The following is a 68,986-nucleotide window of genomic DNA, read 5'->3' as shown; positions in this document are numbered from 1 at the left end:
AGATACAGATCAATGTATGTATAGGCGAAATGGTGGAAGCTGAGGTCGAAGAGAGGAAAGGGAGGGAGAAGAATAAGAAGAAGAAAGGAAGAAGATGGGGATGGATGCCGATTGGCGCGGTGATGATAGCATTAGCAGTAGGGTTTTTTCCTGCACATAATTTCAAATCTTGTCCCTGTGCTCAGGTTCTTCCTTAATCCCTTAATTCCTTTCATTTCTTTTGGCAGTATCTAGAGATTACTGATACAAAGCACTTTAGGTGTTGTGTGTTTAAATATTTGAGCAAATAAAATGTTATCAGACAATGTTTAAACAATTCCAGACTTAATTTGGCTAGAAACCTGGATAGTTTTCTAATTGCCTGTGAATTGCCAATTTATGCAATATCATCTATAAAAAAAAAAGATGCTTAATGGATTTTGAAATCTATCATGCACGGGAACATTGTGCTTTTAGTAGCATTTACATACAAGAAGATTCTATTAAAATGTGATTACTTCACTTTGTGAATTGGGATTGACTGATGCTTGGTGTTTTGTGACCATAAATGCATGGCAGGATTCTCGAAAATATACTGGAATTGTTGAGGACTGCTGCTGTGATTATGAAACAGTTGACACTCTTAATGCAGCTGTACTGCATCCTTTACTCCAAGAACTTGTTACAACTCCATTCTTCCGATACTTTAAGGTGTGATGCAAGCCTAAGGACCTCATCTCTAATCACTATAGAAGTGTTTAATCTACGTTTAATCACCTATTTTAACTTTTACACAGATCACCTTGAGTTCTCTAGCACAAGATAGTGTTAGGAGTGGTTAAGGGATTTGGAAAATTTTATGATAATTTTCATGTGAGCTGAGTTCATGTTTGTGGAAATTATCCTCTTTTAACAATTTTCAACTGGAACCTTCTTACCTTCCTAGGGGATGTCTGTCAAGTGTGAATTATTGTGTGCATTAGATAAATTTTCTTAGTCTGATGAGAATCTGACGCACATTTCATGTCATTCAGGTGAAGTTATGGTGTGACTGCCCTTTTTGGCCAGACGATGGTATGTGTAAGTTGCGTGACTGTAGCGTGTGTGAATGTCCGGAAAATGAATTCCCAGAACCTTTTAAGAGGCCACTGCAACATGGTCTTGGATCTGACGATCCTATTTGCCAAGAGGGAAAGCCACAGGCTGCAGTTGACCGCACATTAGACTCTAAGGCTTTTAGGGGCTGGATGGAAGTAGATAATCCTTGGACGCATGATGATGAAACTGATAATGGTAATTTTTTCATGGTACATGTTGGACAATGCTGTTAGTCTATTAATCTCTGGATCTTATATTTGCTGATTGTTTGAAAAACAAAGTAAAAGGCTTAAATTGCGGTGATAAAACTTTCATTTACTTTTGTTTCATACATTTTAATTGTAAATCATGGTGTGATGTCTTGGGAAATTTATTTTGTTATATGGCATGTTTAACAACTGTACTGTAATTTGTGTACTTCCAAATGGTTTATTTTGATACCGAAATAGCTTTCTAGATACTGATGAACTTCTTTATGCAGATGAAATGACCTATGTAAATCTCCTACTGAACCCTGAGCGCTACACTGGCTATAGTGGACCATCAGCCAGAAGGATATGGGATGAAATTTATTCAGAAAACTGCCCAAAATGTGAGTCATAGTTTATGTAACTGGTTCGACTTCCAAAAAAGTATATTTTGATGTTTGCTGTTTCCAGCGATTAATCCTAGTAGAGAAAGGCTGTTCTATAAGTTCTTGTCTGTGAATGCTCAACTTAATTTGCACTTCATTTAAAATGTAAAAGTTCCTTACAAGGCTATGCTAGCAGAATGGATAAACTCTCTTAGGGAAGTGACAAAATTAAACTATGTAGAAGGTTTTTTGTTGTAAACAATAAAGTAGAGGGGATAGAAATTAGTGTTGAATCTTACTGATCTAGTTATTCCTGTTTAATCATATTTTTGGTTCAAGATTATATTTGCCAAATTAATGGTCATGTCTTTCCCGTAATTGTCTGTTTAATGTGAGATTTCCATGTTCTGACAGATGCCTTTGGAGAAATGTGCCAGGAGAAGAAAGTGTTGTACAAATTAATATCTGGTCTTCACTCCTCTATTTCAATACACATAGCCGCTGATTACCTTCTCGATGAAACTAAAAACCTGGTTGGTGTCATTGTTTTATAGATGCACATATTTTCTTGGATACTTTTTTTAATGTGTCAACTAAGATGATATCTAGTCTTCTATCTGAGAAAGTAGATAGCTTTGCTCTGGAAATTTAAGAGTTAAACCTGCCCAGGCCTGAACTATTTTACTTAATCATCGTGATATAGTCTTTCAGTGAGATCCTGACATGTTTGCCGTGCAACTTTCAGTGGGGTACAAATCTGGAATTGATGCATGATCGTGTTTTGCAATATCCTGACCGTGTCAGAAACTTGTATTTCACTTTCCTCTTTGTTCTTAGAGCTGTCACAAAAGTAAGTGCTCACTTTTTTGCTTTAATTGACAAACCCTTGAGTACAAGTATAGCATACATATTCAATTATCCATTTACGTGCTTCCCTCTTGATATGCCCTGCAGGCAAAAAATTACTTGGAACAGGCTGAATATGACACTGGAAATGTGGAGGCAGATCTGAAAGCGCAGTCCCTTATGCGCCAATTACTTTACAACCCGAAACTTCAAGCTGCATGTCCACTTCCATTTGATGAAGCTAAACTGTGGAAAGGCCAAAGTGGACCTGAGCTGAAGCAGCAGATTCAGAAACAATTCAGGAATATCAGGTTATTGTCTGAGCATTTTGTTAAAATGACAAATATACTCCAGTAAAATTAGATGATCTGTTGATTCTTCTATTTTACCTTTAAATGGAGTCAAAGAACTCATCTCCATTATTCCTTATAAAATATACTACTACAATTGATCATATAACTGAAAGATTTACACATTCTATCTGCAAATTGCAGTTCTTTAATGGATTGTGTAGGATGTGAAAAATGCCGTCTTTGGGGAAAGCTTCAAGTTCTCGGTCTTGGAACTGCCTTAAAGATTCTTTTCTCTGTCGATGGTCAGACGAACTCAGAGCCACCTGTGAGTTTCTACAGTTTAATTTCATGAAACAATTTTCTTCTCAAATGCATGTTTGTAATTCCCTCTTCCATGCTTTAGCAGCTGCAGTTGCAAAGAAATGAAGTCATCGCTCTAATGAACCTGCTGAATCGCCTATCAGAATCAATCAATTTTGTGCACACGACGAGCCCATTGGTTGAGAAGACAAAGTGGTGGAGGCTTGTTTCAGATCACCCAACCACGATTATTAGTTCATGGAGAAGAATATGGGAGAGAATAGTAGAAAAGGTGTATTAACAGAACCGGTCCTATGAAACATTGCCATTAAGAAGTGTCTATATAAAGAGAGCTCCCAGAGTCATATAGAAACACCAAAGATCAAATTATCAGGAGAAGGCTCCATCTTTGTTGATGAGATGATGACTGGAAACTTCAATTCTTGTCAGAATGTAAATTTTGCCACATTAATCCTCCTCCTCAAAATGTCTGTAACATTAGTTTTAAGGTTTATCTATGTCTCTGATTACAACTGGCACGAAATGAGAAAATTTTGCTTCCAATATTGTTTGCCTATTTATATTCCAAGGAATTAATACATTTCATACAAAATCTATATACATACTCAGTGCCTAGATAGACAGAGATTGATGGATGGAATGCAGTTTCCATCATTAGATCAAAGAATTCAATCATATCATTGTTAAACCTCAGTTACATAATGCTTCAAAAAGGCAAAATAGTTGGTTTTCCATGCTCAGTTGAAGGCACACAGTGGAAAGCTAAGATTCAAATGACCTTTAGCAATTCCAGATTTTCTTTGCTTCTTTTTCAATAGGGTAGATTGTCTGGCCAAAAAGCTTAGGAAACAAAATAAAATTTACTTGTGTGACCATCCAATCTGCACAAAAATTAACTTATCTATGTGTGTACCTAATGGGACAAATCCAATTTCTACCCAACAACTCTCGGTACAATAATGTGCAAGTACAAGTATGTGTCATTCCCTTCTTGCTCAACCCTAGTAATAACCACTAACTAGTCAGTGTCAATAAAAATTCATAGGACAACAATAATGAACTAATCCGTAATAAATAGCCTACAGTTCGACAACTGATTGTTACACCAACCTTATAATGAAATCCACAAATCAACTGATTGTTACACCAACCTTATAATGAAATCCACAAATTCATTCACCTCGACAATCCCGTAATACTACACCCTATAAAGACTACTATTTACATCAATTAGCTAGCAGATCATAATGTGATGTTGTACGTGGGAAAAATGGTACGGTGATCATAAACTTTAATTTGAAGGACCAGCAGGACCATATAAACGAATTGATGTGGTCAAAATTTTCCTTTTCTTCAAGACCTCATGGTTATCCAGAGGAATCTTGGAAGTTTCTGCAAAAAAGTGTACTTTTGTCTCCATTGTAAAGGATTACCTCCCTCCAAGGTCATACACTCTCACGTCGATGTTGAAAACTACTCGTAAATCCTAGGGAAATGTAATACCACACATCTGTTATACATGCCTTATCTGTTAAGGTGGTGATTGTTCGTACGTTATATGATTATATTGCTAAAAATGTTCTTCTCTGAAGCTGATTTAGGAAGATGGCATAATACCAGAATATGCCAATGGTTACATATTATTTACATTGCTCCTTAAATTAGGTGAAGATATTTGTCATCTGATCCGATGGTGGAGCTTCATTTGATTGTTGTCTCTCTTTATGAAATGCAGAGTTTAACATAGGGTTTAATCTGGTCCACTGTTTCTTGTGAACAACATGCTTACACATGATGCCTGCAGTATCTAGTGTCATCCGACGACACACATGACTAGATTGAGGTGGCCACAGTTCAAGTCCAACCTTGCCCACTAAAGACGAGGATGACACCCCGGCCCGATAGAATTGTACTATAACTTAGTGACTTTTTACGTAGTTGATGGAAAATATTCTCCGAGTATACCTATTTACATGTATTGTACATTTGCTTGGTATTCGGTCCAGTCACTAGAGAAATTACTCCTGACCTTGAGATTATCAACTCGACCTAAGTGTAGAGACCGAGCAAGTGCTTTGTTAACGTTAGGCTTTGTTTTGACTTTGGGTCGACTTCGACCATTTTAGGTTGGGAAGTTTGCCCCAAGCTACACTTCACGCCGGTCACATCACTTAGTGGTTGATCAAGAATATTGCAACAGGTGTGCATCTTGGCACTATTCCGGAGCTAGCCGATTGCATGTGCGACATGTGTCAAGCATATCGAGAACCCGACATGTGTCTCCTTCCTCCCATATAAATACCACATTTAATGCAAGTTTAAAGGACTTTTGGGATCTTCAAGCTACTGCACCTTAGCTCATAACTCTATGACTTCACGTTATTTACCGAGCTTAAGACTTAAACCAACAAGCAGACTATAAAAGGACCGAATACGATCAGACCCATCGATTTGTACGTATTAGGGATATCGCTGCGTATTTACACTATCAATAGAGGGCGTATTTGGTTAAAACGTTTACAGAGTCACTAATCCCTTCGTTGAATTGTAGGCACATCTAAAGGTGGGATAGCTGGCATGGAGATCCATACCCAAAGTCAATGATCAATTCCTTTGACGTTTGCATCGTTAAAGATAGATGAATCTCTTTCACTCAACCACACCCCAGGTTATTAGTGTTAAGATTATAATCCAGTGTTAGTGAGCTTGAGCCAATAAAATCAAGGTACAAGTCAAGAAAGATGTATTACAAGATATGGTTACAAGGTGAAAATCTGTGTAAAACTAGAATTCACTCAAATACACAAATGCCTCCAAATTCAAAACTCCTTATTCTATATACTCTAGTAAAAGATAGAGCTTATCACAGATTCACAGCCTACAAAATTCAGGATGTAAATCACCCCATCCAAAGACAAAATACTCCATAACAATTTAAGAAAAAAACAAAAAATTGCAGATTTACAGGGGCATGGTGCAAGTCTTCATAGTCTTTCAGATCCAGCATCTATCAGAAGCTGGCGCTATAGCTTCAGACATGATCCTCTTCCTCGGTTATGGTGGCCAGCACTATAGTTAGCGGACGCTTCACCACCGAGATAAACTTAAGTGGAGCAATTTCTGTTACATACCTTACTGTCAAAATCTTAGCCATTGGGATAGTATTTCTAGTCAGGGATATTAGAAACACGAGAAAAAAGTTGCCAGAAGCTAGCGAGGAAATGAAATATTTAGGAAGTGCTGTGTTGTGCTGAGAAGAGCAATGACCGGTGAATTTATAGGCATAGATCACAGATGTCCTAGTAGCGTGTTGAGCAGGTCGTTTGCCTACCCATTAAACATATGCCGCGTCCTGCTTTTTGAATTAATGGCATGAAATAGACAGGACATACGAGCCATGATAGCCCGTACCTCATGCAGCACGGCTTTCATGGAAGGGGACCAGAAATCTTGACAAGATTTGATCTTTACCTGGTAGGCTGGTAGTATATGTTGCCCTCCATAGATTAACTGCCATTATGCCAGAACTTCTTGTAGAGCTGTTCATAGATCTTTTTGGTGCACCTAACATTTTCTTTCTGCATGTGGCTCTTGCTTCGTCTTTTGCAATTGACTTCGATAAAACACCTGCCATGTTTGATAGTTAAGTAACTAAACAAAGGAGATCAGATTGAAAAGCGAGCGATAATTAGTCCTAATTCAATGTGTTAGGTCCATAGTTAGTGAGAACTTACAGTTTCTGTGTGGGGGCCATCAAGATGAGGTTGATATCCTCCTTTCTTCATGACCTCAAACTTATCCACAGGAGGGGGACCAAACCAGTTATTATCACTTTCTGGAAATTTTTGTTTTTTATAGATCTGCAGAAGTGACAATGCTGGCCTTGATTGCACCAGATCTGTAGAGAAGGAAAACTTGGTTCACAAAATGTGATTTTACTGTTCATTTTGCAGCACAAAAAATGAAGGCTGTGTCCTTTCAGAGTCATTTCTGCAGTCTTTGCAGTAGAGGATTGCCTCTGTCATAGGTCAATTCCTTTTTCCAATCAATTAAAGAATTGGCAATGTGGCATTCCCCTCCGATCCAGTAAAAAGGAACGATACCCGAGCTGATAGTTGAATTGCACATTTATGTTTATATATTATATATGCTCAACATGCCCTCTCACGTGCCTCTTGCATGAGGTTGGCTCTGATACCAAATTGAATGTTCATTCTCAACTAAAAGTCTAAGCTGATAGTTGGACTGCACATTTATATTTATATATTATATGCTCAACACCAGCATTTGTGGAAGATATAACATGCCTCATGTGATCATTTCTTATGAAGTTGTGGGAAGAAGTCTGCTAACCGGAGAGATGCCAATGGTTAAGGGCCAACATAGAATCATAAAATGGCTCTCTGCTACTTCAAATGGCCATCAAAAGAGATTGGTATACTTCTCTAGAGATGTTTGATGCATCTGCAGAATACTACAGACAATGCCACTCTGTAGAAAGCTGCAAGTATTTATGACTTCGGTCCCCTCACTGGCTATACACTTTGTGTCATAATAGGTGGTCGGTTTCAGCCACATCTAATTGATTCAGCAGCTCCCTTTCAACTCTTGTTTCTTAATTCAATCCAAGTTTCAATAACCTTTCTCACATATCTTGTTTTGGTTCTATTAAAGGAATGGCCTCGTTCTGGGGCAGTCACAGAATCAACCGTGCTTCGTGAGGTAAAGCCTATCAGTTGCATTTCGAAAAGGAAATTAAGCAAAAGAAAGAAAGTGGTCTTCAATCTCCTAAGATGAATCATTTTACATCAGAAGAAATTTTTAACTAGTTTTTTGGTCCCTCCTAAGAAAACCAAGAATGGGGTAACTAGTTTCGTGGTTCTCATTGTCCTGTCCTTTTCAGAACTGAGGTCATAACCCATAACTTCATGCAACCGATGCCATGTATAAGGTGAAGTTGGCAGTACAAATGAAAAAGTTAAACGCAGGCAATGAATGACCTGTGGAATACGTTATCTATGCTATAAATTCTCAAGTCCTCAGGCTCTTCTCTGTATCCTACCATTTTCCTCATTCTTATCTCCTCTCACTCGTTTCTTGCCTCTTTCTGATAGCTATTATCAGAATGGCCAAAATCCAGAGAATGAGATTTTCAACAGAAGTTGCTCCGGCAAAATTTCTCTCCCTGGCAAAGCGTCCACAGCTCAAAATGCTGGACACCATCAACGAGGAAGAGGCCTATGTCTCGACCATTTCATCTTCTCTGGACAGATCTTTCGATCAGGAGAAATATCGTGAAGGCTGTCCTGTTGCTTAATAAACAATGGGTTTTCCATTTTTCTCACCATTTCTACAATTCAAGGAAATAAAGTACAGAGCATGTTCTTCCAGCTGCAATGTGCTACCAGCCTAGATTACTCTAGTCTAGGTTAATAATAAATGTAGGAACCTTTAGTCCTACTATGTTAAGCTTTTTCTTTTACCCCTACTGTTTTCAGGGTCAGTTTTGTTCAGTAGTCACAGCCCACATTTTTATTGGCCATGAAAGAGTACTTGTGATTTCTCGTTTTCAAGAAATGTATTATTATCATAAAAAATAATCATTCGCTTCTCAGCAATCAAAGAGAGACTACCAAGATATGGCGAGTAAAGAGAAGATGCGCGCATTAAAAATTTAAAATTCCCCTTAGCTTTAGGACAACTATGGGAATCCACTCGAAACTAAAATGAGCAAAGCCAATTTTATTTCCGACACTTTCTAAGATGATTCAACTGGTAAAAAAGTGTACCTGTTTAACCAGACGTGATAGCAGGCAATAGCCCGAGCTGCAATCCTCCGGCCAGTAAATGATGACAATAAAAGAGTTACTATCAATGAGGAAAAAGACAATATAATCAGAAAATTGTGTGCATGAAGATGATCTTTGATAGGAAGGTTTCCCGGGAAATTCCCAGATCAACACCAAAGATACTTTGGTATGAAATCCCAATAGCAGATCAATATTGAGTCATTCTTAATGTCAGGCTCAAAAATCACTAAGAGAAAGAAAAAGAATCTCAAATATATTAGAGCCTTTTCCTCTCTTTGAATACAATTACCACTTGAAGAGGCAAACACTAGTAACATTACAAGACGAGGCATCTGACCTAGAACATATCCTATTCCTTGTGTTTTGGAACTTCTTTTCTCCGTGTCAAGTATAACTGTTACATCTGTTATCATTGGTTTGATCTTGGGCAACATAAATGAATGGTCGAAGTGCTGCTCTTTACAAAAAGGAGCTCGAATATACGTATCACTATTTACATTGCAACAGCATACAACTGTGGGCCAACCCTTTGTTCCTCACCTCTTCGGTATCATATCTTCTAGACAAGCAATCAGCAAAACTAGCCCATATTTGCTCTGAGCACTGCAGATAGGACTTCTATGCACGGTGAGTAATCTTGACGAAATTGCACATGTGACCCTGGCTAAAACTCCCGTATTTGTCTTTAAAGGTCTATCCCCGCTGCTTCGAGTGCTGCAGCCATTGAGGATGATGCTTCCTCAAGTGTTCTTCTCTTTTGCACCGCATTGAAGGCTTCAATAGTATCTCCAACCTCCCAATCATCAAAATCCTCAAGCCCAATTCCACATTCTAGCCCGACATTGACCTGTTAAAAACAATTGGTTCTTGGGTAATGAACAAGAATAAAATTCTAGAGCACAACACAACATTAAGCTTAACATGGAAATCTTTATCTTCAAAAAAGTAGCATACCTCTTTCACAATCTCCTTAACCCGTCTTAAAGATTCAAGGACACCAACATGGACTTCTTTGCCTTTCCTAATAACCCTAATTCCACATTCTTTCACTACTTTCCCCTCTGTTATGATGCATCCAGCAACACGACCGCTACCACTACTGAACACAGCACGCACTTCTGCTGTACCAATTGGAACTTGTTCCTGCAAGATAACCAATTTCATGCCTTTTGAGTATTTTGAATTAGACACAATCAAATTACCGACTAGAGAAGCACACAGAAGACATGAAATAGAAGAAATACGGCAATTGATCACTGATGGTAGAAAATTCTTCTTAAAAAATCAGTCTAGGATGCCAGCAATGGAAAAACAATGGAGTTGGTGCTTTTAATACATTCCATTTCCTCCATAAAATTGTTAAGTGCAAGAAAAATAGTTAATAACTTCAAGACCTACAGATACACCAAGCTTTATATACGGTCTAAAATTAGTACAAGGAAAGACCCGTATAGAAACTCCACTTACCTCAACTGATTCCAAAAGTCCTTCCATAGCATTTCGTACATCATCAATTAGTTCATATATGACTTTGTACAGACGGATCTCAACACTTTTGTTGTCCGCATAGCTTTTGACAGACCCTGGCGCTTTGACATTAAATCCAAAAATAATGGCTTTACTTGCTACAGCGAGATCAACATCACTGGTGCTCACATCCCCTGTAGCTTGCAATAGGAACTTCAGAGTGACATTATCCTGAGGGAGAACCTGGAGAGCCTGTCTGACAGCTTCAATGGATCCCTAACCATGCAAGGGGGTTTCGTAAATATCAAGTAACAATAAGCGCCCAATGGGGTCACAAAATCTATTGACTCGTATAAAAACTATACTTGTGAATTGAATCCAAATTGCAATTTATTTGAATACCTGAACATCAACTTTCAGAATAATATTCAGTTGGTGCAAATCTAGCCCAGTAAGCTTCCCAGATGAAACTGCAGAAGCAAAGGAAGATAGTGTAACCTTCCCATCCCCAGCCTTTGCTGATATGCGTTCATTTCTCAATGACTCTGCTCTTTCCTCTGCCTTTTCACGAGCAATATCAAGGGAGCTAACTACTTCAAACTCATCACCGGCATATGGAACATTACTCAAGCCAATTACCTGTTGAAGCATGCAACAGATGTTTCGAATTGATGGAATGAACTCGCAATCTTGAAGTGATAGTAAAACTTAGCCCATGACATTCCAAAACTCATGTCATATATATATTTTTTTTTCAAACAGAGCAAGTTAAATAAGAGAAAAAGTAATAATCACGAACTACTAAATTGGAAGCAGCAACCTGGAGCTCATACCTGGACAGGTAAGGAAGGTCCAGCTTCATTGACACGTTTTCCACTGTCATCAAATAAAGCTCGGACCTGAACACAGGAATTGGAAGCTTTTTCAAAAGCAGGCATTAAGATGAAAATGAGCCAAGTAGAGTTGATTACCTCTCAGACATTCAGATTAAAAACACAGGAGAAATTAGACAGCATATTTTATCTTAAAGAAAATTCCCACTTCCCAGAAAGTCAGGCTACATCTACTAACCTTTCCATAAGCTTCACCACAAACTACTATATCTCCTGTTTTTAACGTCCCATTCAGCACAATGAATGTAGCTACAGGTCCTTTAGATTTATCAAGACCAGCTTCAATCACAGTTCCCTTGGCATTTCTGTGAGGATTAGCCTTCAACTCTTGTAGCTACAGTTTATAAGCAAATCACAGAGTTAAAATACCAAGGATACAAACAAGAAAAATGAAAGTCAACCAAACAAGTTCAGGAAAATATTCAGAAATCACATTATGGACAATTCAGTACTGCAGCAGTCACAATAAAGACAAGAAATAGTCTTAGAGCTTAGAAGAGGGGTGAAAGAGCAGCTTGTATTAATTATAAGGGCATCCACAATGGTTCTCCCCTTTACTCCCCAATTTGTGGGCTAACTCCTCCACATCACCTTATAATCTCCTCTCCTATTTTATCACCAACTCTTCTCCCCTTTTCTCCCTTTTTTTGTGGGCCCTACCCTCCACACTCCTACACATCATCTAGTATTTTATTCACTTTTCTATAATTAATAATTTCTTTATAATTATAATTTCAATTTTAAATAAAAACAAATTGAAAAAAAAATTTGAATTATAAAATATAACTTTATAAACTAATCAAAATATAATTTCATAAATTAATATTCGCCTTCAAAATCACCTACGGAACAAATTAACATTCGGAATCGAATACAAAATTTTAAATTTCATATATACCGACAATTAATAAAATTTAAAAAGAAAATAAATTGAAATATTTAAAAAAAAATTAGAATAACAAGTTTTTTTAAAAATAATAATAAAAAAAAAAAGAATTAGCCGTTTTTCAACGGCTAACAAAAATCAAAACAAAAAAATGATTTTTTTTTTTTTTAAATTGAAGCAGCATGGTGGGGGACACCATGTGCACGCGCCTGCGCCTTTCTTCCCCTTTCCTCAGGAGAGAAAGTTCTCTCCAGAGGATAATCTTCTCTCCCCTCCAACCGTGTTCCTCCCCTTTAATCTCCACCATTGGAGATGCCCTAAGGGTGTCCTAGAACAATAGCATTACACAAAATCTACATTATTCTTCACGTGAATCCATATACATTTACAATAGCGGTGGCTGAGGCACATAAAAAATGTGAGCGGTTGGAAGTAGCATCTAATATCCAAGAACTTCAATCTGAGATATGTACAAAATTATTTGTACTTACTTCTGCAACAAGCATGGTAGTTTCCAGCAATTCATCTATATTCTCTCCTTTAAGAGCACTAATCTGTTCATGAATATAAAGAAATAACTTAGAATCAATATAACTACCCAAAAAAAAAAAACTACGTAAATTTCCTTTTCACCACCTTAACAATTGGGACATCACCACCCCAGTCTTCTGGCATCAAACCAATTGAAGAAAGTTCTTGCATGACTCGGTCTGGATTAGCTCCATCCTTGTCAATCTGAAAAGGCACAGAAAAGAAACCATCAATCCTAACAAGAAGCAAGAAGAGAAAAATGTGACACTAAGTGCACTTAATCCCAGAAGACCTTATTTATGGCAATCACAATTGGAACTCCAGCTGCTTGGGCATGTGCAATGGCCTCGCTTGTCTGAGGTCGAATCCCATCATCGGCAGCTACTACAATGATAGCAATATCTGTGACTCGCGCTCCACGAGCTCTCATTGCTCCAAAGGCCTACAAAATCATTAGATATACTATCCATATTAATAAGCCAATACTTAGTTGGGAAAGTTATTATTCAGTACTAAACACTAAGTATGTCAGTGCAATAGAGATGAGAGTGAGAGAGAGAGAGAGCAACAAGATCAACTTCTGGTTAAAGACATGAATGCTGAAACACAATAAATACTTGGTATACCTCATGCCCAGGAGTATCAAGGAAGACACAAGTTCGAGGCTTGCCATCTGTAAGTACTTTCACCTGATATGCACCAATTCCTTGTGTGATTCCACCAGCTTCAGATGCTGCCACCTAAATATCTACCAGTTAGGATTCAGGTTTGAACTACATTTTTTATCACAACCCTTGAAGCTAGCATCTCTTGGAATAACAACCACATTATAAAAAATCATGATTTCCAAGCAAAAACAAAATAAAGAATTATGTATATGACATAAGCTTCAACATATACCTTGCTCTTGCGAATATAATCCAAAAGGGTTGTCTGTAAAGGGAAAAAACAAAAGTTAGCTAGACCCAGCTAAGCAAATGAATTCAAATGTTCACTAATTACAGAAGGTAAAAATCAAAATGAAAGAAATGATTACATTTTTTTTCTCTTTAAAAAAAAAAAGAAAAAAAAAAAGTATGAACTTTGATTGCTTACCTTTCCATGGTCTACATGGCCCATTATAGTGAGGACTGGCGGTCTATCTTCCAATTTGTCCAAATCATCTTCATCTAAAATCTCCCTCTTTTTTGCCATTTCTTCCACTCTAACCGGATCAGCATCAATAACCTCCACTTCATACTCTTTACATATCATCTTCACCATGTCTTTGCTGAGAGTTTGCACGCCATCAGGTTTGATTCCCTTCGTGTAGAAGTAACCAAGAATTTCACCTTCACTAATAGCTAAGTTGTAGGCCAAGTCCTCAATTAACATCCCATCTTCATCAACCTCCAGAATTTCAACTTTAACAGGAGCAGCCTCTTTAGCTGCCTGCAGTCTTGCTGCCTTACGACTTGCCTTGGTCCATTTTCTACCTTTCCTTGCAGTAGCACCACCAGAAATAGAAACATTCAGTTCTGATGCCTCTTCATCATGAATCTCATCACCTACCATTCGCCTGCGAAGTCCTCCTGATGCACCACTCTTTTTACGGAACTCATCCTTGAACCTAGATGGAGCACTCTTTCCAGGTTTTGCAGGGCCCTTTGCGGGTTTTGCTGGGGCTAAAACTGCTTTAGAAACCAGAGGATCAGCAACTGGTTTCTTAGAAGCAAATTTGTCAACTAATATTGGTTGGCGTTCTTTGGCCTTTGCAGGTGCACCAGTAGCTGGGGGCTTAGGAGCTGCACCAACATCCTTCAAGATAACCGCTTTCTTAACTACAGGTGGAGGAGCTACAGGTGGAGGAGGAGGAGCTACAGATGGTCTTGCTTGCAACTTGGGTTCAACTTTCTGAGGTGGCTGAGGGGGCCTTAGAGGAGCAGCAGGTTGAGAGTCCGTCTTCTCTGTGCTGCTTGTTTTTAGTTCTTGTTTTGGAGGTTGCTTTACAGCATTTTGTACTGTAGGTACCGGATTCCCTTTCCTCCAGACACTCTTCGACGTACTAGAATTTTGCTGGGGAATAGCCACTGAATTAATCGGTTTGCCATTTTTTGCTTCAACGTTTGCACCGGCCACTGGTTTCTTAATAGCGGCATTCATTCTCTTTTTTGTCTCTAGCTTCTCCACCTTCTCCAGTGCCTCTCCTAGCGACTCGATTACTTTGCTTTTGTCTTCTCCATCACTACTGCTCTCATCATCAGAATCTGAGCTAGGTTTTGCTCCATTCCAAGCTGCTGAACTCGTGCCTGAAAGCACAGATTTTGGCCCTGACTTCAATTGAGGTTTGGGAGCCGGCTTGAGTAAAAGATCAGCATTAGCATCATCCTCACTACTTCTAGGCGACGAATCCAACGATATCGAAGTTCCTTGATCAGCAATAAAATCAGCAGTGACCGAGAACCTACAAACAGACACATATGGCCATCTCTTCCCAACCCAAATTCTGCGAAAGCTCCTAAAATTCTTGGCAAAGGAAATGCTCCCCACCAAACCAGACGACCCTTCAAACTGCCCTAAAGAACAGCTGCAAACGCTTCCCAAATTCACCAGGGAAGTCATGCTAGCCATTGCTCTCTCTGCAGATTATCTCAACACTATCATAGACTTAGAAACCTCCAATTCTCCAACCCAACAAATTCAGTCTATCCTCTCTACTCTTAACAATTCAAGAATCACCTGGCATTCAATTTAATGTCTCAAATTCTTGAACTCACACCAAAAATATGAACTTTTTAAAGAATCGAATATAACTTCATTCAAGACACAGTCAGTGAATGGAAAAGTTTTTACCTTTAAGAGTCTCGGACATTTGCTCAAGAATGGTCTATCCTTCAATGGGTGTTTCTGGTTGCTGATGATAGGGAAATGATCGTTAAAGAAGCATGTGGATGTGGTTGAGAGGGAAGTGAAGCCAAGTGGTGGATGGACAGACATATGAGTGATAAGGCTTTTGGGTAAGGTTCTTTTTTTCAAATGATTTTTTATTTTTTCCAACTTCGTGTATTTTTGTGCTATACATTTATCCCCGTAGCACACCATTATGTGTCCTTTGATTAGCCATTAGCCCATAGAAGGGAACAATCTCTGGGCGTGTTTGGTTCAAATGGTAGGTCATAGGTGTCAAAATCATAATTAAATTTGTATACGTAAGTAATTAAAATAAAAAGTAATATTTTTTATTTGATAATAAACAAAAAGTGGGATTAAAATAATATGGGATTGTTTGGAAATTAGTTGGTAATCAATTGTGATAATTATTTTGACTAATTGATAATATTAACTATTAAAAAAGATGTTTTGTGTCAATGATCTTGTGGTCAAGTGGCATGTAATTAAGAACAATTTTGAAAGCAAATGGATAAGTAACATGAATTTATAATAAACAGGTTGAAAAAATACAATTCTTGGATTACAATTGAATAAATAATCTAAAACGGGTTGAAAAATACCATTTTGGATTACAATTGAATAAATAAATAATCTAGACTACTTAGGCCCAAAGCAAATAAATAACCATTAAAAAAGCATGTGGTTGAGAGTTCAAACCCTCCCTCACGCACAAGGGGTGGTGCAAAACAAATTTTAAAAAAATGTTTAATTTGTGTGCACCCGCGACTTACGTACACAAATATTGTCCAAAATTGGCCTCCCATGCAGGTAAAGTTATGTCAACTATGAATAACAAAGAAGTCTTGTTGCTAGGAGGAGCATAAGATTCGCGAACCCATGTTACTCAAACATCACATTTGCAGTGAAATATCGTTATTGGTAGTAGTGATCAAGTCTATCAAAAATTAAATTTGAAAGTGCTCTTAGCCACGCAGTTGTCATTCGTCATACAAACCCCCCACCACCACCCCTACCCCTACGGCCTACCCCAACCCCAACCCCCACCACCCACCTCTGATATCCTCTTCCTTTCAAAAATATAGCAAATTAGAGTTGGCAATAAGTTTGAAGATATTGTAATTTTCTCTCTCTAGCTTTTCTATGGCTAGCTTTCTCTCTTACTCTTAGGACGTAGCAAGCCTTCTAATTCATGACCTTGTACTGCACTACACAAGATATCTAGTTGCATTAAAGGTATAGTGACGCTAATTGAATATCGTATATTAATGACTCTAAGTCCACAAGTGACTACATGCTCATGTTAACTAGTGTAGTCGTTTCTTGGAAATTCTTTAAACAAGTTGTAATGGTTAGACCCATGATATATGAGTTGATAGCCTTGGACATGTGTGTTGAGTGATTATACCATTTTCTTGAGGATATTCCTAGCTTGGAAAAATATATATCTTCAAGTTGTGTGCATTATGATAGTCAAGTTGCAATTTGAATGGTACAAATTATCATATATAATGTTTAAATCTAGGCATACACATCGTAGACACAATGTTATTAAATAGCTTCTCACAACGAGTGTTATCTCTGTTGACTACATAAGGTCAAAGAATAATACATCAGACCTGATAACCAAAGGGTTAAGTGAAGAGATGGAAGAGAAGTTGATACGGGGAATGAGGTTAAAGCCATTGAAATAAAAGTTTTATAGTGAATATTCAACATAGTTGGCATCGAGGTTCAATGAGACAGCTAAGGGTGCGTCTGGAAATCCTTTTTCGGCTTTTCAGTGTTTGGCTAGATGGAAAAATGGAAGTCAACGGAAAATAGGGATGTAGTCAATGGAAAATAAGGATGTAGTCAATGGAAAATAGAGGTGATTTTTTGAAAAAATGACTTCCCTTTTTTTGGGGAAGTCATTTTTCGTTTGCAGCAGTGGAGCAGCCAATCGCTCATGCCGCCGTCGTCGCCACCCCACCACCATCTCCACCACCACCACTCCCACCACTACCCCTACACCACTCACCATTCCCCACCAAACCACCACCACCACCACTCACCACCCCTCACTCACCCACCACCCACTAGGGGTGTTAGCGAACATAGCTTTCGACAAACTACTTGCGTTCGTGTTCGGTAAGCGTTCGTTTGTGTTCATTTATTAATGTAAACAAACAAAATATAGAGCTTGGTTAATAAACGAACAGAGTTTGAACAGTTATAAGCTCGCTTGCTAAGAGATCGTGAACAAACTCGTTTGTGTTCGTTTAATAATGTTCGCAGACAAGCTCGGTCAGTGTTCGTTTACTAATGTTCGCGAACATGTTTACAGTGAAAAATTGTTCGACATTTTAGCAAATGGGCTGCCAAATTTCAAATGGTATTAGTGTTTGCAAGCCGCAAATACACACAAGTCATGCCTTTTCATATTCATTTTGGGATTTGATTTGCACTATCGGCTGTTTGCGTGGGTTGCAACAATGGCGCCCGCCACGCGCGCCTGACATATTTTTTTTTTAATTTAAAAAAAATCAAATTTGTTTTGTTTTTTCATCCCCTCCAATTTTTCTCAATCTTTCCTAATCACACTTACAAAAACTGACCTCACTATTAAAGATAATGTTACAATGTAGTATATGTTCATAGTTACTTTCTCAACCAAATGAAGCACACATAAAGAACCAATATCACATCCACTGAGGCGAGAACCCACCCCCTCCCATGTGGGAGTGCAACCGGGTGCCACTAGACCCAAGGTCTTTGGCAGTACTCACTTTATTTAAATTCACTAAAAGTATTATATTTGAGTGCTTCGTTGCAATATATTTTTATCATGAGAGATTGAGAGTATAATGCTCCTATCACCATCTAGAGGTAGTGGATCAATTTTAAAAAGAGTGTGGTACACACGACTTAAATTTCTTTTATTGACAGTTTGAGATTATTTTTCTACTTCATATCATGTTATACACGCGCGTTTTTAATTTCCAATTAATATCATCCATAGATTTATCTTTTTAATAAATGAGATTAGTTCTCATAAACTCATAGAGACGTTGGTTCTTATAAAACCTCACCCTGTATATGTATATACAAATATTATATTATATTTTAAAATATATATCGACAAATATATTTTAAAACTAAGAGGGATTAAATCAACAATTAGGCTGCTTTTATTGATAATCAAATTTAAAACAATTAGGCTGCTTTTATTGATGGTCAATTTTAAAATTTGTAATTAGTAAGCTAACAGGCTTAACAGCCGGACAACCTTCACTAGTGTTGTTATGTAATTTCGAGCTTTTCATCTATCTATCTCACTGTGCAGTCCAAGCTGTGGTCAACTTATCTGGTTAAAGGCATCTCAATTCTCATCTCATCTCAACTCACCTCACCTGAATCGCGTGTATGATGTACATGACGACACACTATCACTTCACTGCGCTCACGAACAAAGCAATACATACATAGAATACATACAAGTCATTGCGCGACACAACACTGCAAGACTAGGACAACCAGCAAGAGCTCGAAGAGAGATTGAGCAAGGATAATGATGAAGGAAGAAGCTATAAGCTCCTCCGCCGATCCTCGGTTGCGACCCAATTCTTCCTCGCCTCCGCCCACCCCCGCCCGCCCAACCAGGTGATCCGCACCGGCAATTAGCATAAACCCTACCTTTCAATTATGTTCAATGATTTTGCCCTCATTTTACGGATTTGAATATTTCTTGATCAATTTCTTTTAGGTTATTGTTTAGTTGTTTAGTTGTTCAGTTTCAGGATAATGCTCCATCCTTTTCGGTCATATGTGTTATTTCTTTGTTTTAATTCATTGTTAATAGGGGCTTAATAGGGTAGGACTGTAGGAGTGAACAGGGGGAAATTTGTCAACTGGAAACTGAATTTCGAATTTTGGTTGGCTTATTTCTGTTTAAAATTCGTACTGTACTTGCTAAGATGTTACAGTTATTAACTTTATTCCACTTGTTTTAATTACTTGGATGGCATTAGTGTGATGTATAATTTTGTCTTTTCAGTTCTGTTGGGGCATCTTCTTATGCTGTTCCAACAAACATTGGCAGCACAGACGGGGTGGCACAAGAACAGGGTTCAAAAGCAGGTTCTCTTTCTCGTATTGGTTCACATCCCAGTCAGACTTCTTTAAGCACAAGTGCTGGTGGTTCTGCTCTTGGATCGTCACAGCCTTCATGTAGACCATGGGAAAGGGGTGATCTGTTGAGGCGGCTGTCAACATTCAAACCCACAGCCTGGTTTGGAAAGCCTAAGGTCTAAATTTGAGCTTGGATTTACTTTTGTTATTTATCAAAGTTATTTCAATCACTTGCTTTAGGTTATCTCAACAATGCAACCTGTCACATCCACTTTTGTCTGTCAGGCTTTGTTGGTTTGGTAGAATGGTAGGTAACTGTAATTACTCAAATATGATATTGAATTAATACTGCTCAACTTGGAAGGTATAGCTCAATTTTGTTGCCTAATAAATTATGTGAAATATTTGTAATACTTTTACATGAGTGACAAATGGGCCATCACCTGGCCTCTCTTTCAGGAGGAGGTGGTGTAATGGTGGAGGTTGAGTTTTGAAAATTGTGGGCTAGGCTGGTAATGGGCAGTGGACCCATAAGTGACATATTTCCCCATCAAAGAGAGAAACCTTCAAACCTAACATGCAGGGAAAATTTGAGCTGCAAGGATAGTATATGCTACTCCGTGTTCCATTTTACATGTTTTATTTATTACGGAGTATTCATTGGTCAAATTAACTCTTTTTTCTTTGTCTATTTTCTTTAACATTGTTTAATAGTTTTTAAATTCAGCCTTTGTATTTTATAGTACTTTTTGATGTTGTTTCCAAATATATAAATTTCATATACTAACACTAAACTAAGTGTTACAAAAAATTGAATTGTGAATAATTTGAGTCAAGCCTCATTAACTAAACTTGGCACATAAAATGGGATAGAGGTAGTAATTGCTAACAAAGATAAACCTTTAATACAAGGACAGTCCCACATCTTTATGATGTTCATTATTCACAGAAATTTTCAAATATTGCTAGAAAAATTGTTTTATTTATAATAGAGATATTGTTCCTACTTCCTAGTAAGTTATATTCCTCTACAATGTCTGCAGTGGCCTTGATTTTGCCTATCAGAAATAGAAAGAATCAGTTAGAGTTGGTTATTGCTTTTTTCTTACTGTAATGGAGTATTTCCTTGTTTCTTTTCTCCTCATTTTTGGAAATTACTTAGAAACAACTTTGCAGAAGTATTCCATAAATTATGGTTTTTGTCTGTCTTTTTGTTGTTTGGTTGCCAAGTACTTGTCTTTTCAAGGCCTCTGCTTTGTGATACTAATTCACCTTGCTGCACCTGCCTTTAAAAGTTTTAAATGCTAGGCTTCTTTCTTATCATTTTAGTAGGATGTGAAATGTGCTAAAATAGAGAGCTTGTCATGCTTAATTCAAATTTCCTGCAATTTCACTTTGCTGCTTTTTGTACAATCTTTGGCAGGCTGCAAATTCTCTTGCCTGTGCCAGAAGGGGCTGGATAAATGTGGATGCTGATAAGATTGAGTGTGAGTCATGTGGAGCAAATTTGATGTTTATTTGTTCAGCTGTATGGACTCTTTCTGAAGGTGATTGCACTGTTAATTGTTACTAGTGCTATTGTTTATTTTGACTGTTTAATTGCTTTTAGAGAACTGGGCTCAGAACTCTTTTCTTAGAATTGAGATCATTCTATAAACTTAATGGACATATAACTCCTTGAATAGTATAATATTCAGGAAATAATTAGCAACATGGGAAAAGTTTATTTTGCTGGAAAGCGAAAATGTTTTGATTACTCATTCTTATTAAAGTTAACTTGATGACCGCTCAGCACTGAGATCAGATATTTGTTGGATATTATGAAAATTGTCTTATTTGGGGCCATTTGACTATTTGAGGCACATGAAAAATTTCCCACTTTTTGAAATGTAGTGTTTCAACTATGATATCTGGTGCCACCAAGTGCACACTTTGTGTACCTCTTGTATTGTCTATACTTAGATTATAATCATTTACCTTATGTTATGTAGCTTAAAGGTTGCCGGCATGTTTTATTTTGTTTGATTTTTTTAATTTATTTTTAAATACCTTTTGTTCTAATCAACTCATTCTCCTTTATAGCTGATAGTGCCGGTGAAGAGTTTGGAAAAAAACTTGATGAAGGGCATAAGGTCACTTGTCCATGGAGAGGAAACAGCTGTGCAGAAAGCTTGGTCCAGTTCCCCCCTACCCCACCATCAGCCCTAATAGGTGGTTATAGGGACCGTTGTGATGGATTGTTTCAGTTTCCGTCCCTTCCTGTAGTGGCTGCATCTGCAGTTGAGCATATGCAAGTTTCTAGAGGTTCAGAAATTGACCGCTTTCTAGCTCAACCACATGTTTTTGGCGGTGTTGAACATGTCTTTAGGCCAGAGGTCATTTCTGGAGTTGAAAACACCAGTGAAAATGTCTTCTTTATATACTCACGTGTAGGTGTTATGTTTCCATCTTCTACTGGTTTCTATTTTCTTTTCTGTTGGTAACTGTTTTTCACTTGTAATTGCTATTTAGGCTCAAAAGCTGATAAGCCTTTGTGGATGGGAACCAAGGTGGCTTCGAAATGTTCAAGATTGTGAAGAGCATTCAGCTCAGTCAGCGAGGAATGGGTATTCAACTGGTCCCACAAAACATCATGATCTTGTCCGTGGCAAGAAGGTATTGCCTATTTCAAACAAAAAGGATTCTAGTAAAATTGAAGTACTGGGTCCCAAGTCTAAAGGTGAATCTAGGTTGCCTTTGCTGGATTGTAGTTTGTGTGGTGCTACAGTGAGAATTTGGGACTTCCTCATTGCTTCTCGTCCTGCTTGCTTTGCTCCAAATAGCATTGATATTCCAGAAACAAGCAAAAAAATGGCATTGACGAGAGGTGTAAGTGCAGCAAGTGGAATAGGTGGATGGGTTGCTAGTGATGGTATGGAAAAGGACAAGACTGAGGGCCATGATGAAGCTGCAACAGATGAGAGAAGGTCATTATCAAATAATGCAGTAGATCTTAATCTTGCAATGGCAGGAGGAGTGTCCTCTTCAAAGTTGCACAGAGATGTTCCTAACCAATTCCCTAATGTGCATAAAAGAAGAGATTTAGTGGTGGGTCAACCTTCTAGCAGTGAAGTTGGTGACCATGCAACTTCATATGAGTCTCGGGGTCCTAGCTCTCGCAAGCGCAATTTGGAGGAGGGTGGAAGCACCATTGACAGGCCACAGTTGGTGGTACATCAAGCAAATAGTGTTGAGGGAACCGTGACAGATCGTGATGGAGATGAGGTTAATGATGGTAGTCAGTACTCAGCTGGTCCTTCAAAACGTGCCCGTGAATCAGATCCTCATGAAACCTCTCACTTTTCGCATGCCAAAGATTCATTTGGTGCAGGTCCTAGCCTGACACTTGGTTTTGAGGTTGGAATGGATGATCAGAGAGATGATCCTTTAAACCAAGGTCATGAACAGATGGTTTCTGTCCCATCTACAAGGGATTTGACTCATGCTTCATCTGTTATTGCTATGGACACCGTTCATAGTGCAGATGATGATTCAATGGAAAGTGTTGAAAATTATCCAGGAGATCTTGATGATGCCCATTTCCCTTCAACATCAGGTGTAAAAAACTCAGATCCAATTGAGACATCTGACTTGAATTATAGTAATCAAGCACAACAGAGTGCCTGCCTTGCTGTTGCTAGGTGTACTGATGAAATGGGTGTTAGTAGCACGAATGATGAGGAAGTATTAAATGCAGATACAGCAACTGCTTGTGGGAGGGATGGACCTAGTTTTGGAATTAGTGGAGGAAGTATAGGCATGGTGGTTAGTCATGAAGCTGGAATTCATGGAGTGGATGCTGCTGTACATAGAGTAGATAGTGTTGTTGGTGATGTGGAACAAATTGCTGGAATCACTGAAAACCAGGGTCAAACTGGTGATTTTGGTGCCAATCCTGGAATAACTGGTGACTATGTTCCTGAGGAAATGGACCGTGAAGATCCTCATGGCGATAGCCAAGATCTAACATCTCGCTCTGTGGGAAGGGCTGGGGCTGATAGTGGTTCAAAAATTGTTGGCTCAGCCAAGGAAGAATCAGTTGAAAGCGGTGAGAAGAATAGCAACATGCACTTGGCACCTGATAGTAGTGCACATCCCTCTCTTTCTTGCAATGCTGTTTTATGCTCTGCTTATGAAGTATCCAAGGGAGAAGTTACCCAGGCTGCTAATGCGCTGGCTACTGAAGATGCTGAATATGTGGAATCTGGTTATTTGGTTGCAAATGGGACAGGTAATATTGCCATTTTTTATTTCAGTGCACTTTCCTATTTAAATAGTTTCATTTTGATATATTTGTTAAGAATTGTTCTGTAGCGCCTCCCAATGGAGAAAGCTATGAAGGTGTGGAGTTTGATCCAATTAAGCACCATAACTCTTTCTGCCCTTGGGTCAATGGAAATGTTGCTGCAGCTGGCTGCTGTAATAGCAGTGATTCCAGTTCCACTGCTGGTGGTCTTGCTCTCTGTGGCTGGCAGCTAACTTTAGATGCTTTAAACTCTTTCCAATCACTCGCCAATATTCCAATCCAGACAGTGGAATCTGAATCAGCTGCTTCTCTGTATAAGGTATTCGAATCTCCATCCTAGTCTTAATAATCCAATTGTCTTGTAATTATTCACAGCCTTGTTAGATGGTGATCATGGAGCCTTGTACACTCCTGAACAACTGCTATGTTAAATGTGCTACCTGCAGAAGTTTTAAGAAAATGCATTTTATTATTTCCTGGCATCATTCTGCAGATAGCTATTTCTTTATTTTCTATTCAAAGGAAATTTTATAGAACACATTCCAGTTTCTTTTCTGAACTAAGAGTAATTCTTTCATCTTGTTATTTTTCTTGTTCTCCTTGTTAGCATTTTCTTGACGCTTTGATTCCTTTGCACCACATTTGATTTGACTTTCTTGTGCAGGATGATCATCTAGCTGCTGGTCGGAAACTCTGTGCTAGCAGAAGTCATGGGCCTAGCTAATTGTGAATCCCAAGTGACTTCAAAACCTGGTATTTGTGTTTGCTGCTATAATTTCTTTGACCCATCAGCTTGTGTATTTTGAAATTATATTAACATATATATTGGAGGGATATACTTTTGGTTTTCAATAGATGTAGCCATGTAGGGCTGGTATACCCACAAATCCAGGTGATTCCATAGTCTTATCAAAGAGAGATGTCCAAGTTGGTCAGTTTGTTGACTTAGTAACTACAAGGTTACAAGTTCGACTCTCAGTGGGAGCGGCTTATTGGCCTTCTTGGTTTGAGCCTATCAGCTATGGGCAACAACCTAGAGTGGTTTACCACCTTGTGGTCCTTTGCCAGTTAGAGTCACAAGGCAGGGTTTACTTAGTGCACACCTCGGGTAGTGGTTTCGGGTTTCTGTCATTATACAAAAAAAAAAAAAAAGAGAGATGTAAGTGGGAATTCCACCTAGTCAAGGTTTGATGAGAGTTGATCTAAAAGATATTGCCTCTAAGTTTGACAGTTTTTCTCATTGTCTTTCAAGCACCGGTTTCCAACTTGAAATCGGCCCCTAAGGGCATACCCGGGTAGGTTGTAGACTTGTAGGGCCTATCTTGACATTCCCAGGCATCCCAGAGTAATAACTAATAACCAAAATGAAGAACACCAACTGGAATGGGCTCACTCTTCAAGGTTAAACCTTTACCTCAAGCCTGAGCCCTGAGGTCATAGGTTATAGAGGGGTTTATAACTGGCCATTATAAATCTTTTCCTCTGAAACTCCACACAACTAGGCAATAGGAATACTATGAAACCCTGGCTCAAGTAGCTACTTGAACCCCAATGAACATTATTTATGAATGTGATACTCTTGCACTTCAAAGCCAATGAACATAATATGATACTCATGTTCCGGTTAAGCCTATCAGTCAAAAGCCCCAATGCCTATATGCTTATGTGCTTCCTCTTGGTTACCGTTAATCAACCTTTGACATATTGCATGCATGCCTTGATCTGCAAATAGGTCTTTAAACGAGAATTGCCTGGTCAGCTGGATTCAAATTTGCAGTGGATCTGGAAACACGTTGAGCCCTTCCATTGAGCTAGAGAAGGGAATCGTTTGCTTTCTTCGTCGTGGTTGTAGCTTCTTCAATGTTTGCCATACTGTTAGCTGAATGTTTTGAAGAAAAGTGTAGTCTGCAAATGGATTTTGTTTCCCACTATTTTTTTTTTCATGTTTGCCAGATAATAATACCATGTAGCCTGCTATTGATTTTCATATAGATTCTTATGTTGAGATTCTGAAATTGTACGGATTTTTAAAAATAAACCAGGACGAACTAGTTATTCTGTAAACTTGCTTTTACATATTACTCGAGTTAATACTAAGTATTATTTTTGGTTTTTCGAATATAGTATTGATTTTAAATTTCACATTTAGTTCATGATTTCAATTTTGACACATTTAATCTTATCAAATTAAGTCTAGCCATTAAATTTTCAATTTTGATTTTCACTAAATTAATAAAAAAAATCACCAAAATATATACTCTACTCATATTATATGTATTATGTGGTGGAATTAATTAAAATACAAGTAAGCTCATTAAATCTGAATAAAGAAGATAAATATAGTAAACAAGAAGTTGATTATTCTTGCTATTGAATGTTTTATATTTGTAGTAAAGAGAATGTGTTTGAATATGATTTATCACTTGGACAATAATTACAATGTATTTATAAGGTTCTATACTTCTATAACAAGATTCATGCACTAGTAAACCGGATTAGGCACTCTAATTGTCTTCATTGTTCCTTTTTTTTTTTTTCTAGGTCTTACAATGACTACTCCAACTATATTAACTCTGTTTTCATAAGTTGAATCTTGAGAAGTCGATATGGCTTTAGTAGGTTGGGTTTATCCACTCCAAATTATCATAGGACGTTAGAATGATCGGACATTTGACCATTACTATTTCTAAGGACATTTCGCCCTTACTTTTTTTAAGGGACATTTGACCTTTCGATGATATAATTATACATCAATTATACATTTTGAGTTTCTACGGGTAATCCTTGTGCGTATTTATCCATCACGAGTCTCCAACTTCTTGAATTCGCGAAAACCGTCGGGTTTAAGAAGTGAAATATGTTTCCGCGGCTAGAGTTTTATAATCCTAAGATGATTATGCCATGTTTGGGTCTTTCAATCCAAGCCATATACAGAATTTAAAAATTATTTTTAGATTAGAGTTTACAATGCAAGGTAAACCATGATTTAATACTCTATGGTATAATTTGCCCATTTCAGTTTGGTTGAACAAATTATTTACGTCAGTATAATTTAAGTCGTTATGAATTTCAATTAATTTAGTTGGTTAACTGAATTAATTTGAAATTAAATTTTTTTTTGAAAGGTTGAAATTAAATATTTAATTAATTTTACCGACTAATTGACCCGCCTCTTTTCCTCGTGGGTTATAAAATATGGCGGAAGCCCTAAACCCTCCTTCCAGTTTGGCTGTGTCAAAACTATTACTGTAGCGAGCGCTGCGCATTGGAGTCGATGGATGCTCAACCGGAACCCGTCAGCTACATCTGTGGAGGTATTCCCTTCTTATATCTATATAAATATATAAATACGTCTCTTTGTTTTCTAGGTTTTGGTTTTGATGATTGATCGTTGACGTGAGATTATGCGTGTGCAGATTGTGGTCAAGAGAACACACTGAAGCAGGGAGACGTGATTCAGTGCCGTGAATGCGGTTACCGTATTCTCTACAAGAAGCGAACCCGCAGAAGTAAGCCTTTGCTTAGTTTTCAGTTTATCAAATTTCTCAATCTTTGTTTCATCTTAAAAGTCCGTCTTCCTGTCTTAGTCTTGATTGTTTTCCCTTGTAGAGTGTATAATGAGCAATATTCTCGATTTTCACGTGGTTATTAGTTTGGGTGACGTGGGAAACCCAGCCACTTGGGCAAGGGTGCACCCTGGGTAAACCCTGACCGTAGCCGGCAAAAAGCCTGAGAAGGTTGTCCAATAGGCTGTTGAACTTTGAACCTTGTGGTTAACCAACATGGCTGAGTTGTCCCCTAGTTATTAGTTGTTACTATAGTTCTATGCTTGTTTTTTTGTGGTTGATATATTACTAGGTAGCTTAGATTATTTGGTAGTTTCACAGTCTTCTCTGGGGCATACAGCATACTGTAAATATTTTTTTGACTAATCTATCCCAATAAGAGCTTATGGTATATTACTTTAGTCTCGGTAATTTGGGCCTACTTGAGAAAGTGTTTGGTCTTCATTGAGAAGATTCCAGCTTCATCTTTGTTGGAAAACTATACAAAGATATTGATCCTTGGGTTTGAGGTGTGTAGGGATGGTTGGCACCCAATTTGGCATCTTCTCTTTAAACTTTATGGAGCCTATGCATATTGCACACTTCTTCTCTATGTGCTACTCCTAGAATGCTATTCTTTAATTTGTGTGACAATCCATCTATCCTATTCATTAATTACGGGTTGTCCATTGGATATAATTCCCTTACTGTTTCATTCTTTTTGGAAATAGCTGGGATGAGGATTCTCTTTCATGTTGGATTTTCAGAAAAAGTGATCCTCTTTTTGAATTGTAAAGATTTTAAAGTTTTGTTGAATGGAATTTTCTGTGACTTGTGTGTATCCAAGTGATATAAAAGTTTTCCTCAGTTTTGTTGCTTAATCAGAGACTGCTTTGTTATGGTGCAGTTGTGCAATATGAAGCACGCTGATACTCATGGTTTGGAGATACACTGGAGAAGTTGATATGGAAGGTGTCAAGTGTCTCACTTAGTGAATAAGGAGATGTCAATACTTATTAAGCATGTAATGCCGCTATTACGTACAGTACTTATATTTTAAATTGCACCATTATTTGTAGAACTGCTTCTTCCTCTTGAGTCCGGTGTCAGTGTTCTGTCTGCAAATGTGGGCTGTGCCATTGTGAAACTTGAATAGTTGAATGTTAGTCATCTTTGGTGTCTTGTGTCAATTTTCTATCACTTTTCTGCTTGCATTTGCTCAATTTGAATTATGATGCTTGATTGCTCAGACAAGGGGATTGCGGGTTTGGTTAGAGATATTTCTCTAGTACAGTGCCTTGGCTGTGAATATTGTCACTACTGCGTGAGATTTGCCTTGTTTGGTATACAATTTTTAGCTGTTTGATCAATTTTAGCCAAGTCAAACAGTTAAAGTAGCTGTTCGGTTTTGAAATGCAACTATGTATTGAAATTAACAATTGAGATTCTTGTAGATTTGATCTAACATATGATTTTCCCAAGAACAAGACTATGATCTAAGCCAGCCATGGCTTCCCAAGCCTCAAAACCTTGAGAAAAGTCAACTAACATGGGTTCAGATTCATCTGCTGAACTGCACAATCCTAGTCTCCCATTTTTACCACAGCCCCACGCCCAAACTTCATTCTTAGCCGTGAGAACAAGGGAATGTGCACGTCCTGCTGAAACCAATTTTGGTATCTCACCATCCAGCCCCTCGACCTGCTGAGGAATGTGGCCTGGACCTCGCCTGCCAAGTTGACAACTTTGGTTCCATCCCCATGAAAAAACTTTTGGTCCTTCTGATGAGGGAACTTCGCAAACAGCCAAAGAGTGTCCTAAACCTGAAGCTATGTTTAGGGTACGTAAACCTATGTCAACAGGCTGCATCCCCAAATCTTGATTTGTCCTGCCTAACTGCCCATATGCATTGCTTCCACCACTAAACAGAGTGCCATCACCTGAAACTCAAAAATCCAAACTTGTCTGAGCAAAAACTTATATGCATCATGCTTGCATATGCCAACTGGTAAATGAAAACCATGACTTACTGCAAACAACCAAAGAGTGGTCAAGCCCACAAGCCACATCTTCAACTTTCAAACCTTGTAGCTCCTCAACCAAACCAGGATTCCATATAGTAGGCATATCTTTTTCCTTCTCCATGGCTTCCAAGACTGACTGCTCGGCAGCTTCCACTGATTTAAATTCAGATGAATTAGATTCCAGTGGGGAGATCTCCAACTCTTTCCCAATCTTCCCTATTCTACCATCTGCATAGTATCCCCAGCCAAACAATTTCCCACTTCTAGTCATTGCTAGAGCATGCCCCCAACCAAGTGATACCTGCAAATATCAAATCAACTCAAAACAACAGTGCGATATAACACAGACGGATTACTAAAATTTCCATCTTTAAGCATGATTGGAGGGCCACCTTAACTATATATTCTCCAAGTAGTGTTTCAACCCTGGTGGGTACAACAGTTTCGGTTATTCCTTCCCCTAGCCCTAGCTGCCCCCGTTTGGAACTTCCCCAGACCCACAGAGATCCATCTTCTCCAAGGGCAGCAGACACAACACCTGAGGCAAACGCAGCTCGAACTCTCACTTTTTCTAGCCCTTCTACCCTCTTTGGTTCATTCCATGTCTCTCTGCAGCCATTTCAACAAAGAAAATAGAAGGATTCCAGTGTTAGTACTGCAGTCTACTCAAAGGAACAGTGTTTAAGCAAATATCATGCACAATGCTGCCAAAGCTAAATAACAAATAGAAAAAGAGGAAGCATCCACCATTAATGAAAATTTTCTTTACAATTTTGAACCAGTAGAATTTGGATTTCTCTGATGCTTTAGTTCAAGGCCATAAGTTTAGCAAAACCTGTTCAAGATTGCAAAGTGGAAGTTCTCAGATATCTTATTCACCTCAAACTAGATACTTTGGTTTATTTTCTCGAATCACAAAACAAGCTATTGAATATTCAGAGCAATAAACAGTATTTCACCCACAAAAAAAAACCTAAAAATGTCTCATTCTTCAATAATTAGCAAAATGCACATTCATGGATTAGATAGATAGAGAAAGAGAGGTACCTAGGAGAAATACGATCACGACCGAGCTGACCTTCGGTGTTACGGCCCCAGGCATAAACATGGCCCTCACGAGTGACGGCGAGGGAGTGGAAATGGCCGGCGGCGATGCCGGTGACATCACGTGGGAGGCCTGGAACGGGAGTAGGCTCGTAGGCGTCGGAGCCTAAGCCCGGTATGGACATCGGCAGGCCCAAAGCCCCGTGGCTTCCATCGCCGAAGCTCATCACGGTTGTTCCCCCGTCGGTGCATATCCACCGCCTAGTCAGTCCGATCAAAATGCCGGACGGCGGGATTCTCCATCTCTTTAGTGAATGCAGCATCATTTGTACCTGATCGCTGAGGTCCGATGAAATGGATCCTAAGTCCTGACAAAGTGAGAGTGGGGCACTGCGGCGTAACAATTGGGTCGGGTGCGGGTCAATGGTGGCGGGTTCTTTTCAGGTTCGGATCTTCACAAATTCTTGGTTGTATGGGTATTCTTTAATTAAATATTGATTTTAAAATTGTTTAATTTGCTATGAATATTTTATTAATGTGTGGTCATTATTTTAATTTTTGTACTTTTGAATAAATGAATGATCAGTGTCTGTTAAAGTAGTATTGAAGAGTCAATGTTCTTGTATGTAAATAGGTTCATATGTTTCATTTGTAAGATGTACCTCCTAAAGATATGAATAAGACATCTCTTCCTTTTCTCTATACTCTCTGTAAGGTTCTCCGGCGGCGAGCTGAGCTATTGGAAGCAGTGGATGACAAGGATATGTGACAAAGAGAAGGGAGAGATTTCTTATTCATATTTTCAAAGGATACATCTTACAAATGAAACATATGAACTTATTTATATGGAGGATAAGAATTGAAGAGTCAAGTTTGTTGCCTATAATAGGCTCATATATTTCATTTGTAAGATGTACCATTTGAAGATATGAATAAGAAATTTCTCCTTTCTCTCTATACGCTATGTAATTTATCATGTTGTTGCTTGTAAACTTTTCTCCTTTCATAACATAATTCAATTTATAATTTTTGAGGAGTATTAAAAGTAAACTTTTTGTGCCTTAAGAATATTTTGTAAGAATATTTTGTAAACTAATTGATGGATGGTATATTGGGCTGATTGATCGAACAAGTCAACTAAAAGGGCTAGGGCCACATGGACCGGTCCAAGAAAGTAACTGGATTAAGGAAGCCCAAGAAGGATACACAGTACGGAGCAACTTAGGAGTTTAATAATAATTGAGCTTAGTATTCGTAATGTAATAAGGATTAAGTTAGTAGTGTAATAATGATTGAGTTTATTATTCATAATGCAATAAGAATTGAGCTCTTTATACCCAATGTAACAAAGACACTCAATATGAGATAATCTATGATTTCTATTCCTTGTAAGCCTCTTAGCCTAAAAATTATATAAATAATTAAATATATTCCCCATCCATGGAGAGGGGACAAGCAATTTGAGTAGTACAACAAATTTTTATTCTCTATATTCCATCCATATTTTTTCGATATACTCATTATTCTAACGGTTGTGTTGGCCAGCTGTTGACTGTCCGAAAGTCATAAAACCAACACTAGTAATTTTAACATTTTTTAATATGCTGACATTTTCATTAAAACAACTAGAAGATAATTGTTTTGACCTAATTTCTTTTTCATCAATCAAAACTGACAAGAAGAATCATCGTAGATTATAAAACAAAAAGTTTTACAATAATAGTATACATTGTTGTCATTTGTGTGTGTGTGCATTTTTATTTTTTTTTTGGAGTGACGAAGGAAATAGAGTTTTGTGACTTTAACTGAATTCTCGAATTCAATAGGCCACTCTCACTGAGAGCTGAACATGCAACTTTGTAATTATCAAGTCAACAGTTTGTCCAAGTGATGTAATGATGTATTCTCAATTTTCATTTATCTACTTTCTTTTCTTTTCTTTTCTTTTCTTTTCTTTTTTTTTTTTTTTTGAAAAAAATAAGGATTTTTTTCGATTAGTAGTGGTAAATCTACGCGAGTCCAAGACCAGAAGTTGAAGCAAATCTATCCCACCACAGGTGCCAAATAAGTTTCTGTGATATCAATGTCTCTTATCCCAGTAACCATGCCACATGTAGTGTTTCTATTTGACACCAAGATCCTAATTTTATCTGCAATATTGAAATTCTTATGTGCACCACAATTTCACGTATTCATTTTGCCCCACACAACACACTTGGTGGCCTTATTTGCTACCACCTGTTGTAAGGTTGGGTTCTTTCTCTCCACAGTATCCAGCTGCAAAAATCACACACCCAAAGATGGCAGCACAGGCTTTGATCTCTTCTTCTTCCATCACCTCTTCTGCAGAGGTTGCTAGGCAGGTTCTTGGAGGAAGGCCTCTCCAATCTTCCAGGAAAGTTTCCTTTGTTGTAAGGGCTTCTTCTTCTACTCCCCCTGTCAAGGTATGTATGTATATATATTTGCTTTCTTTTAATGTTAGTTCAGTAATATTGTCTCCAAGTTTGATTTACTTGCTCTGGACATCAATTCTGTACTTCAGCAAGGAGCAGATAGGCCTCTCTGGTTTGCATCCAAACAGAGCCTTAGCTACTTGGATGGCAGGTAAACTCCCATGCAAAAACCCTTCAATGCTCTATAGGAACACATACTTTTACTGACCCAAGAAATGAAAAATTAGAGAAAACAGAAAACTGGAGTAATGAAAAACCGAGTATTGAAAGCTAAGCAAGAAGTGATTTAACTTGAATGTTCTTGATGCTTTATGGGGTCTATATGAATCTGATATTTCAAGAAATTCATACTCACAGCCTTCCTGGTGACTATGGCTTTGATCCACTGGGGCTCTCAGACCCGGAAGGGACCGGAGGTTTCATTGAGCCGAAATGGCTAGCATATGGAGAGATCATCAACGGGCGTTTCGCCATGTTGGGAGCAGCAGGGGCTATTGCACCAGAGATTCTTGGAAAGGCGGGGCTTATTCCAGCTGAAACCGCCCTCCCATGGTTCAAGACCGGAGTAATTCCTCCTGCAGGAACATACAACTACTGGGCTGATCCCTACACTCTATTCGTTCTGGAGATGGCTCTCATGGGATTCGCAGAGCACCGGAGATTCCAGGACTGGGCAAAACCAGGTTCAATGGGGAAGCAGTACTTCCTAGGACTAGAGAAAGGCTTAGGAGGCTCAGGCGATCCGGCATACCCCGGTGGACCTCTCTTCAACCCCCTTGGATTTGGAAAGGATGAGAAATCAATGAAGGATTTGAAGCTGAAGGAAGTGAAGAATGGAAGATTGGCAATGTTGGCCATCCTGGGATACTTCATCCAAGGTTTGGTGACTGGTGTTGGCCCATACCAAAACCTTCTTGACCATTTGGCTGATCCTGTCAACAACAACATCTTGACCAACCTTAAATTCCACTAAACTTGTAGCAAACCACCATTTCTTCTTCATAGATATGTAACATCTGTCGACATTATTTTGCATGTCATCTGTATTCCACAAGGACATGTACCAATTGAAACCCTGCAACTATTCAGAGTTGTAGCCAGAAAATTTTCACTGTATTATCATCTATCAGTCAGTTGGGCAAATATGACTAGAAAAAGTCCAAGGAAAATTTTCCATGGAACCAAACCACATAAATTAACAGTGCGGATGAAAACTTATATTCAAGTTTAAATGTAAAAACTGTTGCATTTAAAACCACTTTGAAATAAATCGAGGATATCAACCTACATTATTTGTTTAATATTGTTAAAGACAAAATACAAGGAAATTTCACTTCAAAGCCCTACGCATTAACCCTCTTTATCAAAGGTTTGTGCACTTTGGAGAAATAAGTTATCCATAGAAGGAAGTCAGGAACCAGTTATGTAAAGAATTTAAAAGATTAAAAGCATAACTAGCGAGCAAGGTTCTTAATGTCAAGGGAAAAGCGCAATATGAAATAAAATTTGCTATAGGCTTCAACGCATGAAAATTGCTGCCCAAATCAAGCTGCCTGAGCTGAAGGTTCAGTGCCACTACATTCTTCAAGCCTGCAAGTTAAGGAAAGACGAGTGAAAAGGAATTTAAGATATGGCAGATGTAAATCATTGAGAAGAGCTAATTGTATATGACTCGCAGCTATCAAAAATCTGCTCCATTTACAACTCATACACCAATACAGAAAATTTTACTAGATGAAGAAATGAAAAACATGTGTAGTGCAAATGAAAGTCTATATCTGCACATCAAATGATATAATGGTTGTAAGAGAACTTGAAAGAAGAATATGGAATGTTCTTTGAATCTTCCAGTTAGTATGACTAGGTTCAAAACATAGAATGAAATCTAACTTTCTCCTCTTTTCCAAACAAAGCCAAAATATCATCTTTGCACAAGAGTCTCCGAGTCTCCATATCATAGTTTTCTATCTATTTTGTAATTAGATCGTCATTGAATTTATTAAAATCAATTCCATTATCAGAAAATATAGCCAAATTCCATCCTACATAGTCATCATAATAACTAGAAAGTGAGGAGGGAATAGAAACGCGGCTTTGGAATGAAGTTTGGAAATGAAAAATGTTAACCACCCCCCACCCCCACCCCCCTAATTTACCTTATAATGTTCACCTCCTGAATACCACAGCTTTAAGTGACCTCTTAGGTTAAAACATAAAAGTGAAGAATAGAAAAAAAGGATGCTGAAACAAAATATCGCATTTCATCTATCACTAAATGTGCAATTACCCATAAACTTGTAAATGCTAAATACCTTGACTACTTACACTGGCTATTTATCAGAATAGGTCATTAAATTCAATACAGGATCTTAGAAAATTTGATGAAACAAAAATAAACCATATACTAACTACTAACCAAAGTATTGAATAGTGGGGTATAAATGATTATTAGTTTATAATAGCAACAACTAGAATCCTTGGAAAACAGTCAGTCCTAAGGAATGGGAAACATTTACCCCTGAAGGCCTTCTCCGACTTCCACTCTAAGAAAGCTTCCTATCTTTACAGGTGAACCCACTTCCTTGGATAGATTACTCAATAATGTCTGCAAGATTTTGTTGGGGAGTCAGCTAGTTAGAGTTAACTTGATATAGATGTACACACCTCAAAAGTAATGTGCTTAAACAATGTGAATAAACAGAATCTAGATACAGTGATATCATAATGAAACTATCTATTATTAGTAGCAACTAGAAATTCCAATTAATAATTCCCTTGCAGATAGAGAATCAATGCAGTACAATGTTTGAGACAGGCAAGGGAATGAAAAAACCCAAGGCCTTCTGGGAGTGGGGAAAGATGGTAATGATACAAATAACTTAGGTAGGAAAAAAAAGGACTTTACCTTTACATTTAGTTTGTCATTCACAACAAATTTCTGCTCCAAAAATACTACATCCTCATAGTATTTCCGCAGGCGACCTTCAACCATTTTCTCTATAGCCATTGCAGATTTGGCTGTACTTTCCGCCTAAAAATGAACAAAATACATGTTTTCCTCATTTGACTTTACTAAACTTTATAAGAAGAAAATATACTTGTATTATAGACAAGCTAAGTTGCAGTTTTTGAGACTATATGCTGTCAAGAACAAAAGAAGTTTTCAAAGATTAAGAGGCCTAACATCATCTCAATGGTCCAGGTTTTCTAGTATATAGTAATTCTTTGAGGTTATAGTAGAGAGGGAGAGAGAGAGAGAGAGGCCACTTCCTCCAAAGCTGAAAACGTACAAATAAGAACTCGATATTGAAAGTCCAGATTTCTTTAGTAAGTTCCAGTGGATTACTTAACTGCTAAAGTTAAATCCAACAAGAATGAAATGTCACATATTTACTCCAATTGCTACCTGCGATTTGAGAATCTCGCGTTCATTGTCTAGTGCATCAGAAGAAACATCTTCCTTGGTTAAGAACAATGGCTTTGCTGCCACTACATGCATTGCTAGTTCTGATCCAATGCGCTGAACAGCATCCAAGGGAGTATTTGCATCCTCTACTTCAAGAGATAAAATCCCAGCAATGCGTCCAATGCCTGCAAAATTCTTGTCAACAGCCGAGCTATCATTAACTCAACATAAGACTACCAAGTTATGCTTAATGACATCCTCTTCATTTAAAGCAAGGATTTTAACCATGTACCTTGCTGGGGGCTGGTATGTAAATATGTAGACATGACACCCTGTGAGGGATGGGCTATTGCAAAGCCCCTTCTAAGTTTAACATTTTCCCCCATCATTGCAGCCAGTTCAGTTATTGCATTTTGAACAGTTTTCTCTCCATTTAATTTGGGGTGATCAAGACTAAGCTTCACATCCTGCAGTCAAAGTTAAGGTCATTTTTTATTTGATACGCGTGTATTTTCACTTAGAGACACAAGAATACAAAATGACATATTACAGGATAAATTAAATAGAAGGTTTATTAGCAAAAAGAACGCAATAGAAAAAGGTAAATAAAGACTAGATACGAACACTTCGAAGCAACAAAAGCAGAAAAAAAAAATCAAAACAGAAAATTGGAATAATTCCATAGGAAAGAGTGCAAATGTATAAACCAAGAACTCATACTCAAAAGAAGCCAAACATAGAACATGGTGTCCTCAATACAACTGCTAGTGTCAAATAGATTTAGCTATGTAAGTGTAAAAAATGGAAGCTAATAAGGCAGATAAAGTAATTAAACTTTCTGATATGAGAAATCATTTTGGGCCAAAATAGCTTTTTAAACACAAAAGTTATAGCCAAAAAATAAAGAATTGCAAAAATTCATCTGTTTATTGAATGAAAATTCCTTATCATTTACTTGCCAAAAGGCTATAAAGACCTCTTACCTCCAAATATTCAGGTCCAAAAGGAAGTGTACCAGATGCCAGTTGTGAGCCCTCAACACACAATGCTGATTTTGCCAAAGATAAAGCCTACATGATTTGCATTAAGAGAACAAGCATTGCCATGAGATAGAGGAGAAAGATGTGAGAGAACAAAAAGGATCCTGGAGAACTTTTAGAAATGCAACGAAATACAATAAATAAGCACATGTCATGCAAGCAATCTGCTCTCCTCTTTTTTAATTATCTCAAATGTTCAAACTTTGAATTAAACTTTTTCATTAAGTACAAAACAGCTGTAAGTGCTTTCAACCTTGATCTAGGATCACGAAGATTTTTACTAACCAAATACTGAAAAATTTCATTCCTTGCAACAAAATCTGTTTCACAGTTAAGTTCGATTAGAGCAGCCTTTCTTTCATTCTGTGCTAAAGCAAGAAAACCTTCAGCAGCAGTTCGAGATGACTTCTTTGACGCCAGAACCATTCCTCTTTTTCTTAGTTCTTTTTGTGCCACCTCTGCATTGAAGAACCAGCACAACGGTTATTCTAAGGAAATACAAAATCATACACAGCACACAAGGTTTCAGACTTGCCAATGTCCCAATTGCTCCCAACAAGAGCAGCCTTGACTTCTTTTATGGGTGCACTGGTTCGTTCCCTCAGGAGCTTTATCAAACCCATCTGGTCTAAAGCAGAAACATCAGTTGAGTATCTCCTAGCGGGGAATCCAAATTCAAAGCTCCCACTAGCATATCTGGAGGTATATAAGTTTGTACTTCCACCAATTTTGTTAGTGATATTTCCTCTGATTGTCAGGGTGGAGTACTCATGCCCGAATTGTAAAGGGCCCTTTAACCTCTTGTACAGGATCTCAATGGGACGTTTAACACCTCGAGAGAATCCCATTTTGGTTCTTACGTATTGGTTAAATGCAACCTGAAAATTCATAGAAATGGATTACCATAGACGCAAAAAAGGGGGGCCTTATGGACATCTTTCGAAAAAATTTATGAAACAAAGCTTTAAAACTGCATTCTATGATTGAATTAGATTGCTCGACAGGCACATAATCATATGTGAAATCTCAGTTGCAAACAAATAAGTAGAAGAATAGCAGCTTGATGTGCATATATTTGAACGCAAAACAGAGACCAGCCTGGCATTGAGACTGAAAAAAAGAGGAATCAAATGGCAAAGATCTAGACAATTTTTAAAATTAATCGGCAATTGGGGAGTGAGTGAAAAAAATTAATTATGCTGAAGGGGTATGAGAGTAGGAATAGCAGGAGAAAGAATACCTGAGCTAGTGGAAACTGGGCCAAGTCTCCGTAAGTGATTCCGGCGGCAAAGATCAGTAGGAAATGATGGCGTTTTCCGGAGAGGACGACGGTGGAGAACAAGGTGGCTGCTGGCTGTGACCGTGAAGGGTTTTGCGGTGGTTTTTGTTAAAGTCTAAAGAGAGTAGCGAGTAGCCATCACTCGAGCAGGGTTGGTCAAGACTCAAGAGGTCAAATTCTTGGGATATATTTATTCGAGATCCCTTGAAACGTAGAAAATTATACACTATTCCCGTTATAATTTTCTAGTGAGTATTCATTTTCTGGGAATAAGGGTTAAATTAGTTTTTAAAAAATGTAATTTATCATAATTAAAATAATACTTTATAAATATATTATAAATTTATTATAAATATATAAAGACTAAGCCGCCTCCTCAAAAAAAAAAATCCTATTGAAGTTCTCTCGGTTCTTTGGTTTTCTTCAAGGTCGCGGCCTCTATGAAGCAAGTGAATCGGAGGCGGCGTCCGATCATCTTCCCCTGCTGTCATCTCCACCTCAGATAGCGTCTGTTTTCATTGTCTTATTTGCCTATTCTCTCCTCCATCTCCACCGCTACCGGTCGTTGCTCTCTTATTTTTGCACTGTTGTTTCCCTTTGCTTTGTTTTATTAGTTTAATTTTGTTTGCAATTTGTGTTTTTCCTCTCGTTGTTTTGACGAGTTTCTTCCTCTCGTTTACTTGGCGAGTTCTTTTTTCATAATGCGTGAAACAATAAAACTAGTCATGGCGTATATGAATCTCAACCTGGGTGACAAACATGACAATGAAAAAGAGACTCCTATGAACTATGATATGCAGTTCAGTCCGATTGAGATATTGTCAATGAATAGAATAATGGAAATAGATACTCATGTGGTGTGCATGACGATTATTCAACCAGTGTCAATCATGGGTACGTTTGACCAAATCATTAAAGAAGCTTTAAGTTCATTCAAATAATTCAGCTTCAAATTTGTAAAACATTCTGCGAATCAAGTTTTCTAAAGCGTTGCTATGGAAGTTGTGGAATGTTTGACCATTCCATCTATCTTTATTGTAAACGTTTCAGATTATGATTAATGAATTAGCTTTTTTTTTTAAATGTAATTTATCTTTTAAATAGGAATAATTTTTAAAATTTAAATAGACATCCAAATTCTAAAGACTAAAGAGAGTTAAATATAGCTGCTAATAATTTTTTAAAAAGTTGATATGGATAAGTTTAAGTTAAATTCTTTTTTCCAAGAACTTGTGATCTAGTGTTACCAAGTTGCACTCTTATATGAGAAGTTGTAAGTTCGAAAGTAGTTATGAACAGATACTGCATTGTAATCAATAGTGTTCAAAAAAGTTAAAATTCTTTTTTCTTAATATGAGTTAAATAAACTTTTGACTTGTATTCAATAATGCAATGGAGCTTTTATTTTAAAAAAAAATAAAATAAAAATTAAGGTACAAGTGTCAAATAAGTAACTAAACTTATTATTTTTGTGCAATTTAGTCATTGAATTTAAAATGTGTGCAATTAAAACATCAAACAAGCAAAATATGTACTTTTTGTTTTTAATACGAGTTAAGTAAACTTTTGGCTTATATTCAATAATGTAATGGAGCTTTTATTTGAAAAAGAAAAAAAAAAAAAGTACATGTGTCAAATAAGTAACTAAACTTATTATTTTTGTGCAATTTAGTCATTGAACTTAAAATGTGTGCACTTAAAGCATCAAACAAATAAAATATGTGCAAATGAAACATTTTTATGATTTATTTTATTGCAATTTAATTTGAAAATATTTTAACCTTTCATTTCAATTAGTATGACAGAGGAAATAACAATTCTTAGAACATACCAGGTAAGAATTTGTGTTGTTGACGTTGAATTAACCACGATCACCTTATCCATCAGTCCATCACTAACGGTCAAACAACAACAACAATAAAGAAATGATACAATATTGATTAATATTGTGCCTCTTGCACATACTCAAAGTAAAAAGAGGTGGAGACAATAATGTTGACTTTGTATCATGTGCAAGCTCAAAATATTCACTATTCACCTTAAATTAATACAATATATAAGAACTTAGTTGCACACTTACATTATTGTGTATAATTCAAGAGTTTATTTGACTATATTTGTTGACTTTGCAAAATTAAAATAAAAAAATTATCTTAAAAGAAAAAAAGAAGAAGCTGTGATGTCATTATTTGACAAAGATGATGGCCAAATTTACTAGACAATGATGGTGACAAAGACAATCATTGTTTGGCATTTTTTTATATTCAATGGTAAATACACATTCGTATTGCTGTGTAGCAATAAAACACACATTACTTATATGTTTCAGGCCAGGAGAAGATTGAAAATACACACGAAGCATTCGTATTGCTGTGTAGCAAGTATATATACTACAGGGTTTCAATTATATATACCTGAAAATTACAAAGAGAGAAAAAACAAAATATTATTTAACCACCACAACCACCTCCACAACCGCCGCCGCCACAACCACCGCCTCCGGGGCGCTTTTCCCCATTTGTAGAGTCACCGCAAGCAAAAATGACCATAGAAATCATCATCATAGACACTATAACCATACCCAACATAATAAAGAAACCCGACGACCCCTCCAAGGAGGCTGAAGCACCCTCCGGCATAGCATAGTATCTTCCCATTTCTAATTAACTACAAAGCAAAGCAAGCAGAGAATAATGAGAGGTCGTAAGCTCTGCCACAGACTGGCACGAATCATTATTCTTTCCTTAGTGAATTTATAGAGAGTCTCTGTCTCGTAAACTTGACTTGGTCATATATATATATGTGTGTGTGTGTGTGTGTAGCTAGGTTGACTGTTGAATATTGATAGATATTTTAAAATTCTTACTTGCCTTCCACCACAAATATCAGTGAAATTAAATTGATATTTTTGTGGAAATTGTATGCATATATGGCTGTCCTTTTCTTTATTATTTGGCTGTCGTAGTTATTTTTAATTAGTATACTATTTAAATTCTTGCATTGCTTGCCTAGTTGGGATGCCTTGCAATCTACGTTTTCGAACAAATACTAGTAAACTGATATTTTGTGGAAAAAAACTATGAACTTTCCATGAAGTTGCATGGCTGACAAATCTTTAATTTGTTTGAGCTCTTAAATGTTACGTAATTAGTTTAAGCTCATGGTTGTTAGTTATACCTGTTAGCTGATTGGGTTAGAGATATAACTGTTTAAATATTAAATGTTCACAATTTATATACGGAATGTTCATAACTAAATATTCATAATTTAAATTATGAACATTTAATATGTAAATTGTGATGGGTCCACATTGCAAGGTGAATCCAAGTCGATGGTATAACTATTGTCCCTTGGTTGCCAAGGCTGCTAGAAGAGTTATTAATAAAATAAATTGTACATCGTCATATGATGATTAAAATTAAATTATGATTTATTTGCAACAAGAATTCCTTAAGTTTTGCATTTCAACATCAAATGTAATTTTTTTTTTGAATTCTACTGACTCGGTTACAATGTAGTATCTCCATTGAGACTCGAACCCACTCCCTTCCACATAAGAGTGTACACCAGATGCCACTTTATCACAAGGCCTTTGGCAACATCAAATGTAATTAATTAAAATTCAATACCCAACTTACATATATGTAGACATTTTTCAAAAAAAAAAAAAAAAAAAAGAGTATACAATATATTCTACCATGATCAAAAATTTTACTACTCCGCATTTAAATAATTAAGTCCTTAATTCTAGCTAGATATATACTATGTAAAATGGCCAGCATTTCAACAATAATTTTGTAAAAACTAAGTCCTTGCTCTCTAATTTAACAACCACCGCCACCACATCCACCTCCGCCACCGCCACCGCCACAACCGCTTCCTCCTCCAACAGAACCACCACCCCCTCCAACGAAACCGCCGGCGCCACCATAACCAGTACGACGCCGACTATCCCCATTTGTAGAGTCACCGCATGCAAAGATAACCATAGAAATCATCATCACAGACATTACAACCATACCAAGCATAATAAAGAAACCTGACCCCTCCAAAGAGGCTGCACCGTCCACCATAGTATAGTATCTTGCCATTTCTAATTAACGTAGCTCTGCAGGCATGCATGGATTATGGATATGATCATTATTTTATTCTCAATGATCCAATTTATATAGAGTCTCTGTGCCATATACTTGACTCGGTCGTTGGCGGTTGTCGACTCATACAACTAAAGAATTTTATTAAATTTCTTATTACTTACACTGTACGTCGTCTTGGAGTAAAGTATTTGTAAAAGTCAACTGATATTTCTATTGAAGAAACTAATAGGATTTTTCCATACAGTTGCATGCCGCCCCACCTTTTCTTGATTTGAGCCGCAAATATATTCTACCTAATTTCTTGTTCATACTAAAATTTACAACTTTACAATTTGATTTTATTAATTCGAGAATGGTTTATTACTATACATAGGTTATCGGCTCAAAATTCCAAATTAATTCGAGCTAGAATGGTTTATTACTATCCATAGGTTATGGGCTCAAAATCCTCAAATCCAGGAGTTTTAGGTTTGAACCTACAACCTCTCAGGTGTAGGTGGATCATTCTTACCAGCTGGGCTGAGTTACCCATAAAATGGTTGTTTATTATTATTATTATTATTATTATTATTAAAAGTTGCAATATAAATACCATACATAATCACAAGAATGGGACAATGCCTTATTCTAATGGCAAAGCATCATTTGGTCTAGATTATATACATTTAATCAATTTTTCCATTGACTTTAAAAATGATCTAACTAGGTCCTCTAATTATTGATTTTGTACTCATTTTTGTCATCCTCCGCTATCAAATGTTTAATTGATTTTTTTAATGGGATTAATAAAATTAATTCCCATAAGCAAGTTGGACTTTAAAAGGTTACCCCTATGGCCCTATTTGAGAGTAAATTATATTTTATTACTTATTTTAATTTTCACTTAAAAAATATAGGGTCAATTTTATAATTATTACAATATTTCAATATTTATAAAATTTATTGTCTATTTTTCTCTTTATTTTTTTCAGCAATTTTTATTAGTCATTGATCTACCTAAATGGATGGATCAGATCATATCAGCCATTATTTTTTTACATGAAAACTTATTCTCACATGAGTCTTCCTTATATATGATGAACAAAATTCAACCATATTTAAATTAAATTAAAAAAAAAAAAACTATGCATACATCCATATTTAAATTAAATTAAAATAAAACAAAAAAAACTATACATACATCCAACTATATTTTAATTTGGAGGAAAAGAAACGTCGTCCAACAACAATTGCTCCACATTCTATGTATCAAATCGAAGATGTGAAATTAATACAACAGTACACATAATAACATGGATGCGACATCAAAATATTTTATAAGAAAATCATTGTTGTAGAATTCATATTATAGTAAAGGTATAACTGATAATTTGGTTAATAATAATTAAAGTATGACTAATAATTATTAAATTAAGAATTTTAGATATGATAAATGATTAAATATAATTATAGTAACATTTAATATATATTAGCGAAAGTTTAACCGTGTAAGATAATTTGTTTTGATAAAAATAATAGTAAGATATTTGTAGCACAATGTACAACTCAATACGTACAGAAATATAGGCATAAATTATGTGTAGTAACATTGGTTCACTCTTATAAGGTTTTTTTTTTTTTTTTTTAAATTTAAATTTTAGATATTTATATTAATATTGTATAATAATAATAATGAAAACTATTTTTATAAATTTGATATTTATATTTTAAGAAATAACTAATAACTAATCTTTACTAATTAAAATCTAAATAGCATATCATATTTATTTATTGTATTATTATTCCAATACATAATGTCTACATCAAAGAATTTTAACATACATCAAAGTTTTGTTATTTGAACAAGGCATGTGGCCTTTATTTAGATACAATAGAAAATATATATAACATTTCAATATAGTAACAACCAAGTATATGCTCGATCTCCAATTTAACAACCACCACCGCCTCCTCCACCACATCCGCCACCGCCACCGCCACCGCCACCGCCACCGCCACAAGCGGTTCCTCCAACAAAACCGCCGCCAGTATAATGAGAATGGCGCCGTCCATCCCCATTTGTAGAGTCACCACAAGCAAAGATAACCATAGAAATCATCATCACAGACATTACAACCATACCTACCATAATCAAGAAACCCGACCCCTGCAGAGAGGCTGCACCGTCCACCATAGTATAGTATCTTGCCATTTCTAGTTAATATATATTAGCTTATTATCCTCAGTGACCCAATTTATAAACTCTGTGTCATTTATATACTTGACTCAGTCGTAGGTTGACTAGTAATACAAGCTGAGAAATTTATTAGCAATTTACTACAAACTTAATCTCTTATTACTTGCCTTAGCTTGTACGTAATGTATTTGTAAAAGTCAACTGATATCTCTATTGAAAAAACTATAAGGATTTTTCCATGAAGTTTCATGCTCCACCTTTAATTTTCTTGGTTTGACCCTTACGTTAATTGGCCTGGTCTGCAAATATACTCTATCTAGTTCATTGTTCATACTAAAATTTACAAACTTTGCAGATCCCAATTTAATTTGTTACGGCATATATCTTTCTAAGGATCGCATAGTATATTAAAAAAATTATTAATAAGGTCGGGAGTTATATATTTCAGTAGTGACGAAAAATAAAAATATCTTCAAATATAACTGGAAACTTGACAAGTTAGGTTTGATCCCTATTTTATTTTTTGTTTTTTTTGTTGTTTTTTTTTTTTTAACAAACACTCATTTTCAACAAACTAAACTACTTCAAATTTGAATGATTTTTATGTATTAACTAAACTATTTCAAATTTTAATGATTCTATGTATAACAATACATTATTTATGTATACATACTAAAGGATATATATATTATTATTAATATTTTAATTATGTAGTTCTTGCGACTATATATTCTAAGTGGGACGGTCACGGAAAGTACCCACGTTTTTTTCAAATAATAATAATAATAATCGCAATTGTTTTACTTAGAAACAATTGCGGATTCTTGTTCAAATATTTACAATTTTGTCATTTTTTTTAACAATACCCTACTTTTCTTTTAGAGCATCTGTATCAGCGGATATTAGAGCAACATTATCAGTGGTTTATTTGGGGTTTATGCCAGAGAAAGAACCAAATGGGTAGAATCATAACTGATATGGAGGGTTTAATTTGGAGAGTTATTTCTCCTGCAAGTTACTTGGATCTTGCAGGTTAAAGAAAAAAAAAAAAAAAAAAACAATCGCGCAACGCGCGATTGCGCGACAATCCGCGCCCCAGCGGGCGCGTGTTCCTCACGCGCCCGATGGGGCGAGTCAGAGTGGCCGCCTCAGTAACTTTTTTTTTTTTTTTTTTTTTTTTTTTTTTTTTTTTGATTTCAAAAGGCAGCATTTAATTGTTTCCTTTTTCTTTTTTTCTTTTTTATTTTTCTTCTCTTATTCTCTCTCCTAATCACACTTACAAAAACTCCTAAAAAACCACAAAATAACTCCACTGATATGGATGCTCTTATGTGGTTATTAGCTGACAAACAACTGAGGCTGTAAATTTGAACTGATGTGGAAGGAAGTTTATTAGCAAAATTTACTCCTGCAAATAAATTGATTTTGTCAGACTTGGATGGCAGGCGCGCTTCCCACAGGCCACAAGATGGATTCTTTTGATTTTATTTCTTTTTAAATTTTTTTTTGGCCGTTTACAGCAATGGCCAAGCATTTTATTTTGTAAAATTATTATTATTTTTAAAAAACTTTTTTTGTTACTTTTTTTTTTAGTTTATATAATTTTTTTTATTTTTCTTGTTTAATTTTTTTGATCAAAAATTTATGCAATATAAATGTATTTTGGTTCATACTATTAGAATTTGAAAATTTATAATTATTAAATTTATTTTAATTTTGACATGTTTAATTTAAATATAATAAAAAAATATTAATTGTAATTATAATTTTTATAATATTAAATAAATAATCAATTAAAATATAGTGGAGTAAAATGGTGGGTCCATAAAATTTTGAGAAAAAACTCTAAACTGATGTGGGAAAGGGTTTTTGTGATTGAGTGAGATAGTGGATGATGAGGTGTATGCTGGGACCCACAAAAAACTGGAGAAAAAACTCCAACTGATATGGATACTCTTAAAAACTATAGCGAAAAGTCAGTCTCCTATGTTAAGAGAAGACAGATAAATATATAGAGAGAATCAAAACCTAGTTAAAAAAAAAAAAAAGAATACATGATATATGTGTATTCATGTGTTGCACTAACTATTTTATTAAAAACCTTTAATTAAGAAGACAACTATACAGTGAAATACAATCGTCTTAGCTTGCATTGTAGTTAGCATTTATGAAAATCATGTTACAAAGATTGGCAAGAAAGAATTGATTTGAAGCACCATAATGTCGCAGAAATTGGATAGTACGTACAGTCTGCAGGGGCAAAATGTGATTTTTATAATAAAATAGTATTTCAATTTTGGAAGAAATTTATATAGGAGATATACATATCATCTGATTTAACAAGCACTCAGCTCCCCGCCGCCCCGCCGCCACCGCCACCGTCTCCGCCACCACCGTCGCCGCCTCCGCCACAACCATCGCCATCAAAACCTCCATGACCATCGTCACCGCCACTACTATCACCATCGTCACCGCCACTACTATCACCATTGTCTCCTCCTCCCTCTTCTCCCCCGCCACAACAGTTGCATTCTCCACTACAGCGAGCAATGATGGCTATAAAAATCATTACACCCATACCCAATATAACAAAGAAAATGGTCTTCATTTCTAATAGACGTGACGTTGTAGGCTCCATAGGCATGCATGAATCATTATCCTATTCAGTGAATTTGTATAAATAACGAAGAAATGAAATGAAGAACACTGGAATTGGAAGTGGAGGAAGAACACTGAATCTGGGATGATCTTTACAAAGGAGGGAGGGGGTATTTCTTGTATACATAAATAAGAATATATTTTGTATAACGTAGCATTGCTGGATTAGTTTTCCAGCTAGGAGCTACAAGATTCAATCCCGGGACCGTAGGGGCGGCTACGCCTTCTTAGGCTTTAACTAATCCAGCATGCTACGTCAGCTATGAGATCATCTCCTGTATACAAAATATTTAAGATNGCAGCATTTAATTGTTTCCTTTTTCTTTTTTTCTTTTTTATTTTTCTTCTCTTATTCTCTCTCCTAATCACACTTACAAAAACTCCTAAAAAACCACAAAATAACTCCACTGATATGGATGCTCTTATGTGGTTATTAGCTGACAAACAACTGAGGCTGTAAATTTGAACTGATGTGGAAGGAAGTTTATTAGCAAAATTTACTCCTGCAAATAAATTGATTTTGTCAGACTTGGATGGCAGGCGCGCTTCCCACAGGCCACAAGATGGATTCTTTTGATTTTATTTCTTTTTAAATTTTTTTTTGGCCGTTTACAGCAATGGCCAAGCATTTTATTTTGTAAAATTATTATTATTTTTAAAAAACTTTTTTTGTTACTTTTTTTTTTAGTTTATATAATTTTTTTTATTTTTCTTGTTTAATTTTTTTGATCAAAAATTTATGCAATATAAATGTATTTTGGTTCATACTATTAGAATTTGAAAATTTATAATTATTAAATTTATTTTAATTTTGACATGTTTAATTTAAATATAATAAAAAAATATTAATTGTAATTATAATTTTTATAATATTAAATAAATAATCAATTAAAATATAGTGGAGTAAAATGGTGGGTCCATAAAATTTTGAGAAAAAACTCTAAACTGATGTGGGAAAGGGTTTTTGTGATTGAGTGAGATAGTGGATGATGAGGTGTATGCTGGGACCCACAAAAAACTGGAGAAAAAACTCCAACTGATATGGATACTCTTAAAAACTATAGCGAAAAGTCAGTCTCCTATGTTAAGAGAAGACAGATAAATATATAGAGAGAATCAAAACCTAGTTAAAAAAAAAAAAAAGAATACATGATATATGTGTATTCATGTGTTGCACTAACTATTTTATTAAAAACCTTTAATTAAGAAGACAACTATACAGTGAAATACAATCGTCTTAGCTTGCATTGTAGTTAGCATTTATGAAAATCATGTTACAAAGATTGGCAAGAAAGAATTGATTTGAAGCACCATAATGTCGCAGAAATTGGATAGTACGTACAGTCTGCAGGGGCAAAATGTGATTTTTATAATAAAATAGTATTTCAATTTTGGAAGAAATTTATATAGGAGATATACATATCATCTGATTTAACAAGCACTCAGCTCCCCGCCGCCCCGCCGCCACCGCCACCGTCTCCGCCACCACCGTCGCCGCCTCCGCCACAACCATCGCCATCAAAACCTCCATGACCATCGTCACCGCCACTACTATCACCATCGTCACCGCCACTACTATCACCATTGTCTCCTCCTCCCTCTTCTCCCCCGCCACAACAGTTGCATTCTCCACTACAGCGAGCAATGATGGCTATAAAAATCATTACACCCATACCCAATATAACAAAGAAAATGGTCTTCATTTCTAATAGACGTGACGTTGTAGGCTCCATAGGCATGCATGAATCATTATCCTATTCAGTGAATTTGTATAAATAACGAAGAAATGAAATGAAGAACACTGGAATTGGAAGTGGAGGAAGAACACTGAATCTGGGATGATCTTTACAAAGGAGGGAGGGGGTATTTCTTGTATACATAAATAAGAATATATTTTGTATAACGTAGCATTGCTGGATTAGTTTTCCAGCTAGGAGCTACAAGATTCAATCCCGGGACCGTAGGGGCGGCTACGCCTTCTTAGGCTTTAACTAATCCAGCATGCTACGTCAGCTATGAGATCATCTCCTGTATACAAAATATTTAAGATGCAACTCCATTTCTAATAGACGTAACGTTGTAGGCTCTATAGGCATGCATGAATAATTATCATTCAAATGTTTTCATCTTAATAGTAGTAGTGGCCGAGGGGAGTAAGTCCTAACCTTTAATTGAATGATCCAAGGTTCAAATCATAACTTGGACATTCATCATTTTCTTTTGTTTTATAACAAAAACAAGCATTGTTCCATCTTCAACATGTATAAATAGAGCAATGTTTTTGGAGGAACGTAACGTCATGCCAAACATATGTTGATAAATGATGGAGAATTATGCATGAATTAAAGAAAAGAATGAAATGTGATCATGTCATAAGTGGAATGCAGAACGTAAAGTGAAATATACGAACCCATAACCTTTTGCATGGCTCTGATACCAAATTAAAGCATGTGCTCCATCTCAACTAAACGCCTAAGCTGATAGTTGGACTGCACATTTATGTTTAGAGTTAATACCCATTATAGTCCTCGACTATAGTGGTTTTACTCAATTTAGTGCTAAGTGACTTTTTGTACTCTATTTAGTCCTTGACTTTGATGGTATTACACACTTTAGTCCTCTGTTAACAATTCCGTTTGTTAGTTGTTAATAACAAGGTTATCATGGTAATTTCATTTCTCTTTTATTTTTATCAGATTAATTATTAATTATCTTTTCTAATTTTATTCTCTCTTCTGCATAGGAATTGTCCCTCATTCCCTTTCTCAGACCCTAAAAACACACTGCAAACCCATTTGCTAATTTTTTTTTCTCTCTTCTGCCTAGTCAATACAATTCCCTTATTCCCTTCCTTATGCCTTGACTGCAATTCCAAATAATAATAATAATAATAATAATGCTTCTATTTGGATTCATTTGAAAATTGATCAGGTTGTGTGTAAAACAATCAGGGATACGTTCCATTTTGCAGTCTGTTTGGATTATTAAAGTTACAGATTATTACATATTAAGGTTGTAAAGATTATTACAGATAATAATCCATTTTGCAGTCGCTTGGCATAATAATAATAATAATGCTTCTGTTTGGATTCATTTGAGTAAGGGAATATGTTCCATTTTGCAGTTTGTTTTTAAGGCATAAGGGAATAAGGGAATTGTATTGACTAGGCAAAAGAGAGAAAAATAAATTAGTAAATGGGTTTGCAGTGTGTTTTTAGGGTCTGAGAAAGGGAATGAGGGGCAATTCCTATGCAGAAGAGAGAAGAAAATTAGGAAAGATAATTAACAATTAATTTGATAAAAATAAAAGAGAAATGAAATTACCATGTTAACCTTGTTATTAACAGCCAACAAACGGAATTGTTAACAGAGGACTAAAGTGTGTAAAACCATCAAAGTCAAGGACTAAATAGAGTACAAAAAGTCACATAAGACTAAATTGAAACCACTATAGTCGAGGACTATATTGGGTATTAACTCTTTATGTTTATGTATATGCTCAACAATGTGGACGTGTGTGAAAAATTATGAATGCAAAATATGATGTGTGGCTTAATGTGAATGTTGCTACGTGGGAAATGGAGGAAATGGACATGAAAGTAGCAAAACACACATATGTGAACATGTGTCAAATGGTGAATGAAATACAATGATGCATATATATCTCACTATGACACAAATTGTGGAAGAAAATGCAATGAAATGGCTGCATGCCTTCGTGCTAACGTAAATCAAGGATGAAAAGGGAATAACTATGCAATATAAATTGACATTTCGACAATGAAAAAAAAAACGACGTTTCAGAGTTTCAATTATATATATATATATATATATATATATATATATATAGTCACGAAGGTGCAGCGAAGAAATTTCAATACAGGGAAATATTGATGTATTATCCGGAGAAATCGGCTCTAAATTATATCAGTACAAACTGTGTTCAAATCCAGGTTGGTTACAGTTTGTTTAATTGGTAGAATTAGTTCAAACTGTACGTGTAATTTTTTCATAGAGTTATTTTATAAGGTTAATGTTTAAATAGGTGGTAGACCTAATTTTGTAATTCGTTGAACCTTGTAAGTGTAAAAGCCAGTGGGTTGAGCTTTAGTGAAAAAGTTTTAGGCGTGACCCTGCAGATTAGAAGGTATTCTCCAACTGCGTTATCAAATTCATTTGTGTACTTATTTTGACACTTCTTAAATTGCTTTATATTATATTATATATCTACATTACATAATTTAAAATTCCAATCTTTCCTCCTATACTAGAGATATTAGAGAGTTTATTGAGTGTTTTTCTCTTTCCTAACAAGAGAAAATTTAGTAAAATTCTTTCATCATTGTCTGTGATTTTTACCATATATTATTTAGGCGTTTCCGGTGTAGAAATTTTGTGTCTTCTTTATTGTTATTTTCTGAAATTATCAGTTGAAATTCTGAAGTATTCGACTTCTAACGGTGCAACAATTAGTATCAAAGCCCCAAGTTGGTTTTATTGACGATTCATATGTGCCTCGACGAAATTATGAGGAGGGAAGCAGGAATTAAGATAACTGCAAGTTTTGCCGTGTCAAGATCATGAAGCCAATTGCAATTCTTTTAAAACAAATGCACGCATACTCAGAGTTCAGAGAAAACTAGGAATAAATATTGTTAACTTACCGAGGATATAGAGCACTTGTGCTATAACTTGTTGTAAACTATATTATTCTTACTTGAACAAACATGATTATATATATTAAGACTTGATGTAGACATTGAAAGTCCATGTAGTAGAACTCGAATATATATAGCGTCTCTGTGTCAACATAGATTTTACTTGATCGGAACTAGGTTGATTAGTACGGAGTAATCTAACTAGTGGTGGGCACAGATAATTCAGTTGGACTTTATATAATAAATTATGAACAATTACCATGATCAAGCTAGTTAGCTTTCACAGTCGTAATGTGAGAATTTCATCCTTTTGTGAAGGTGACTCTTTAATAGGTCATTATCATTTATTCTTTTACAATCTTATCGGTCGGGGAAAGAAATTCGACTTTGCAAGTAATATAATTAAGTAGAGTACTTCATTAGCATACCAAATGCAAACTTAAATTCTTATTACTTGCCTTGTACGTTTAATCCGAAAATACTTCTCCATGAAGTCGAATTATGCATGGCCGTATATGTACTATTTTGACGTAGCCATATGTAACAGTGTAACGTCTGCTTCTTCAATGCCGAGTGTGTTTTTATATATGTTTGGTTGAGGATTTGGAAACTTGATTTCGTAGGTTTTGATATGTGAATGGAAAATGGTTTTTTTTTTTCAATACATGCATGTTATTTCTAACATTATTATGATATGATCGCTTTTTTATCACCATGCATTAACAAATATGTTTAATTAGCATTAAAAATAATGTTATTAACCACTCAAAACCTTTTTTTCTTCATGGTAATAAAATTGTTATCAATACATAAGTCTACTACAAAATTTTTTTTTTTTTAAAAAAGTGCAATTGAAAAATCAAAAGTTTACTTAATAACGACAAACCTTGAGTCTAGTGCATATGTTTACTTCATAAAAATTCACAATATTTGTGGTTCTATTACCAAGTGAGAACTGAATTCAACTCGCGCCTATAAAGGTTCATCAATACTTGAGGATTTTAGTAGAAATATATAATGTCAATTTTATAATTATTACATACATTCAAGTTTGTTGTATTTATACAACTAACCTTCCCTTTTTACCCCTTATTTCCCGGTAACCCTCAATAATTGATTTACCCAAATAAATGGATAAAATTAATCATCACTTTTTAATAAAAACATGTTTTCACTTGAACCCCTAGTATATATATAACGATATAAGGGTTAGTTGATAATGACAAAATTGAAATAATATTAAAAAGTAGTATAAGAATACCTAAAAAAGAATTGAAGGAGATAATGTTTTTTTTTTTTTGAAAACCAAACCAAACCAAATTATATTAAACCAACGAGGAAAGAAAACGAGGTAAAGAGTCCAGGTACTCAACCCGCTCCCAACCATCATTACAAAGAGCTCTTTTAGCAATAACATGAGCAAACTGATTACCACTACGCTTAACAGAAATAAATTTAACATAAGGTAAAGCATTTAAAAGATCACGGATTTCTTGAACAATGGCCCCGAAAGGGGTTAGAATCTCTCCATTGTAGACAGCTTGAGTCACCACCTTAGCATCCGTTTCCAGAATCACTCGCGACCATCCCTTTTGCTTGATCCAACTTAGGGCCTCCCGAGCACCCATAGCTTCTGCCTCTTTGACTGTATATAGCCCTGAAGGAGATTATGTTACATCTAACCTTTTAAACTTTTATTATTCAGCAACATATAATTTGGGCTGTCGTTGATTATAATTTAAAAGTAAACGTGATTAGAATTCATAAGTGATATATACATTACACATTTAAACGTACAAGAACAAAATAAAAATGTATAACCTATGGTTGAACAAAATTTAGTTAAAAGTTAGAAAAGAAAAGGAAAACTATACATCCAACTATATTTTGGAGGAAATTAAAACACAATTCCTCCACATTCTATGCTATCAAAATCAAAGATTTCATAAGCCACTAACTATATCATCACAATGTAACAAAGAAGAAGATGGAATATACACCTTGAAGTTGAACTTTAAAATGGAACTTCATACTCAACAATGGCAAACTGGGCAGCTCTCAGATCAGTCACAACTCTTCAAATTTAAACATTTCTGAGATCATCATATATGGCTTCAGCTGCCTTCTGCAGTGTCTGTAGACTAGTCTCTGTGGGCTTGTCCTCTGAAATGCCACATTATCAGCCATTGCGTTCAAGTTTGATCGAAACCGGGTTATCAACAAAGGCACTGATATGAACGATGGAAGAAAAGCGGGAAGCAACTCACGTATAGACTCGGGGTCGATGTGTACAAAGAAACTTGCAGCGACTATCAGATAGCAGAGGAGGAGCATTAGTCCTTTAAAGTAATTTGAAGTTCCTTCCTGCAATAACAAACCGACACAATGCCCGAGGGGAAAGCGGGATTGAAGGAGCAAATGGTAAAGATCAGAGAAGAACAAATTATAGGCCCTGTTTGGTAAAATAGTTAGCTTATCAGTCAATTTTGACTTATTTGACTACTATTAGTTGTTTGACTTGGTTAAAAAATCAATATGAGTGTTTGATTAATAAGCTTTTTGTAAGTCCAAAATGCTAAAATTCAAAAAGTTACTCAAAACAATTTTTTCAATTAGCTTTTTGAGAAAAGAAATTATACCAAACAGATATCAGCTAACAACTAATTTACCAAACACCTTTCTACAATCAGCTAATATTATCAACTAGTTATACCTCTAACCCAATCAGCTAACAACTATCAGCTAACAGTCATTTACCAAACATTGCTATAGTCTGCTGTGTTTATGCAAGTTGGATACCTGCACCATGAAGGCTACTACAATAACGCTCATGAACAGGGTGGCTGTTTCGAAAAGCTGGAAGTCCAAGTTCATTGGGCGCCCCATTATCCACCCAACGACAACACAGAAAGGGATCTGTAGCAATAATGAATACATGGTCATTCATAGAATCACTAAAAGGAATTCAATGACTATGAATGGTACAGATTAAAATATACCCCGAACATGGCTATCTGTGTAGAAGATCCGATAGCCACTCCCAAAGAGATGTCCTGCACCAAAATCGAATAAGTGTGAGGGGTTCGTCTTCGGCTTTAGTCCTTTTATTTATGAACGAATCAGGATATTTACAAGCTTGTCTTTCACAGCAAACATGATAGCGCCAGCATGTTCTGCAGCATTGCCAACAATCGGGAGCAGGATGACACTTATAAAAGCCACGGGAATGTTCAATGCAATAGATGCTCCCTGAAGCACATTCACATTTATCACAAAAGAGAGTAAGAAGCGAGTGCGAGAGAATTTTCCTATACATCTCCGTTTTTTTTAAAATACTACTGACTCTATTTCTCAACGTATTGAAGTACAAAGAGTCAATATTGACTCCACTGAGACTGACTCGAACCCACAACCTCCCATATGAGGAAGCTACTTGGTGCTACTGGACCACAAGTTACTTGGAAATATTAAACCTCCAGAATACGTTGTTAAACAAGTCAATGGCAGTTAAATGTAAAAGTGAGGATTTGGCCCTTTGGAAGGTGGATGACTCACGATTCCGATTTATAGAGCGCTGTAATTCTACTAGAAGAATGCCAAGAAACTCCGTAAGAGGTAAGTTTGCAAGATTAAGTTACCTCTATAGTGTTAACCAAATATTCAGATAGAAGAGCTATCCATGCAGTCAAAATGGAAAGCCATATGATTGACGACCACATGGATATCTCGGGAGCTTCTTCTTCTTCATTGTCACTGTCATTTCGATTTGCGTCCTAAAAGTGTGTAGTATCGAGTGAGTATAAAAAGTTAGGAACCAGAAAAACAAACCTATAAAGTATTTTTAGTAAGAAAAGGGGAACGGTGTTGCTCAAATAAACCGTAGGTTGTATTATTCTGTATTATTGTCATAACATGCAACCTTGAAAGCATTATCTGCCTCTTAAATGGTCAATGCCCAAGATGAATAAATATCAAATTTTAGAACGAACCAAGATTTTCAACTCCAAAAATATATCAAAAACTCAGAAAAAAAAAAAGGAAAAGAAAGAGGTATTTATTCTAGGAAAGAAACAGTAATAAATAAAATGTAATAGAACACTGATCACTGACCTCTGCAATCGGCATATAAAGACTCTTTTCGCTTGTCAGCTGGAAGAAAAGATAAGCACCATATGCTACAAGCATTACACAGCTACTAAACCTAGAAAGTGCGACCTCCGATTTTCCAAAATGCAACTCGGTGTGTGTAAAATGGAGGACCGCAGGTAACAGAAGCCCCATTACAGCCATCAAAAGCAACCCTGAATTCATGACTGCAGTTCCCTAACAAAGTATACAAATATATCCCATCATATTAATGCCGGGAAATCACTAATGTATACTAAGGTTCCAATGGAAAAAAAAAAAAAAAAAAAAGAATTTTAAGATGACAGTAGCGTACCTTGTTGAAAACCTGTTCTTTATGAGAATAAACAAGTCCACCAGCAAAAAATGCACACCCGAGCACGAGTAACATATTTGAGAGAATCGAGCCCAAAAGTGACTGCTGAACAACTCGCATCATGCCACGATTAAGTGCATACATTGATATTATTAACTCTGTTGCATTGCCGAAAGTGGCATTTAGAAGCCCTCCAACTGCAAAAAACTCCAAAATTAAGCCCATTGGTCAATATTTTGAACAAAGAAAGCGTAAGTAAACAACAAGCATAACAATATTCTTGAATTCAATCTAAGGAATTTCTTTCTAGAAGGCATTCAAACCAAAATGTGCTCACAACATTAGGAATAAGGTGTCCTAGTTTATAACGTGTTGGAAAAGTATTTTGCATATAAAGCAAAAAAGGTGTGATTAATATAACATGGGGAAAGAACTGGTGGATTCAGAGCCAACAAGCATACACACATACATATCGACATTCATATATTCCTATAAAAATAAGAATAAAGAATACAACCTGTTGGGCCAGTAAAGAAAGCAAGCTGCCTGCACAGAATATGAAGCCAAAATATTAGTGGCTTGGTCAATAGATAATAAAATTTTAAACCATACGAAATCAAGTTACAGTCCAATACCAATACGTTCACACTATCAACTCCACAAAAAAAATTATTTTCGCTAAGCATTAATGAATCATTAGTGTTTTTTTCTTTGTTATGCACTTTGGAAGGACCCAAAATAGTAAATGAAAAATGTGATCTAGCTAAACCAGAATATCTTCCTCATCATAAAAGAACTGAGACCTTAGTAAAGTAGGAAAATCTTAACATGCATAATGCATTTACTAACAATGCTAATCGCTAGCTTCCTGTACAGAATTAAATGCAACATATCCTGAGATGATAGGTATTGTGAATTACTCTGTTGCCCAACCTAAACGCTCCGCAAGTGGTATGATGCCTGACAAGCTTAGAATGAAGATCCACCCCTACCAAGAGAAAAAAAAATGATAGGACAGATATAATCACATACGTATAAAAAATGAAAACAGATTGGAGAGCAAAGAAACAAATCAAACTTACATGACGATTAGAAAACTTATCAACAAGAACAGCCAGAGGACCACAGGTTATAAGAATGTTTAACTTTTTGGATAAGAAGACGATTTTAATGCTGGCTAACATCCTATTCAATATACATTTACAGCTGAAATCATCAGAACTGGTATAAAAGAATGATCTCCGGGGAGAAGGATCGAGAGATATTGGCCTCCCGATTACATGATCAGGGCTTACTAGGCTCTCATCATGGAACTCAAGAACTGCTCTTCCATCAAAAGACCCCATCTGCTGAAAGAAATGCCCATTCATTACAACACAATAGGGAAAGGCAGAATATATTCAAACAATATGTGCACATACATCAATTTTGCAGCTACAATAATACTAATCCATAATCTTTACCTAATACCTATTGGGTCATTATTCATTGAAGCTGTTAACAGAAGCATATTTATGCCAATGTTAATGCGTAAAGATGAAATTTCATTTCTGAAACCTGGAAATGAAAAAGTATGTGAATGGAAAAGGACAGAGAACTTGACTTGAGTGGAAAGCAGGCAAAGTTGGTGGAATGTGCCACAAGCCAATAAGACTAAGAACACTGTTCCATTACTTATCACTTCATAATCATACTCTTTCTTATTCAATTTCTTGTGTATACCCTTTGAGTCATTTCCACGATATTTTTTTTTTCAATTTCATTCTTTTTTTTATGTAAAAAAAATCAAGAATGTTAAGAGATTGCTTGGCGGTGAGGTTATATCTGCAAACAGAATAGATCGCGCAAAGAATTGAAGAAAGAAACTCACTTCAATGTGCGGGCTTGACTAGCGAAATAGCGAGTGTTGGTTGTGATCACCCATCCACTAATAATGCTTTTGCTTTGCCGCAAAAACAGACACTGCTCCATCTCCAACCATGGGCATAACTTAACTAAATCCGCCAAACAAAATTCTGCAAAGAAAACCAATGGGAATTTCCATTAAGAAAAAAGATTACAACTTTGAGCGTTTAACAAGACCAAAATGGGATCAAGAAAATTTGGGCGACGTTATTTTCGAGGTAAAAATGGTGGGTTCCTGGAAAATTAAAGAATGCCCACCTGTAGTATAGTCAACATGTGTTGCTAGAAATCCGAGGTCGTGACTTGCATGTCAGGATTAGTTTTGAAATCATTTTCGAGGAAAACTTGAAAGAAGTCTTTCTTTAGGAAATTGTTTTTTTCCCTTTCATCTTTCGCTGCTTCCAAATTCCAATATTCTTGTCTTTGCGTGGTTTGCGGTGCGAATGGGGAGAGGGTGAGGAGCGGTTGGTGTACGCGGAAAGAGGTAGTTATTGTTGACGGATCGGAAAACATAGAGGAGAAAAGTAGGCCGTAGCATATATAGCGTGGAAGCTGAAACGACAACGTCTTTTTGCTTGTGAATTGTGATGACTCCAGTCGTACAGCTTTTCTTTCACGTTAAGACCAAATATAAATATTGTTCCCGTGAAAACTGAAAAAGGAAATTTTTTAGATTCTATCAATCAAAAATAGGCCCACACAACTAATCTTAGGTAATATCCACCGCAAATTATACTATGGACCATGGTCAATACTGCAGTTGTGTTGGTTGTGTTGAAAGGGAACTGCAGTTGTGCAGAACAGAAGTCGTTTCATCCGTTTAACACAACTGCAGTACCCGTTCAACACAACTGCAGTATCAGGCATTGTGCATGGTCCACGGTATAACAACGGGATATCCACCCCATCGGCCCAGTAAATTAGCTTTTAAAAAATCACGTCCAATTTGATGATTTTTCATCCGGTATAAATTATTTATTTTTATTATAGTGCCACAACCTCTTACAAACATGTGAATCATATAGACGAATATGAGTTGCTTCGCACAATCGCACTACCTCGCATGTCGCATGCCTAGAAATATGCATGCCTACATCATGTTGACTTTGATTATTGGCCCATCCAACTACTTGACTCAATTGCGACTGAATGTTTGGCATCATTCAATTCATGTCACACCACAACCACGCTATACTCATTCACACCACCTACCTACCAATTAGAATGGAGGATGGTTGTGAATGCAACTGGCCGGACCAGTGATAACGGAGGGAAGACGACCAAGTCCGTCTAACAAGTTAAGATAGACGATGTCACCAACTGACCAACCCAATATCTATGTTTGTTGAATAATAATATTGCAATTGCAGGCTGAAACTTCATCCACTAAAGTTTTGGACTTCGTCAATCCTCAATTACGCCACCTACAAATCAAATACTACGGAAATGGAGTAATTTTGACTCTAACAATGAAAATGGATGAAGGAAAAAAGAGCTTTTAAAAAACAAAAGAAAGAAAACATTTCTGTCTCCATCATAATTTTCAAAGGGAAGAAACCTGCATGGACCGCCAACTACTATAAAGAGACAAGTGTATAGCGGCCCGGAAAGCGAATACGATGAGGAGAAGAACGATGATCAATCTCCGCAAGAGCATAGCTTTATTTGCTGTGTTTCTGTTTCTGACATTTATTCTGCTCTCGGCGTGTCAAGCAAAGATCTTAGACTACTCATCACTAGCAGCTCAGGGTGTGTGTTTTGCTTCTTTCTCCTTTAATTTTCGTTAATCTGCTGCTTTTTTGGCTCTATTTTTAGTTTTCTGTTTTATTTTTTTCGAGAACAGGAAGCTTAATTCACCGACGGAGTGACAGGGAAGCTCCTGGACCTCCTGGACCAGCTGCTAATGTCCATGATCATAATCACCATTAAGGAGGTGGCAGAAGTATTGTGCCTTTAGATTAACTGAACTTGTTGTGTATGTTTGTAACTAGTTCCAAAATTTGCCAATTGGAGACTAGTGATCAAGTAGAAAGCATCACGTATACACTTGTATAATCATCATTTATTGGTAACTAAGATGGTATTTAAACTTTAAAGGATAATATGCATCAGTTTCTCTTATGGGAAAACATAACATTACCAACAAAAAATGTTAGATTTTCTATGGCAAAATAAACAACTACCATTGCAGGCCTGCAGCTCCATCTTCTGCTAAACAGTTTTGAGGATATGTGCCTGAACTCTTGTTACATCTTTATATTACAGTTCCGCTGGGGATCAATGCATCCTTGATGACAGTGACGATTCCACTCTTGATGAAATATCCATCAGTTTCCCTAGCTGCTTCTTGAACATCGTCACTATTAATGATCTGAGAAAATCAAATGTCGATGTTAGGGGGTTTCAAGATTTCAAGTTTCAACTTCATAAAAATATGCTTCTCCTAGTACTGAAGGATAATACCAAAATACTTAGTGCATATGGAGCTATATATGCTGCTGTAAAGTGCAAGAATATTTGAACATTATATAAATTTTCATTGATTAAACTAAAAGATGATATAGTTATTTGAAGATGCAATTCAAGAATTGATATCTTTGGTATAAGTGGGCCTGATTCAAGCAAGGTAAAGGACTTTTTGTTCTTCATGCCCCACCTTTCAGCAAGGTATGAAATGGCTTATGAGGTCTAGAAGACAATTTCAAAATTTCAGTTGAAAAGTTGAGTTGAAACAAAATGTTTAGATTTTGCACCTTCACATTGTCCCCTATACGAGCATTCTTGTCAATGATTGCTCTTTTAATGTGGGAGTTCCTGCCAATGCCAATTGGGATGCTGCCCTTTGCTGCCAGAAGCCTCCTGTCAGCATCAGTCTGTCCCAATACAAGAAATTATGTCAAAAAGATAAAGTAGCTTACAGAAATTGCAGAACAATGATGGTTTCCGATGAATCATGAACCATTAAGATAAGTGTTGCACTCCATACAAAAACTCAATTGAAATCCGACTAGAGAAAAAAAAAATCTATATCCATCTTCTACATGGATTATTACCTCATAGTAATCAGCTCCCATCAGTAGTGAATCTTCAATAATTGCACCTTCTGATATACATGATCTAAGCCCAACCACAGAATGGTGAATTTTACAGTTCTGCACTAACAAACACAATAATGAATATTGCATTCCACATTATTATAAATGCAATCACAATCTATGAATGGATGATGTTATCAACCCTAGAAGTTCAATTCACTTGCCTTGATCACACAACCTTCGCCAATAACACTGTCCGTGACATCAGCATCAAGCATTTTAGAAGGAGGTAAATATCGAGGCTGAGTGTAGATTGGAGCTGATCGGTCATAGAAACTTCAAAAGGATTTCCTGGTTAGTGCTTTAAATTTAAACATTAGAACGAAAATTATATTCTACAAGGGGGGTTTACCTGAAATCTGGCACTGGCTTTTTTGTGATCCCCAAGTTGGCATTATAGAAAGCCTCAATTGTACCAATATCTTCCCAGTAGCCGTCAAACAAATAAGCTTGAACCTGTATGGATGAAATGGTGAGAATTCCACATTTACACTTATTCTTTACAGTTTTCATGGGCAAATTTCAGTCAATAACTATTCATCTTCCTATTATACTTATACTACAGCAAACTCACAGTACAATACAGTTTGATTTGGTGAGAAGACAAATTAACAAAATCTGGATGGTCAAAATACACTTTATGATTATTTGAAAAAAAAAAAAAAAAAAAAAGGGTACATACTCTCATTCCAATGGATGTTGCACCAGGAATGACTTCACTTCCAAAGTCATTGGCTCCAGGGAACTTTTCTCGAAGTAGGTTTAACATCACATTTTTGCTAATGACATATATGCCCATACTTGCAATAAAAGGCAACTCTTTAGCTCTCTGATCATCAAGACCTAAAATAGTAGTATCAACCTGGATGGGAGTGAAAAGACAATTATTTCCCTATTTGTTTTTTTTTTATACTTAAACAAACTACCTAGATGAGAGTGATAACTGAATTTATTTAGTTTACCTTCATAGCTTTCAACTGTTCTCCTTTTGGTTTCTCTGCAAATTCAATAATCCGCCCTTCTTCATCAATCTTCATGAGACCAAATGCAGTGGCACGCTTCTCATCCATTGGCAGAGCAGCAACAGTAATATCAGCATCTGTTTCTCTGTGGGCTTGAATGAATCTCTCATAATCCATTCGGTACAAATGATCTCCAGCAAGAACTAGGAATTCAAGAACATTGTGTTCCTCAAACAGCCATAGATACTGCCTCACAGCATCAGCAGTACCCTGCAATTAAATAGCATGTAAATTTAGTGCTTAATGGTACCATTAATGAATACCCCCATAAAATTCTTGGAACCAAACAGTTGACTCCTTTTAGACTGCCCACGACAAAATCACATTTAGATTGCTACACTTGGCAACCATATATACACTCATCAAACTAGCACAGCTGGAGATTGATTTGGTTAGAATCATATCTTGTACATATTAAAACAACTGAAGAACTACTACATGGATCATGCGTGAATAATAGAACATACACATCATAATTCTTTGTATGCAACTAGCATGGTTTATAACAAGTAGCAACGGGATAAATACCTGGAACCAATTAGGGTTCTCTGGACTTTGCTGAGCAGCAAGAACTTCAACGAAACCTTCATTCTTGTAGCCGCCCATGTTACTTGCATATGCCCGTGAGAGGTGACGATTGAGTGATGCAGAGTTAAACTGTGTAAGAACATAGATCTTGGAAACATTACTGTTCAAGCAATTGCTAACAGGGATATCAATCAGACGATAGTTTGCTCCAAGTGGAACAGCTGGCTTTGCCCTCTTCTTTGTTAGAGGGTAGAGCCGGGTCCCAGCTCCACCTCCAAGAATAATTCCCAAGACACTCTGCAAAACATTAAATATACAGAAGTTCATAATAATCCTTCCCCATATGGCTTCAACTACTCCTTAGTGATGGAATTCAGGAGGTAAAAGGCAATATTTTACATTAGAAAAGAAGCAAAAGAACTAAATATTTAGATAGTCTCATAAAAATGAATGCAATTTGATTTCAGATATAACATACAAATCATTCAACTGCATTCATCTTTGAATGATGTCAAAACACCATTTTTCTCATTACGTTTTTGTCCCTAAATTCTACAGCCAACACAAGAAATGCAACTCTCTAGTGAACTCCTAAGTTTCATCCATACATGCAGTTGAAGTGGACACCACTCAAAACCAGATCCACGATTTTAATTGTTATATTCAAAAAAAAAAAACAGAAAAAGAATAGTGAAAAAAGAAATAGTTCACACTTCACACACTTTGCTTTAACTAAATAAAACGCACGTAAAGCAACCTCCTTACGCAATCTCTCAATATAATAGTAATCGATGCAAACAAAAAGTGAAGATTTGGATCTGGAAATAGTTGGAAAATATACTTCAAGGTGAAGCAATTAATGCTCCATTCTCATGACAATATGAGAGCTGTATCCAGACATTCTAATTTAATTGAATCATCACTTCACTTCAGTGGCAATTCGATGAACTATCACCAATTTTACTGCTAAAAAGAAAGATGTTATGAGATTAAGGAAAAAAAAATACAGAAACACTGCAGATTCAACAACAGGCATTCATATACGGGAAATACGTAATAATTAACACGTGTATATGCATCATGGACACGATTGAGTGCTTACTCGGCTAGCATCAGGATCGAGACAAGTCTGCGAATTCTGGGAGTCGGAAACAGCTTTAGGGGAAACGATAATCGGAGCATTACGCCTCTCCGACGATTTCCCTCCGGAACGGCTGCAGCGCCGAGAAACTAACGACGCGAGTTTGTCGCCGGAGAGATTAGAAGACGCGAACGAGAGGCTCTTGAACCTCCCAGCACGCCGAGCAGAGCCGTCGTTCCTCTCCGCCGCGCAGGTATACGGAGCGAGCTTCGGAGCTCCGATTGCTGCCGCCATTGCCTCTCTCTTCGATCGCTATGGAGTGTGTGGAGGTGAGTGAAGAGTGGTGGAAGTATAACCGAACCAGCTTGTTTTTTTTAAGAGCTGCATAGCTGCCAGCTGTTAATAAACTGCCACTCATCTTGTCGGAAATTACAGATTTGCCTTCGCAAATGACCGGTCATCAGCACACTTGTCACGGAGGGTAGTACGGGAATTTAGGATGCCTGTTTAAGGAAAATCTTTGTGGACGCAATTCGGCTATTCCAGGGAATATTACGATTTGGTCAAGTGGGGCCCTTAGAAAATCTGTAACTTGCTTTGAGCCGTTGATTATAAGTTCATGATACACGTATAGTATGTTGTCCGTACATTTGATAATTTTTTTATTTTTTTTTTGAAAATCTACATTTGATAATTTATTCTTGCGGAATAATTAAAATATTTTAGGAGTTTTTATAACTCATGCTTAACTATAGTCCAAATTAAGAAAGTATGAAATGATTAAATTAATAATTGTACACTAGAACTAATCGCTTTGATGTACGGTACGGTGTTGCAAACTTTTTTAATCAACTTACTAAAGAATCAAAAATATTTCAAGTAGCCGAAGGCCTTGTGGTCGAAGGTCATAGTGTGGTACTAAAAAAAAAGTTATTTTATGTATTTTTAAAATTATACTTCTAACTTTTACTCTCACTTGTGTTCAAATTTGATTTGAGGAAGAAAAAAAGCAATGGATAAGCATCAAATTTTCTAAAAGTTTTCCTAACATCATTTAATGCGATTTATATTGATGAAGTCGGGAAATAGGTTTTGGACATCTACATGTTCACCACATGTCGTGAGCACATTAGGCAAGCGTGTGGTGGCCTTGCACATTACATCTGTCTAAATAAAGCTGACAAACAATAGGTGTGTGATGTAACGGTCCTTTATGTGATCGGATTGTGCTTATTTTAAGGTTAATGATTGATTAGGGTCATTATTCCCGATTAGTTCAACTTGAGAATAATCTGTCGATCGACAACTAAGCTTCACAGCTAATTTAACAACTTACCCGACCACATTCGTGGTCGAAAACTTATGTTCTTGAATGTGGTCGGGAAATGTCGAATAGGACAATCCGCACGATTACCGAGCCAAATTCCGATACATCGAGGTCAAACTTCCTATCAAATATAAATAAATAATATATCATTTATATATAAAAATTATTAAAGGTTGAGATAGCTTAGTTGGTAATTAGTAGATATTTGTTATGAAAGGTTCAAATATCAAATCTTGCTAACAATGATAGGAACCCATATCTTAATAAAATATGAGTAGTTTTTCTTATAAAAAGGATATTTATTTTTTTAGAATAAAATTGAACCCAGTACAATAAAATTCAAATTTCAGATTGTTTAACATCAATAGTGAGTGTATGTAATAAATTAATCCTTAGTCATATTCAAGATATCTTATGTAATATCAATATATCATTCAATTCGATTTGTTTAAGTCTAAAAATGTAAAAAATATAACATTACAAGGGAAGTGATTTGTTTAACAAGTAGCCAGCACTTCCACCTACCTAGCAAGCACATACCTTGTTGGACAAGTAGCATGCACACTCATCATTAATTTTCTTGTATGCATATAATTTATATGTATTAACTAAATCCCCATTATCTAAACCCGGCCCCCATCCAATAGTCTTTGTAAATTGGGTAACATGATAATATATATTAACAGGTTAAACATGTTTTTAATAGATTTAAAGGGATGACCAGTTAAGACACCAATCATAATGAATTTTAACGGATCAACCCGTTAACAACTCAAAATACATTACAGATAAACACTAATCCGTTATTTTCGTGTCTGATTTCTTGTCATGGTAATGGATGGTGTCGACAGCGGCTGGGATGTATATATATGGGGAATGGAGAACTTTAGCGTGAAGGGGGATGGTGGTTAGGTCAGAAAGAGACAAGCTAAGTAGAGAAATCTCTAAAATTGAGGGGGGGGGGGGCTTGTTCCTTGTTGATGATATCCGCCAGCAGGGATAATGGTGTTACGACTTTCAAGATAATCATTGACTACAACAAACCATGTGGAGCTTTGGACGGTAGCCATTGGAGCCATCAGCGTCCCAGAAAATCATGCAGAAAACTATAAACAATAAATGGAGTTATGGACGACAACCATGTTTTCACACTCCCCCCGGCCCCAACTTCAAACCACACACCGCAATTAACACTATGAGATTGCTATTTCATTTCTCTTGCTTTGTATAATACGGAGTATATATATACTTATGGGTTTATACAATTAAATTAAAATAAATATTATTATATATAAACACACTTTTACGAAAGCGAGTGCATGTAAAGATACGAGTTTTAAAATCGTTTATTATTTTGAGCTGAGATAGATAGAATGATGAATTGACAAATTTGTCACAGTATGTTTTGATACTAATGGTGGCTTAACATGAATGACAAAGTAAAACATGTGTTTGGTATTTATACAACTAATACAAGTGGTATTGAGTTGGTAATATTGGTACAATGACTCTACTAATAACATTAACTAATTAATTTTCTCAACAAAAATGTTTCAAATAAAACACTAAACAGCCTCTTAAACAGCTCTTGGTGACTTACCCATTTCACAACAATCTTCTCTAAGATCGTGAAATTATTATTAGGGTGTGTTTGGTTGGTGGGTTTAGGCATAAGGAATGGGTATGAAAGTGATTGCTTGTGTTTGGTTGATAGGTTTTGTGAATGCTACTATGAGTTTGGAATACTCCATTAATGACAAAATCCATACCCTTATTAAATAAGGGTTTCATCTCCCTTCCTCCTTTCTTCCCCAACTATTAATAATCATTCCCATTCCACTCAACTACCAAACATGTTAAATACTATCACCAAAACCCATTACCATTACCAAGTATTTGATACCCATTCCGATTCCGATTCCCATGTGCGAACCAAACGCACCCTTATTTTTGGACTGAATCATTTATTATTTTGGATTAAACTTGATGGGCCAAACCGACAACATTTATAATAATTTGAATACCATATCACACTATTAATTTACAATCATTATTAAAGATTCATTTTTAATTCATTTAATGCTTATTTTTTAAAGATTCATTATTTGGTATACTATCGAATAATGAACTTTTAATACACAAATAATGTAAATTTAGTATATTAAAAATGAGCATTTATTCATGATATATTTTATCACTATTTTATTGTTTGGCTAATTAAGCCCACTGCTGAATTGAACGCAAATTATACTGTGGACCATAGTCCACAAAGCATTTTGGACCATGATCGAATACAGTGCCGTTTCTTTTAATGAAAAGAAACGGCATCCGTACGCGCCATTAAGAATTAGTAGCTCTATATTAGTGTAACATATTCGGTTTCATTTTATATACACTGCATTTTCCTTTCAACACAACTACAATTTCATTTCGATATAACTATAGTTTTATTTGATAATATAAAAATAAATGTGAGGTAGTACCATTTGAGATAAACTGTAGTTTCATTTACGGATCGGATCTCCGTTAATATTTGACGTCAGTCGTTTTTAGACCATGGTCCACAATATAACAACTTTGAATTGAAACCATTACACTAAAGGTGTGTTTGGTTCATGTGTTTACTATACACACTAGGAATGTTAATTAAAATCATAGTTATTATTTGATTGACAACTTTTTAAAACGCAACTAAGGAATTTGATTACCCTTTCAATTAAAATCATCATTTTCTAATTAAAAACGAGTATCATTTTATTTTATCCCTCATTTGTTACCCCCGATCTGCTGCCTCCTCACTACATCCCTCATATTTTTGTTTTGATTATTTGTTCATATTGTTACTTTAAATGTTATTATATTATGATCAATTGTTTTGATTTTTTGTTTTTGTATTTTTAAACATTTATTTCCATTATAGGGTTATACATAAACAATCATTTTTTTAGTACCATAAACAATCATTAATATTGGTAATCATTCTAATTATATCCTACTTTCAAATACGCAAAATACTTTCACAAAAACCAATTACAATTACCAAATATTTTATTCTTATTATGATTCTGATGTTTATGTGCGAACCAAACACGCACCCTAATGCCTAAGTTCATTGGATCATATCCCCAGTAATGGATTAGATGGTAGTTTAGTTTGGTGTTGCATGCAGCTTCTTGATACTCATCACCATCCCAGGAGCACACAAACCGAGTACGACATACACCA

At 36.2% G+C, this 68,986-nt stretch overlaps 8 protein-coding genes and 1 long non-coding RNA gene across 11 annotated transcripts in view; 4 read left to right on the top strand and 5 right to left on the bottom strand.

The window, feature by feature from the left end:
• Positions 1-3,665, top strand: part of LOC116011313 (endoplasmic reticulum oxidoreductin-1-like) — a 4,236-nt gene extending 571 nt beyond the window's left edge. The window contains exons 1-9 of one of the 2 annotated variants that reach the window (XM_031250866.1): positions 1-185; positions 559-690; positions 1,014-1,272; positions 1,559-1,669; positions 2,066-2,184; positions 2,397-2,501; positions 2,606-2,808; positions 2,992-3,115; positions 3,197-3,665. The exon at positions 1-185 is cut by the window's left edge and continues 571 nt beyond it. In XM_031250866.1, coding sequence (XP_031106726.1) covers positions 30-185; positions 559-690; positions 1,014-1,272; positions 1,559-1,669; positions 2,066-2,184; positions 2,397-2,501; positions 2,606-2,808; positions 2,992-3,115; positions 3,197-3,391 — 1,404 coding nt within the window. In that variant the 5' untranslated portion in view covers positions 1-29 and the 3' untranslated portion in view covers positions 3,392-3,665. Of the gene's footprint in view, positions 186-558; positions 691-1,013; positions 1,273-1,558; positions 1,670-2,065; positions 2,185-2,396; positions 2,502-2,605; positions 2,809-2,991; positions 3,116-3,193 lie in introns of both variants that reach the window. The other variant, XM_031250865.1, reaches the window with a different exon arrangement.
• A 5,354-nt stretch (positions 3,666-9,019) lies between these two features.
• LOC116010618 (translation initiation factor IF-2, chloroplastic) lies at positions 9,020-15,677 on the bottom strand. The gene is made up of 13 exons (XM_031250098.1): positions 15,531-15,677; positions 13,794-15,416; positions 13,599-13,631; positions 13,325-13,438; positions 12,991-13,140; positions 12,804-12,902; positions 12,659-12,721; positions 11,460-11,615; positions 11,222-11,287; positions 10,791-11,027; positions 10,389-10,664; positions 9,876-10,064; positions 9,020-9,768 (listed from the first exon to the last, which is right to left on the bottom strand). Exons 2-13 carry the CDS (start codon positions 15,306-15,308, stop codon positions 9,607-9,609), a joined length of 3,060 nt encoding a protein of 1,019 aa, XP_031105958.1. The 5' UTR covers positions 15,309-15,416; positions 15,531-15,677; the 3' UTR covers positions 9,020-9,606.
• Positions 15,678-18,884: 3,207 nt separating this feature from the next.
• On the top strand, positions 18,885-26,098 carry LOC116009979. Its single transcript, XM_031249209.1, has 8 exons — positions 18,885-19,229; positions 19,624-19,873; positions 21,121-21,244; positions 21,780-22,126; positions 22,209-23,967; positions 24,051-24,301; positions 24,647-24,735; positions 25,715-26,098. Exons 1-7 carry the CDS (start codon positions 19,138-19,140, stop codon positions 24,704-24,706), a joined length of 2,883 nt encoding a protein of 960 aa, XP_031105069.1. The 5' UTR covers positions 18,885-19,137; the 3' UTR covers positions 24,707-24,735; positions 25,715-26,098.
• Positions 26,099-28,886: 2,788 nt separating this feature from the next.
• LOC116011369 (ultraviolet-B receptor UVR8) lies at positions 28,887-31,499 on the bottom strand. Its single transcript, XM_031250928.1, has 4 exons — positions 30,599-31,499; positions 29,944-30,160; positions 29,558-29,852; positions 28,887-29,467 (listed from the first exon to the last, which is right to left on the bottom strand). Exons 1-4 carry the CDS (start codon positions 30,919-30,921, stop codon positions 28,989-28,991), a joined length of 1,314 nt encoding a protein of 437 aa, XP_031106788.1. The 5' UTR covers positions 30,922-31,499; the 3' UTR covers positions 28,887-28,988.
• A 1,304-nt stretch (positions 31,500-32,803) lies between these two features.
• On the top strand, positions 32,804-34,174 carry LOC116009907 (chlorophyll a-b binding protein 8, chloroplastic). The gene is made up of 3 exons (XM_031249091.1): positions 32,804-33,039; positions 33,138-33,199; positions 33,406-34,174. The coding sequence occupies exons 1-3, from the start codon at positions 32,896-32,898 to the stop codon at positions 34,019-34,021; spliced, it is 822 nt and encodes a 273-aa protein (XP_031104951.1). The 5' UTR covers positions 32,804-32,895; the 3' UTR covers positions 34,022-34,174.
• Positions 34,175-34,291: 117 nt separating this feature from the next.
• LOC116009906 (elongation factor Ts, mitochondrial) lies at positions 34,292-38,938 on the bottom strand. The gene is made up of 9 exons (XM_031249090.1): positions 38,735-38,938; positions 38,030-38,372; positions 37,780-37,952; positions 37,438-37,524; positions 36,747-36,921; positions 36,455-36,639; positions 35,954-36,079; positions 35,565-35,653; positions 34,292-34,638 (listed from the first exon to the last, which is right to left on the bottom strand). The coding sequence occupies exons 2-9, from the start codon at positions 38,340-38,342 to the stop codon at positions 34,593-34,595; spliced, it is 1,194 nt and encodes a 397-aa protein (XP_031104950.1). The 5' UTR covers positions 38,343-38,372; positions 38,735-38,938; the 3' UTR covers positions 34,292-34,592.
• Positions 38,939-53,649: 14,711 nt separating this feature from the next.
• LOC116009174 (vacuolar cation/proton exchanger 3-like) lies at positions 53,650-59,342 on the bottom strand. 2 transcript variants are annotated; one of them, XR_004096466.1, is made up of 14 exons: positions 58,967-59,342; positions 58,674-58,818; positions 57,886-58,149; positions 57,724-57,791; positions 57,321-57,349; positions 56,804-57,000; positions 56,473-56,685; positions 56,001-56,135; positions 55,495-55,611; positions 55,362-55,415; positions 55,162-55,278; positions 54,630-54,726; positions 54,363-54,525; positions 53,650-54,019 (listed from the first exon to the last, which is right to left on the bottom strand). XR_004096466.1 is itself a non-coding variant. In XM_031248736.1 (13 exons), the coding sequence occupies exons 3-13, from the start codon at positions 58,147-58,149 to the stop codon at positions 54,446-54,448; spliced, it is 1,371 nt and encodes a 456-aa protein (XP_031104596.1). In that variant the 5' UTR covers positions 58,674-58,818; positions 58,967-59,342; the 3' UTR covers positions 54,100-54,445. The 2 variants fall into 2 exon arrangements, 1 of the variants encoding a protein (XP_031104596.1); XM_031248736.1 differs by lacking the exon at positions 53,650-54,019 and having other exon boundaries at positions 54,100-54,525.
• An 891-nt stretch (positions 59,343-60,233) lies between these two features.
• LOC116009195 lies at positions 60,234-60,802 on the top strand. The gene is made up of 2 exons (XR_004096477.1): positions 60,234-60,457; positions 60,552-60,802. It is a non-coding gene; the product is annotated as an uncharacterized LOC116009195 (long non-coding RNA).
• LOC116009158 (glucose-1-phosphate adenylyltransferase small subunit, chloroplastic/amyloplastic) lies at positions 60,770-64,781 on the bottom strand. Its single transcript, XM_031248735.1, has 9 exons — positions 64,456-64,781; positions 63,354-63,650; positions 62,766-63,035; positions 62,486-62,665; positions 62,156-62,259; positions 61,968-62,079; positions 61,762-61,860; positions 61,462-61,581; positions 60,770-61,079 (listed from the first exon to the last, which is right to left on the bottom strand). The coding sequence occupies exons 1-9, from the start codon at positions 64,726-64,728 to the stop codon at positions 60,963-60,965; spliced, it is 1,572 nt and encodes a 523-aa protein (XP_031104595.1). The 5' UTR covers positions 64,729-64,781; the 3' UTR covers positions 60,770-60,962.
• Between the last annotated feature and the right edge of the window lie 4,205 nt (positions 64,782-68,986).

This window comes from Ipomoea triloba, chromosome 2 (genome assembly GCF_003576645.1).
Source record: "Ipomoea triloba cultivar NCNSP0323 chromosome 2, ASM357664v1".
NCBI classification, from domain to species: domain Eukaryota; kingdom Viridiplantae; phylum Streptophyta; class Magnoliopsida; order Solanales; family Convolvulaceae; genus Ipomoea; species Ipomoea triloba.
Note: the sequence above shows the minus strand (reverse complement) of the source record. Positions and strands in the feature narration are given on the sequence as shown.

What these genes read in the sequence shown, in the direction of transcription:
- LOC116010618 (XM_031250098.1), bottom strand. Translation starts at nt 15,308, where the DNA reads ATGGCTAGCATGACTTCCCTGGTGAATTTGGGAAGCGTTTGCAGCTGT. An exon ending in TTGATACTCCTGGGCATGAG is followed by an intron (nt 13,141 to 13,324) that starts GTATACCAAGTA and finishes ATGATTTTGTAG; the next exon opens with GCCTTTGGAGCAATGAGAGC. An exon ending in GTGGTGAAGCTTATGGAAAG is followed by an intron (nt 11,288 to 11,459) that starts GTTAGTAGATGT and finishes TCCTGTGTTCAG; the next exon opens with GTCCGAGCTTTATTTGATGA.
- LOC116009979 (XM_031249209.1), top strand. Translation starts at nt 19,138, where the DNA reads ATGATGAAGGAAGAAGCTATAAGCTCCTCCGCCGATCCTCGGTTGCGA. An exon ending in TCTTCTTTATATACTCACGT is followed by an intron (nt 22,127 to 22,208) that starts GTAGGTGTTATG and finishes ATTGCTATTTAG; the next exon opens with GCTCAAAAGCTGATAAGCCT. An exon ending in TTTGGTTGCAAATGGGACAG is followed by an intron (nt 23,968 to 24,050) that starts GTAATATTGCCA and finishes ATTGTTCTGTAG; the next exon opens with CGCCTCCCAATGGAGAAAGC.
- LOC116011369 (XM_031250928.1), bottom strand. Translation starts at nt 30,921, where the DNA reads ATGATGCTGCATTCACTAAAGAGATGGAGAATCCCGCCGTCCGGCATT. An exon ending in CGTGATCGTATTTCTCCTAG is followed by an intron (nt 30,161 to 30,598) that starts GTACCTCTCTTT and finishes AAATGGCTGCAG; the next exon opens with AGAGACATGGAATGAACCAA. An exon ending in CCACTCTTTGGTTGTTTGCA is followed by an intron (nt 29,468 to 29,557) that starts GTAAGTCATGGT and finishes TTTGAGTTTCAG; the next exon opens with GTGATGGCACTCTGTTTAGT.
- LOC116009907 (XM_031249091.1), top strand. Translation starts at nt 32,896, where the DNA reads ATGGCAGCACAGGCTTTGATCTCTTCTTCTTCCATCACCTCTTCTGCA. An exon ending in CTTCTACTCCCCCTGTCAAG is followed by an intron (nt 33,040 to 33,137) that starts GTATGTATGTAT and finishes TCTGTACTTCAG; the next exon opens with CAAGGAGCAGATAGGCCTCT. An exon ending in CTTAGCTACTTGGATGGCAG is followed by an intron (nt 33,200 to 33,405) that starts GTAAACTCCCAT and finishes TCATACTCACAG; the next exon opens with CCTTCCTGGTGACTATGGCT.
- LOC116009906 (XM_031249090.1), bottom strand. Translation starts at nt 38,342, where the DNA reads ATGGGATTCTCTCGAGGTGTTAAACGTCCCATTGAGATCCTGTACAAG. An exon ending in ATGAAATTTTTCAGTATTTG is followed by an intron (nt 37,525 to 37,779) that starts GTTAGTAAAAAT and finishes CAAATCATGTAG; the next exon opens with GCTTTATCTTTGGCAAAATC. An exon ending in GTCGGAGAAGGCCTTCAGGG is followed by an intron (nt 34,639 to 35,564) that starts GTAAATGTTTCC and finishes CTTAACTTGCAG; the next exon opens with GCTTGAAGAATGTAGTGGCA.
- LOC116009174 (XM_031248736.1), bottom strand. Translation starts at nt 58,149, where the DNA reads ATGGGGTCTTTTGATGGAAGAGCAGTTCTTGAGTTCCATGATGAGAGC. An exon ending in ATAAGTTTTCTAATCGTCAT is followed by an intron (nt 57,792 to 57,885) that starts GTAAGTTTGATT and finishes TTCTCTTGGTAG; the next exon opens with GGGTGGATCTTCATTCTAAG. An exon ending in TTTCTTTACTGGCCCAACAG is followed by an intron (nt 57,001 to 57,320) that starts GTTGTATTCTTT and finishes AGTTTTTTGCAG; the next exon opens with TTGGAGGGCTTCTAAATGCC.
- LOC116009158 (XM_031248735.1), bottom strand. Translation starts at nt 64,728, where the DNA reads ATGGCGGCAGCAATCGGAGCTCCGAAGCTCGCTCCGTATACCTGCGCG. An exon ending in AGAACCCTAATTGGTTCCAG is followed by an intron (nt 63,036 to 63,353) that starts GTATTTATCCCG and finishes ATTTAATTGCAG; the next exon opens with GGTACTGCTGATGCTGTGAG. An exon ending in TGGGAGCTGATTACTATGAG is followed by an intron (nt 61,582 to 61,761) that starts GTAATAATCCAT and finishes GTATTGGGACAG; the next exon opens with ACTGATGCTGACAGGAGGCT.